At 44.6% G+C, this 72,089-nt stretch overlaps 2 protein-coding genes across 2 annotated transcripts; both read left to right on the top strand.

Moving 5' to 3' along the window:
• The first annotated feature begins 29,660 nt into the window (after positions 1-29,660).
• On the top strand, positions 29,661-33,976 carry LOC125520635 (uncharacterized). Its single transcript, XM_048685599.2, has 9 exons — positions 29,661-29,921; positions 30,970-31,410; positions 31,565-31,739; positions 31,836-32,130; positions 32,397-32,469; positions 32,578-32,668; positions 33,025-33,104; positions 33,188-33,450; positions 33,569-33,976. The coding sequence occupies exons 1-8, from the start codon at positions 29,874-29,876 to the stop codon at positions 33,440-33,442; spliced, it is 1,458 nt and encodes a 485-aa protein (XP_048541556.2). The 5' UTR covers positions 29,661-29,873; the 3' UTR covers positions 33,443-33,450; positions 33,569-33,976.
• A 145-nt stretch (positions 33,977-34,121) lies between these two features.
• LOC147961177 (uncharacterized) lies at positions 34,122-36,353 on the top strand. The gene is made up of 3 exons (XM_087534767.1): positions 34,122-34,496; positions 34,729-34,881; positions 35,195-36,353. The coding sequence occupies exons 1-3, from the start codon at positions 34,422-34,424 to the stop codon at positions 35,525-35,527; spliced, it is 561 nt and encodes a 186-aa protein (XP_087390893.1). The 5' UTR covers positions 34,122-34,421; the 3' UTR covers positions 35,528-36,353.
• The last annotated feature ends 35,736 nt before the right edge of the window (positions 36,354-72,089 follow it).

Genomic DNA, 72,089 nt, shown 5'->3' with positions numbered 1-72,089 from the left:
TAAGAAAAACTCGAGGCCAAACTTTAACAAGAACAACTCAAGTGGCACGAAGAGCAAGCAACGTGTAAGGACTTGCTACAATTGTGGCAACGTGAGTCATTTTGTTGCGGAGTGCCCGTATGAGAAGAGGGAAGACAATGGTGGCAAGCTCATCCGAAAGGACAAGGCCAAGTCGTTCCCCAACAAGAGCAACTTCACCAAGAAGACTCCTCCCAAGGCATTGGTGGTACAAGAAGAGTACAATGAGGATGACGACGATGATGAAGGTGATGAGTCGGTTGCCATGGCCTCTGTTGCCATTGTGACGACTCCACGGATGTCCCTCTTCGACTCACCCAATGAGAGCATCGCCGCCAAATGCCTCATGGCTAAAGCCACCAACAAGGTAACCCCCAACATCAAAACTACCATCATTAATCATCCTTCTCCGACGGATAGCATTAATGAACTTGAGGGAGCGAATGTGGAGACAAATGAGTTTGAGGCCTTTATGGGCAAACTTAAGGGAAAATCCAAGAAGCACTTTGTTGCTCTCTTGGAACAACTTGGTGAAGCCAATGACATGATCGAGGCTCATGAAGACACCATCACTAAGATGGAAGAGCATAGTCGTGACTATGCCGATGAGATTTCGGATCTTTCCAATGCTCTTGAGGAAGAGCGTGGTCTTCGTTTGGCTCTTGAGGAGTCACACAACGTTGATCATGCTAAGTTAAAGAAAGATTATGATCATGTCCTCATTGTTTCTCATGTGCTAAACTCCGAGAAGGCCGAACTTGAGGTTGATCTTGCTAGACTCAAAGAGGAGTTTGATCTACTTGACAAGGCTCACAAGGTCTTGAAGGGTGCTCATGCTAGCCTCAAAGAGTCTCATGATCAACTTCAAGTAAAGCTAACCAAGGAAAAAGCCATTTTCCTCGTATGATGTTAATTGATAATGCAAATGCTACTAACCCGTGTTGTGAGCATGTGCATCTCGTTGAGGAGAACGCTAAGCTAAAGGGGCAACTTGAGAGAGGTCTTGCGACTTGCATACAAGGCAAGAAGAACCTCAACGACCTCTTGATCAACCAAAAGGGAGTGGTGGCCAAGGAAGGGGTTGGATACGTGCCCGACTCCAAGAACAAGAAGAAGAATGACCAGACCAAATGACCTCCTCCTCTCATGCAAACCTTTGTGAAGGAGGGAGAGAGTGCCTCCGAGGAGAAGAAGAAGAAGAACAATGAGAAGGGTGGCGTTGTCAAAAAGGGCAATGCCACTCCTCGCATCAAAGCCGGCGACTTTAATCCTTCATATGTGTTATGCCGTGCTAGTGATGGGCATGTCTATGCCAAATTCGTTGGTTCTCCTCATGAATACATTGAATGGTCTATTTGGGTTCCAAAGACCCTTGTTACTAACATCAAAGGACCCACTACAAAATGGGTACCTAAAACCAAGCATTAATCTCTTGTAGGTGTTTGCTTCCGGTGGGGGATCATGGTTGCTCGATAGCGGAGCTACAAATCATATGACCGGAAGCAAGGACTTGGTGGCGGATGTGCACAAGATTCCATCTATGCCCACCAATGTCGAGTGGGGTGACGCCTCATACTCTAAGGTATTGGGACTCGGCAAGGTGGTCATCTCTCATGATCTCACGATCGAGAAGGTCATGCTTGTTGAGTCCCTTGCATACAATTTACTTTCCGTTCGTCAACTTGCAATCATGGGCTTTGCCACTTTCTTTGATATCTATACCGTGGCCCTCTTGTGGAGCAAGACTCTTAAAGTAGCCTTTGTTGGGCATGTCGAGAACGGTCTATATGTGATTAACTTTTCAGAGCGACCCACTAAGACCGCGACATGCCTAATGGCTAAAGTTGTTGTGGGATGGCTTTGGCATCGCCGTCTAGCCCATGTCAATATGAGATCTTTGAAAAGCCTTCTCAAGGGGGACCATGTCCGTGGACTAACGAATGCTAGTTTTGCTAAAGATCGTGCTTGCAGTGCTTGTATCAAAGGAAAGCTACATGAGAAGGCTCACCCTCCCACGACTATCATTTACTCAAAGAGGCCTTTGGAGCTCCTTCACATGGATCTCTTTGGACCTCCATCCTTCGATAGTCTTGGAGGTAGGAAGTATTGCTTGGTGATTGTGGATGACTACTCAAGATACACGTGGGTGTATTTCTTCAAGAGGAAGAGCGAGACCCAACAAACCATCATTGACTTTGCAAATGAAGCACAACGTCAACACAATGCAAAGATCTTGACAATAAGAAGTGACAACGGCACCGAGTTCAAGAACTACACCTTGGATGAGTTTCTTAGTGATGAGGGGATCAAGCATCAATATTCCGCACCTTACACCCCTCAACAAAACGGTGTTGCGGAGAGGAAGAACCGGACGTTGATGGATGCGGCAAGGACCATGATGGCGGAGTTCAAGTCTCCGTACAACTTTTGGGCCGAAGCCATCAACACCGCGTGTCATGCATCCAATCGGCTCTACCTCCGCAAGGGCTTGAACAAGATTCCATATGAGATACTCACCGGTAACAAGCCCAACCTCAAGTACTTTCGGGTGTTCGAGTGTAAGTGTTTCATTCTCAAGAAAGGTGTTCGGTTGTCTAAATTTGAGGCTAGAGCTTATGAGGGCATATTTGTTGGTTATGCTACAAACTCTCATGCTTACAGTGTCCTCAATAAATCCACGGGACTTATTGAGGAGACATGTAACGTGGAGTTTGATGAGAATAACGGCTCCCAAGTGGAGCAAAGTGGCACTTGTGATGTAGGTGATGAAATTCCTCCTCAAGCCATAAGAAGAATGGGTGTTGGTTTTATCCTACCCATTGAGGAACCCCTTGTGGCCGAAGGAGAAGGACAATGCTCCACTCAAGTGGAGCCATCACCAACCCAAGACCCACACACTTCCGAAGAACAACATGAAGGCCCTCATCCTCAAGAACATGACCAAGGGCAAGATCATGCTCAAGACAGTGTTGACACATCAAGTGATGCCCAAGGTCAAGTTCTCTCCTCTGAGCAAGTTCAAGAACAAGAACAAGCTCAAGACGACGCTCAAGATAATCAAGTGATCACTCCTCGTCTCACCCCCGAGGAGGATTTGGAGCGTCGTGCCGCCAAGGTTGCTTCCAAGCTCTCCACCAAGGATCATCTCATGACGAATGTGCTTGAAAGCTTAAGAAAGGGGGTAAGTACTCGTAGACAATTAGCAAACTATTGTGAGCATCACGTGTTTGTCTCTTGTGTCAAACCCCACAAGGTCTATGAGGCGCTAGAAGATCCGGATTGGCTCAATGCCATGCATGAAGAACTCAACAACTTCGAGCGCAACAAAGTGTGGAGATTGGTGCCAAGACTGATGGGGAACCACAATGTCATTGGAACCAAGTGGATATTTAAGAACAAGCAAGATGCCCATGGGATTATCATTCGCAACAAGGCTCGTTTAGTAGCACAAGGCTACTCCCAAGTCGAGGGTATCGGCTACGGTGAAACCTTTGCTCCCGTTGCTCGTCTTGAATCCATTCGCATGTTGATTGCATATGCTTCTCATCATAACTTTAAGTTACAAAAAATGGATGTGAAGAGTGCTTTTCTTAATGGTCCTATTAATGAATTGGTTTACGTCAAGCAACCCCCCGGGTTCGAGGATCCCTACTTTCCCAATCATGTGTATCAACTCGATAAGGCACTCTATGGCCTTAAACAAGCCCCACGTGCGTGGTATGACCACCTTACCGAGTTGTTAGAAGACCGTGGTTTTGAAGTTGGCCTAATCGACCCCACTCTTTTTACTAAGAAGGTCAAAGGGGAGTTGTTTGTGTGCCAATTATATGTTGATGATATTATCTTTGGTTCACTTAACAAAGCTTTCAATGAGTAATTTGCCGCTCTCATGACCTCAAAGCTCGAGATGTCTTCCATGGGAGAGTTGAAGTTCTTTCTAGGGTTCTAAGTGAAGCAAAGAAGAGAAGGAACCTTCATCAACCAATCCAAATACAATCAAGACATGCTCAAGAGATTCAAGCTAAGTGACGTCAAGCCGGCTTCCACTCCAATGCCCACCAAGTGCCAACTTGACATAGATCCCAATGGTAAAGTGGTGGATCAAAAGGTATATCGCTCCATGATTGGATCCTTGCTTTACCTTTGTGCATCTAGACCGGATATCATGTTGAGTGTGGGAATTTCTGCATGGTTTCAAGCCGCACCTAAGGAAAGTCACTATGTGGCGGTCAAACGAATCCTTTGATATTTGGCTCATACCCCAAACTTTGGCTTATGGTACCCAAGAGGATCAAACTTCAAGCTTGTAGGGTACTCGGATTCTGATTGGGCGGGAGACAAAGTGGATAGGAAGTCCACTTCCGGAGGGTGCCAATTCCTTGGTTGCTCTTTGGTAAGTTGGTCTTCCAAAAAGCAAAGTTGTGTGTCTCTCTCGTCCACCGAAGCGGAGTATGTAGCAGCCGGTAGTTGTTGTGCACAACTCCTATGGATGAGGCAAACTTTAAAGGATTACGTTGTCACTTGTGACAAAGGGCCTCTTTGGTGTGACAATGAAAGTGCCATCAAGATCTCTCTCAACCCGGTGCAACACTTCAAGACGAAGCATATTGAGATTCGGTATCACTTCATCCGGGATCACATTAGGCGAGGAGAGATCGAGCTCAACTATGTCAACACTCATGATAACCTTGCAGATATTTTCACGAAGCCCTTGGATGAAGCAAGATTTCGCGAGTTAAGGCATGAGCTAAATATCATTGATTCGAGCAATGTGGCTTGAACCCTTGCACACCCCACCACGCTCAATTTGTTGTCTAGTTTAGGTGTAGGCATGGACATAGGGGGAGTGTTGTTCTCTAAATGAACTCTTCCTCCCCCCATTATGCATAAATTGATCAAGTCTTTCACTTTAGCCATTGTTGATGGTACTTGTGTTTCAAAGACGAGTTTTGGTCATGGGCCTAAGGTTAAAATCTTCGCGGCGCCGTACCTCTTGACTCAAACATAGGTGGCCTCGGCCACCGCCCTCTCTTGAAGAGGTGTGTCTTGGCCGTTTGCTGGTGTGCTCTCTCTTCTTGCCTTTTGTTTTTTTTTGAGCTAAGCCTTGTTGTTTGGTTGCCGTGGCGTGCTGGGCGGTACTATCGCTGGTGGTGCACGGTACTACCGCTTATAAGCGGTACTACCGCCCCCAGCGCGGCACTACCGCTGAGAGACGGGACCAGGGGGTTATATCAGGGCAGGGGGAGGTTTCTTCTCCCCCATACCCATTCACTTTGCCCCCTCGTTCCTCTTCCTCTCTCTCCAGCCTCGCCACGCCGTGGGAGGGCTCCGGCAGATCTTCGTCTCCGGGGCGTCCCTCTCCATTTCCTTCGGTGGAGTCGATCCCCACCTCGTTCTCTTGCCATGGATGCCGGTATTGCCCCCGTTCCTTCTCTCCCTTTGTCTTGTTTTCAGATCTTGCTTCTTAGGGGTAATGGTGGTTGCATCTCTAGATTTTTGGCTAAATCTAGGCTTGAGTAGGTTGGAGAAGGAAACTAGACTGAGAAGGCAACTAGACTATCTAGATTAGAGTTTGGTAGGAATATTTTTGAATTTGGCAGGCCGGTAGTGCCGGATCTGACCACGGTAGTAGGAAACCGCTGTTTCCCCGCCTCGAGTGGTACTACCGCTCTCGTTGGAGCGGTACTACCGCTCTCTTTGGAGCGGTACTACCGCTTGGGCGGTACTGCCGCGGGCATGTCACGGTACTATCGCTGCCTGCCAAGTTCCATCATGTTCCTGCCTTATCTTGATCCTTTTGTTGTGTTTGTTGGCTTATGCTCGTTCTTTCTGGTTGTTTTGCGTGTTCTTGTGTTTGGCTCCAGGTGATGAACATCCTGAGCATCAAGCTCGCCGTATCAACCCGGGCGTGCAACGTCAAAGCGCTACCGCACCTCTGAGTCAGCCGGTGGTTCCTCTAGCACCCAACCGCCACCAGCAGGTGCATCTACAAGTGTTCCTCCACCTCCTCAGCAGTCGAAGAGATCCGCCAACAAGCCAAAAGGAAAGACTGACTGAGATGACTGCCAAGGAGTTTTGGGAAAGGCGTCGCCGCAATCCCTATGAGGTGGACCAAGATCCCACTTTGGTCAACCGCCCGTTCTGAAACCGATTTCAGTTTACCATCTATTTTGATGTGATCAAGGCCAAGAAGAATCTCTATGTTGATGTTCGCTCCATTGACACTGATGCCATGGAGAAGGACCCTGAGTACTTTGGCGAAACCCTTCAGATGTGCACTCAGTTGAACATTCTCAGGATCATGCAGTTCAACAAGGATTTCGATGCAGAGTTGGTGGCTCAATTCTATGCTACCGTTCATCTTGGAATGGATGCCGACAGGACTCTGACTTGGATGACCAATGGCAAGTTGCTTTCCGTCAAGTGGAAGGCCTTCATGGAGTTACTTGATGTGGAAGATCGCGGGCTTGAGACTTCAGTAGGTTTCCGCCCTCACCGCAATACTACATCCACCCACAAGCAAGCCCTTTGGCCCTACTGCACTGTGAAGGTTCACCTAGTTACTAAGAGGGAAACCTATGAGCTGTCTCCGTATCTGGACATTCTTCATCATGTCTTCCGTGAGACTCTCTTCCCTCGCATCGGGAATCTGGATATGGTCCACTCATATCTCATGGACATGCTTCTTTTCTGTTAGCATGAGAAGGAAGCAAACACTGGAGAGAGCCTGGATATTTCTCATGTTATGTGGTCTGAACTTCTTTCTGCCGTTTCTGAGCGCAAGTGCCCGGTATATGGTCCATTCATCATGAGGCTCATTGAGAGGGCCTGGGCACAGATCTATCCCAGAGTGATGCTAGAAACTGGAGACTTGGTTTCCCATGAGATCAAGCGTGTGAGGAAGAAGGACAATTGGGTCACCCCAGCGCCTAAACCCGGGGGTCCGTCTGCTGCTGCTGCTGCCATGGAGACCGAGGGTGGGGCTGCCACTGATGATCACGAGGAGGACTTTGGGCCCTCTAGTCCAGAACCTTCGTGGGCGAAGAAGCTTAAACGCAAGATGAAGAAGCTTTTCTGTATGGAGTCTCATGGTCAGTACATGACTCATGTGGCGGAGAAGCATGCCAGGGTGCGCCACAAGGAGCTCATGCGTCACCTGGGAGCAACAGTTGCCAGTGGTTCTGAGGGACAGATCACTGAAGAGGAGGAATGGATTCATCAGCATTGCCCTTGGACCGAGTCCGACGCCGAGCAGTTTCCGACCAACGACGAAGATGCAGACGATCACGCTGAGATGTGATGTTCGAGATCCTCAGCTTGCCATCACCTGGAGTCGTAGCGTCGCTCTTTGCCCTTTTGGTGTCTCGATGCCAAAGGGGGAGAGAGTGTAGGGATTTGTGTTGTTGCCGTGCTTTGAGTGTGTCTTTGTGTCGTCTTGTGTTTTCTTGTGTGTTCTCTCGGTGTCTTTGTTTGGTTTGGTTTGGTTCCTGTGAGACCTAAGTTCTAGACATATGGTGTGAGACATATGCTCCCTATCACTACCTTATTACTTATGTCTATTCAGTACTGTAGTATATTATGAGTTGCATGCTTGTCCTGTTTTATACTCTTCTCTCATATATCATGTGCTTAGAATTGTTGGACTATAAAATATAGGGGGAGTGTTGATCCGGATGTGTGTTTCTTGCTTTCCTAATGCTCCTCTAACTAGGTGCACAAATTCAGGGGGAGCCCGTCTATATTTTATAGTTCTTAGTTTTCTTACTTTTATATCTTTTCCTTGTGCAAATCCCTAGTTGTCATCAATCCACCAAAAAGGGGGAGATTGTTGAGGCATATCTCTCTCGAGGTAGTTTTGGTGATTGATGACAACATGTTTGCGGACTAATCATGTGCGTTGAGTAGTTCACAGATTCATCCTTGGCACGAAACGTTTTCTTCCCTTCGGAGTGTCATTCAAGATGGTGTAGCTCTTTCGTTTCTCTTTCGGTGGACTAGTTGCGTAGAGGGCACCGTACTATCAAGAGGGGGTCCGCTGGGGTATTGCTTGGGTGGAATCAACACGTACACATCAGCTTCTCACCCTCAGAGCTCTTCCACTTCATTGCAGAGATCTCTTCTCTTTCTGTGTCCTGACTGGGTTCCAGCGGTAGTACCACACAACCCAGCAGTAGTACCGTTGAGGAGTCACAAGCGGCAGTACCGCTTCGCAGCGGTAGTACCCCGGTGACTCCACAGCAGTCGTACCGCTGGCCTGCTTGGCACCACCGCCTCGTCCTCAGCCTCGATGGAGATATCTTCTCTCTCTCTTGTCTGTGTCCCAGCGGTAGTACCGCACTACCAGCGGTAGTACCGCCGAAGGGTCACAAGCGGCAGTACCGCTCCCCAGCGGTAGTACCGCCGGTGACCCCACAGCTGTACTACCGCTGGGCTGTCTGGCCCCTACCGCCTCGACTCGAGGGCTCTTTTTCTCGTGTTGGGTTTTGCGGCACTAGTTGCGGCAGTAGAGGCAGTAGTACCGCTTCGGAGCGGTAGTACCGCCCTTACCACCGCGGTAGTACCGTGCTGGGCCCAGATCCCTGCTGCTCTTCTCTGCGCGACTGTACCACTAGCTTGAGCGGCAGTACCGCTGGCTCAGCGGTAGTACCGCCCCCCCTTAGCGGTACTACCGCCCTGTGCGGGGCTGGTTGGTGGGGCAACGGTTGGATTGTTGCCCCCACTATAAAAGGGGGTCCCCTTCTTCCCCTTTGACTCACCTCTTCCCCCTCAAGCTCCATTAATGCTCCAAGCTCCATATTCGCCCGATCTATCTCTCTAGCCAATCAAACATGTTGATTTGCTCGGGAGTGGTTGAGAAGGCCCCGATCTACACTTCCACCAAGGGATTTTCGATTCCCCCACTCATCCCTAGCGGATCTTGTTACTCTTGTGTGTTTGAGCACCCTAGAGGTCACCATGGAGCCATAGTCCATTGTGGTGAAGCTTCGTGGTATTGTTGGGAGCCTCCGATTAAGTTGTGGAGATTGCCCCAACCTTGTTTGCAAAGGTCCGGTTGCCGCCTTCAAGGGCACCAATAGTGGAATCACGACATCTCGCATTGTGTGAGGGCGTGAGGAGAATACGGTGGCCCTAGTGGCTTCTTGGGGAGCATTGTGCCTCCACACCGCTCTAACGGAGACGTACTTCCCTTCAAAAGGAAGGAACTTCGGTAACACATCCTCGTCTTCACCGGATCCACTCTTGGTTGTCTCTTACCTTTACTTGTGCAAGCTCTTTAGTGTTACTTCTCTTGCTTGCTTGTATGCTTGTTGTTATTGCATCATATAGGTTGCTCACCTAGTTGCACATCTAGACAACCTACTTTGATGCAAAGTTTAATTTGGTAAAGAAAAGTTAAAAATTGGTAGTTGCCTATTCAACCCCCCCTCTAGTCAACCATATCGATCCTTTCACCTAGATATTCTCACAACTATGCTCAATTCTGTCAATTGCTCAACAGTAATTTGTTCCCCACCGTAGAATACTTATGCTCTCGAGAGAAGCCACTAGTGAAACCTATGGCCCCCGGGTCTATCTTCATCATATTAATCTCCTACTACTTAGTTATTTCCTTTGCTTTTTACTTTGCCTTTATTTTACTCTGCATCTTTATCACAAAAATACTAAAAATATTATCTTATCATATCTATCAGATCTCACTCTCGTAAGTTGCCATGTAGGGATTGACAATCCCTATTAGCGTTGGTTGCGAGGATTTATTTGTTTTGTGCAGGTATGAGGGACTCGCGTGTAGCCTCCTACTGGATTGATACCTTGGTTCTCAAAAACTGAGGGAAATACTTACGCTACTTTGCTGCATCATCCCTTCCACTTCGGGGAAAACCAACGCATTGCTCAAGAGGTAGCACCTAGCCATGGGGTGTGCTACTCGAGCACCTGGTGGCCCCTCTTGGACGCCCTTTCTACCATGTTTATGTCTTGCCCTGCAATCCTAATCAAAATTTCAATAGATTTTATCAGGGCGACTGTCGGTGTCAAAACCGGCGGATCTCGGGTAGGGGGTCCCGAACTATGCGTCAAGGCCGGATGGTAACAGGAGGCAGAGGACATGATGTTTTACCCAGGTTCGGGCCCTCTTGATGGAGGTAAAACCCTACGTCCTGTTTGATTAATATTGATGATATGGGTAGTACAAGAGTAGATCTACCATGAGATCATAGAGGCTAAACCCTAGAAGCTAGCATATGGTATGATTGTATGTTGTGATTGTTGTCCTACGGACTAAAACCCTTCGGTTTATATAGACACCGGAGAGGGTTAGGGTTACACAAGGTCGGTTACAAAGGAGGAGATATCCATATCCGTATTTCCTAGCTTGCCTTCCACGCCAAGTAGAGTCCCACCCGGACAGCTTCAATCTTGTATCTTCATAGTCTAACAGTCCGGCCAATGGAGATAGTCCGGCTGTCCGGAGACCCCCTAATCCAGGACTCCCTCAGTAGCCCCTGAACCAGGCTTCAATGATGATGGGTTCGGCGTGCAGTATTGTCTTCGGCATTGCAAGGTGGGTTCCTTCTCCGAATACATCACAAAAGAATTTGAATACGAGGATAGTGTCCGACCTGCAAAATAAGTTCCACATTCCACCCTAGAGAGAATAATATTTTCATAGATCTAATTTGCTGGCTTGTTTTGGCAGCACGACGTTATGTCATGGCCCGGTGATTATTTGAACCGTTTCTTTTAACCAGCTCCGCACATAACGCGAGGCAGTTTTTCGACACGTCTTGTCAAAGCAGAGATCGTGTCCCCTTATTACGTGATTCTTATCAATACGGGCGTGGGTAACCCAACCGCGCCATCAATTGCGGCGCTTGGGGGATAAGCGAGTTTTACCAGGCAAGTGGGGACACTTAGTTCCATCTGCCCATATAAAGGGATAAGGATTCACCTTTCCATCCACGCCTTCTTCCTCCTTTGCTCATCCGTTTTCGCACACTCGAGCTCTAGTGCCCAAGTCCACACTTCCACCTCAACCTTCTCCAACCACGTCTGGAGCGGGAGGCAAGTGGATGGTATCCTCCGTCACGGAGGGAGACATCAAGAAACTGAGGAGAGCCGGATACCTGCCCGACGACATCGCGCACCGGCTCCTAGATGAGGGGCAGCTCATCCCCACCCCCAGGCCCCATGAGAGGGTAGCATTTCTCACCCATTTCCTCCGTGGACTGGGATTCCCTCTCCATCCATTCGTCTGGGGGCTCATGTTCTATTACGGCCTGGACTTCCACGATCTGGCCCCGAACTTCGTCCTCAACATCTCGGCGTTTATCATAGTGTGCGAGGCCTTCCTCCGCATCAAGCCCCACTTCGGCTTATGGCTGAAGACCTTCAATGTCAAGCCGAAGGTGGTGGGCGGCCGCTAGGCGGAGTGCGGAGGCACCATGGTGGGTAAGATGCCCAACATAACATGGCTCGAGGGCTCCTTTGTGGAAACCATAAAGGCCTAGCAATCGGGGTGGTTCTATATCACCGAGCCACGCGACCCTGCATGGGCGGCGGCCCTAGAGTTCCGATCTGGCATCCCCATGCGTCTCACCTCCTGGAAAGAGAAGGGCCTGTCCTGGGGTAGTTCGAAAGAGCTGAACGGACTCCAAACATGTATTCAAAACATGGTGGACAAGAAGCTCAAGCTTGTCAACATAGTCCAAGTTATGCTCATCCGCCGGATACTCCCGTGCCAACAACGGGAGTTCAACTTGTGGGAGTTCAATCCGGTGCTGCACCGAACTCTGAACAGGCTCTTCGACATGACTCATGAAGACGCCTGGAGGGTGCTGTTCAAAAGTGCCGAGGTCCCCCCCCTTTACGAAGGATCGCAGATTCAGCGCGAAGCGCCAAGCCAGTGCGGTAAGCTGCTTTACCTTTCACAGGATACTTATTTTTTCATATAGATTGACTCTATGCGGGATCTAAACTCCCATACCTTTGAGAGGACTGGCAGAAGATGGCCGGACAGATCGACTGTCCGACTCCTTTGCCCGAAGGCCCCGCAGACGCTCTTCTGGCGAAGATGTTGACTCCGGCCCCTTATAAGGTGCCGGAGAAGACCAAGAAGGCCAAGGGAACTCGAAAGAGTTCCCGACGCCAGGCGTCGTCGGACTCACCGTCCGATGACTCTGCGGCGCACTCTTCCCCCGAAGACGAGGAGGAAGAAGAAGAAGATGCTCCCCCACTGACTGGGGGACAGAAAAAGGAAGGCCGCCCCAACTGGGGGGGGGGGCGAAGGGTCCAAGAAGGGAAGGACTCTCCTTCCGGACAGCTCCACCGCCGCCGACTAAGGCGAAGATGAGTGGTTGCCCAGGGCCAAGCCCCCGAGGAGATCGTAAGTATTCAGATACCAAAGTAACCCATAGGATTCCTTTGTCGCACTGCTTTCCCTAATCGCCGAACATAATTATGCAGGCCGCCACGAGCCAATATCGAGGTATCATCGGACGGCTCCCTGGGCTCGTCGGACATGGATAGCGATCCAGTCCCGACCGTCACCTCCCCTCATCCTGCCGACGACGCCGAGGTGTTGTCTCAAGAGGCACCGGATCGAGGGGAGACAGTCCCGGAGGCGCCTCAAGGCGACCTTCCGGACTCCGGGAGCCGAGGGGACGGGGCCTCCAAGAGCTCCGAGTTTGGCCCTCAGCCGAACACCGCGCCGGACCCTCCAGCGGTTCCGGGCTCGGGCAGGCGGCCTCCTTCTAAGAGGGGCAAGACGCCTGTGCCGGTGACCTCTGTCCATCCGGAGGCGCCGGACAATCTGCTGGAAGCACTTCGCAGCGCTTCCATCGACGAGGAGCACCGCACTGTCATGAGTGCGGTGATCCAGAAGGTTCAGTCCGCCAAGAGCGGATTGACTGAAGCCTGTGCCAGCCTTCTAACAGGCTTCGAGGTAAGTGTTTTAAAATGTAATAGAAATATTACCGCATAGACAGTAGCCCCTGATGCTTTGTTCAGTGTTCACAAAGAAAAGCCGAACAAAGGATCAAATAATATCGCAGGAGTCTAATATAAGTGTGTCAATATGCATATGCAGGCTTCGCTGCTGGCGTCCGCCGCACTGACTGCAGAGGTCGCCGTACTGAAGCAGGACCTCGAGGAGTCCAGGAAAGAGCTCGGCCTTGCCAAGAGGCAGCTTGAGGAGAACAAGGGTAAGTAATACCCTGTCTACAGAAATGTATATATAAAAAAGGACGTGATTGCAAAATGACAGGATCATTGTATGTTTGCCATGGGCCACGACCGAGGTGGCGAACCTGAAGCAAGCGCTAGCCAAGGCCGAAGATAAAGCGGCCAAGGAGCGCACCGAGTGAGAGAAGCATGAGGCTCGGGTGGGTGAGGTGCAGCAAGAGCTCCAGGCTCTCGTGGAGAAGCACGAGGCGTTGGAGTTTGACTCAAAGACGTGGGAGTCTGTGAGTCTGAGCTTGCCGTGGCCCTCGAGAGTGTAAAAAGTGCCAAGGCCGAAGCCCAAAAGGCCCTCCAAGAGATCGACGCGATGAAGAAGATAGCGGCGGGTAAGGCTTTCTATATGCAAAGCAAGCATGTAAAAGTAAATTACCGATTACTTACCCGGATCCGGAGCTCTTCAGGAGCATTCGCAGATTTGCCCCGCAGTGTGTCCGATGCCGCACAATTTTACCAGGCCGAGGACGGAAGCTCGACGGAGAAGCTGTTCTGGTCTCAGTATACTGAGGCCGAACATCCGGTGCCAATGAGCGACCAGCTGAAGCAGATGGTCGAGCTACATAAGGCGGCCGATCAGGCCATGAAGAGCTTTATAGCCCAGCTGTGGCCTGGCGACGCCCTTCCGAACAGCTTCTTCGGCCTGGTGAGGCGGCTCGTGGATGCCTGCCCGCGGCTGGAGGTCGTCAAGCGATCTGTCTGCATTGAAGGTGCACGTCGGGCTTTCACCCATGTGAAATTGCATTGGGTCAAGCTAGACGCCGTGAAGCTGATCAAGGAGGGGCCGCCAGAGGGCAAGGAGCACCACCACCCCGAGATGTACTACGAGGGTGTTCTGCCGGGCGCCCGTCTCATCACGGACGAGTGTTCGAAAGATATAATATTTGAATGAGACTTGCTCGTTTTATCCTGTATGTATGAAAACTTGTTTCATATGCGCTATGCAACGCTTGTTGGAATTTAAAATATTACCTTATGTTTGGCCGTTTATCCAATCTGAGAGATGGCTAGTCCTCGGCTTCTGCCCCCATGCCACGAGTGCTGGGGTGTTCGGGATAAACCTGAGCACTCTTGTTCCCATGTTTGGGTCCTTCGAGGAAGGTGCTCAGCACAACGAACAAGGCAACCGGACTAATAATGCTTTATCACTCTCACTTAGCCATAGAATTCTATAATTTTAAATTTCGACGAAGCCCCTGGTATTCAGAAGGCCGAATTCGGGGCGCGATACACGCCTGTAAGCCGGACAGGGCCAGCCCCTCGCCCTAAGCGGCATAAGTCTTTAGGGACTCGAAAAACCTTGCCGAACAGCGACCAGTCTCTCGCCTTATCATGACAGTCAGTTTTAGATTTCTCTACTGAGGTGCTAAGCCCGGCAGAACCGGGGCACAATCGCAGTAGTTCTCCTAGCGCTACCTTAGCCGATAGAGCGGAACGTAAGGTACCAAAACATAGGAGCCGGGCAAACCCAACATTTGACCAAAGACATGATTCGGAGCTGATGCATATAATGCTATAAGTTCGGGGTGCCGTGTTCGGACTTTTCACACCACATTGTGGGGTACGTAAGCCCCTGGTGTATTGGCCGTACCAGAGTGTACGGTTGCAAGGCGTCATTAATGAACACACACACACACACATATATATATAACAAGAATGCAATAATAGTCGTAATGTCATGCATTGTTTATTAAAAAATTGCATTAAAGCAGAGTGATACAGATAGTGCGATAAGCAAAGAGTAGGACTATGTCCCTTCCAAGGGCAAGCTGAGGAATGATATTAAATTGAATATTTCACTCGTTACTGTAATCAACCTGGGAATTCCGTGGTATAATGTAGCTGTCTGCCTCCTTGGTTGCTGGATCATGTGTTCGGCAATAGTGCTGCCGGACAATGTTTCCAGAGATTAAGGTCCTGAAAGAAAAAAAGGAAAATAACCAAACGGGAAGCCCCTAGTGCGGTTTAGGCCGTGTTTTGGGGCGTGCCGTAGTTGTGCCCCCCTCCCCACCTGTGCCCATGGTATTTTTAATGCATAATTATGTACGCGCGGCACGAATGTCGCCATTGGGCTGGGATTGGGGTGGCCGCCGTATTGCTACACGAGCTCAGATCGCGCCAGGCGGTCTATTTTCCGATTGCCCCGAGCGCGCTTGAAGGTGTCCAGGCTTTGAAGCGCCGAACTGGTTGATTGCCTTGAGAGGCTGCTTTGCGCTTCTGCTGCGAGGGCCGCGGTGTGCTCCTCTGTTCGGAGAGAGCGCTCTGTGTTTCCATTGACTGTAATAACTCCGCGAGGTCCTGGCATCTTGAGCTTGAGGTATGCATAATGTGGTACCGCATTGAATCTAGCAAATGCGGTTCGCCCGAGCAGCGCGTGATAACCACTGCGGAACGGGACTATATCGAAGATTAACTCTTCGCTTCGGAAGTTATTCGGGGATCCGAAAACCACTTCCAGTGTAATTGAGCCTGTGCAATGGGCCTCTACACATGGAATGACGCCCTTAAAGGTCGTTTTTGTGGGTTTAATCCTTGAGGGCTCTATACCCATTTTGCGCAATGTGTCCTGATAAAGCAGGTTCAGGCTGCTGCCGCCGTCCATAAGGATTCGACTGAGGTGAAATCCGTTGATGATTGGGTCTAGGACCAGTGCGGTGAATCCGCCATGACGGATACTAGTGGGTGGTCCCTGTAATCGGACAGGAGGACCAAGGGTTGAACTTTGGGGCGACTGGCTCCAACGCATATACGTCCCTGAGCGCACGCTTCCGCTCCCTCTTGGGGATGTGGGTTGCGTATATCATGTTCACCGTCCGCACTTGCAGGGGAAACCTCTTCTGTCCTCCAGTGTGCGGCTGCCGGGGCTCCTCCTTGTCATCGCTATGCGGCCCCTTGTCCTTGTTTTCGGCAATTAACTTGCCGGCCTGCTTGAACACCCAACAATCCCTGTTGGTGTGATTGGATGGCTTGTCTGGGGTGCCGTGTATTTGACACCAGCGATCGAGTATACGGTCCAAACTGGACGGACCCGGCGTACTTTGTTTGAATGGCTTTTTCTGCTGACCGGGTTTAGAGCCTTTGAATCCGGCATTGGCTGCCGTATTCTCAGTATTTTCGTTGTTAATGCGGCACTTATGCTTGTTGCGACGTGACCTGCTATTGCCGTCCTTGGTATCTAAGGTACCATGGTTCTTTGATCTGTTATTACTGCGAGCCAACCAGCTATCTTCTCCCGCATAAAAGTGGGTCATGAGCGTCGTGAGAGCTGCCATAGATTTCGGCTTTTCCTGACCAAGGTGCCGGGCTAGCCAGTCGTCTCGGATGTTGTGCTTGAAAGCCGTTAAGGCCTCCGCATCCGGACAGTCGACGATTTGATTTTTCTTTGTAAGGAACCGAGTCCAGAATTGCCTGGCCGACTCTTCTGGCTACTGAATTATGTGGCTCAAATCATCGGCGTCTAGTGGTCGCACATAAGTGCCCTGAAAGTTTTCGAGGAATGTGGCTTCCAGATCTTCCCAACAGCTAATGGAGTCCGCTGGCAAGTTGTTAAGCCAATGCCGCGCTGGTCCTTTGAGCTTTACTGGGAGGTATTTGATGGCGTGTAAGTCATCGCCGCGGGCCATGTGGATGTGGAGGAGGAAGTCCTCAATCCATACTGCGGGATCTGTTGTGCCGTCGTATGATTCAATATTTACAGGTTTGAAACCTTCTGGGAATTGATGTTCCATTACTTCGTCTGTGAAGCATAAGGGGTGTGCGGCGCCTCTGTATTGGGCTATATCTCGACGCAGCTCGAATGGGTCTTGCCCACTGTGTTCGGCCCGGCCGGATTTGCTTTTACTGTATCCGGCATGATATTTGTCGTCTCGCAGAGTGGTGCGCCCTCGTGATCCGTAGATCAATCTTGAATGCTTTGCCTTGTCCTCCAATATGTCTCGCAGGTCTGGCGTATCTCCCCATGCATTTTTATTTGAATGGCGTTGGGGTGGAGGCTGAGTTTTTGGCTGGAATGCCTCTCTATCATGGCCACGAGGTGGCCGGTCAGCCGTATCATACGCTTCTTCCTCCAGTCGGGATAATAACCTGCGCCTTGGGTAACTCTTGGAGGGGCGTTCGAGTTTATATTCCTCGGCCACGAGGACTTCGGTCCATTTGTCAGCTAGCAGATCTTGGTCAGCTTGAAGCTGCTAATGCTTTTTCTTCAGGCTATTTGCCGTGGCCATAAGCCGGCGCTTGAAGCGCTCTTGTTCGACGGGATCCTCTGGGACGGCGAATTCATCGTCGCCGAGGCTTGCCTCGTCTTCGGAGGGGGGGATGTAATTGTCATCCTCCTCCTCTCCATCTGCCGCTCTCTCAGGAGAGCTGACTCCTTCATTCTCCTGCTCTAAATCTTGCTGGAGGGGATTGTTGTTTTCTTCGGCACTATCCGGAGTGTTATTATCTCCTATGCCGGTATCACCACTTTTTCTTTGGCGGGACTTAGAGCGGTGCCGCTGACGTCAGCGCTTGGGTTGCTTCTTGGAGGGGTCATCCTCCGCTATCCCGTCGCCATTGCCTTCTTTGGGTGTATCCAACATGTATATGTCATATGACGAGGTGGCTTTCTAGTGCCCTATAGGTGCTGGTTCATGTTCATCTCCGACATCGTCGTCCATACCGTCGATGTCTTCGGAGTCGAAGTCGAGCATGTCGGTTAAATCATCGACAGTGGCTACGAAGTGGGTGGTGGGTGGGAGTCGAATTTCTTCGTCGTCCGCATCCCAATCCTATTGGCCATAATCCGGCCAGGGCTCTCCTGACAAAGAGAGAGACCTTAGTGAATTCAGAATATCGCCGAAGGGCGAGTGCTGAAAGATATCCGCGGCGGTGAATTCCATGATCGGCGTCCGATCGGATTCGATTGGCAAGGGCACGGATGGTTCGGAGTCCGGAAAAGAGTCCGGCACCTTGGAGTCACGGGCTGCGCAGAGGTTTAGGCTGGTGTTCGGCTCAATCGCCGATGAGAGTGCAGCCCTGAGGCGGTGTCTAACCACCCGTCCTCGACTGGCGCAGTTGGCTCCGAGCTAAGGGTCGGAGCTGATGCGGGCGCAGCCTCTGGGGTACTGTTCGGCGACAGAGCTAGGTCATGCCCATCACGATAGTGCGGCGCGCCCGGCTGTGGCTCGAATCCGTCGAAGATCAAGTCTCCGAGGATGTCGGCCGTGTAGTTCAAACTTCCAAATCTGACCTGATGGCCAGGGGCGTAGCTTTCAATCTGCTCCAGATGGCCAAGCGAATTAGCCCGCGGTGCAAAGCCGCCGAATACGAAGATTTGTCCGGGGAGAAAAGTCTCACCCTGGACCGCATCGCTATCGATGATAGTAGGAGCCATCAAGCCTAACGGCGACGACACAGAGGAACTCTCAATGAAAGCACCAATGTCGGTGTCAAAACCGGCGGATCTCGGGTAGGGGGTCCCGAACTGTGCGTCAAGGCCGGATGGTAACAGGAGGCAGGGGACACAATGTTTTACCCAGGTTCGGGCCGTCTTGATGGAGGTAAAACCCTACGTCCTGCTTGATTAATATTGATGATATGGGTAGTACAAGAGTAGATCTACCACGAGATCAGAGAGGCTAAACCCTAGAAGCTAGCCTATGGTATGATTGTATGTTGTGATTGTTGTCCTATGGACTAAAACCCTTCGGTTTATATAGACACCGGAGAGGGTTAGGGTTACACAAGGTTGGTTACAAAGGAGGAGATATCCATATCCGTATTGCCTAGCTTGCCTTCCACGCCAAGTGGAGTCCCACCCGGACACGAGACGAAGTCTTCAATCTTGTATCTTCATAGTCTAACAGTCCGGCCAATGGAGATAGTCCGGCTGTCTGGAGACCCCCTAATCCAGGACTCCCTCAGCGACAATACAGAAAGGCACTCCTTCACCCGGAGGGGCTAGATTTTCCGATTCCACCATCTCCACCAAGAGAACTTGTCTATGTATTGTCAACACTAAGGAAACATATGAAGCATCATCTTTGTCATTCTTTTCGTCCAGATCTCCATCTTCAATGGTATCCATTGTGTAATTGGTATATCAAGCATTGTAACTATTTCACAATGTTGTCTATTGTTGATTGCCATGTTTGTTTATTTAGTATAATATTTTGTTCAGATTGTATCTTATTACAATATGTGATTGGTTTGTTATGCTCTTGTGGACATTTGTTGTACGAAATATCAGTTTGCATTGCAATTTTTATTTCTTTAAAATAAGTCACTTAATTATTATTAAAAAACACATCTATCACCGTGGTTTCGTTGCATCGTGTGCTGCTATTTATTTTTATTATGAACAAAAGTATATATTTGTTTTTTCATGTAGTTTGTTCATCCACAACATAAGGTAGAAAATGTTATCATTGGATGTTCTTGTTGAAGATTATAATACAACATGTCTTCATTTCTATTGGATGTTATTTACTTATGGAATAATATTGTATAAATTTTGAGATTTGAAAATGTCATGAATAAAAACTAATAAAATTAATTTATCTATTTATCACTCAATAAATGTATTTTGTATTTCATTGTTATTCTAGTGATTTTTTTTCAATTCACATTAACATAGTTAAATTTAAATCCCAGTATGTGAAGTAGTTTTTCGATTATAAACTCGGTACGCTTGGTAGAAGAGGCTAGAGTTGGGCCCAGGATACATGCGAGTTTTGTTAATTTGTATTTATTCATATATTTTATCGAGTTAGCATATGATAGTTTTTTATTGCTTAATTGAGATAATAAATCACAACTTTAAAGCACAAAACAAATTTCACGCGTCTTTAAAAACACTTTATACAATCATATTATACTCAAAGAGCTTCTAGTAGGTCCGGTGGTGAAGCGTAAGCCGCTTATAGTGTACATAATAACATCGACAACTGTGCACATACATGAGATAAGAAATGCACTCCCTCCATTTCAATTTATATTACACGTATTATTTTTTGTTTAACTTTTTCAAGTTGCATCACGCATTAAGAGATTGAAACACACCAATCAAACACCTGCATAACAATTGTAACCAACAACTCCATGAGCAAATGCATGACGCTTAAACCCTTTTAACTTCTTGTTAGTTTTCCTTTTTGTTTTTGATAAAGAGAGTGTCCTCTCCGATTTCCATTATTAGCAACCATCATGTCTTATAGACCAGACTACTGCAAACACTACTGCCAACACCTAGCTAGCCAGCATGTCACACGATGCACGCTCCTGCAGGATGATGGGAAATCTTAACTTATTATTAGTATTATATAAATTTTCTATAATGAAAGGTAAAATATAAACCGGATTGAATGATATATACATATCTCTCCTTAATAATAAAGCACGGATTGACTCCGTGGGTTCACCGTCATCTTTTTTTTTCACTTCCTCTCTCTTTGGCCGGTTCCTCCTACGAGGTGGTTTTTTTTGAGGGGTTCCTACGAGGTGGTACTATTCCCCGAGAGCTCGCGTACGTAATCGGGCCGGCCCATAACAAGGAAACGAACACGTAAAAATGGCACGAAAAACAAAACAGTGCACATACATGAGATAAGAAATGCACTCCCTCCATTTCAATTTATATTACACGTATTATTTTTTGTTTAACTTTTTCAAGTTGCATCACGCATTAAGAGATTGAAACACACCAATCAAACACCTGCATAACAATTGTAACCAACAACTCCATGAGCAAATGCATGACGCTTAAACCCTTTTAACTTGTTAGTTTTCCTTTTTGTTTTTGATAAAGAGAGTGTCCTCTCCGATTTCCATTATTAGCAACCATCATGTCTTATAGACCAGACTACTGCAAACACTACTGCCAACACCTAGCTAGCCAGCATGTCACACGATGCACGCTCCTGCAGGATGATGGGAAATCTTAACTTATTATTAGTATTATATAAATTTTCTATAATGAAAGGTAAAATATAAACCGGATTGAATGATATATACATATCTCTCCTTAATAATAAAGCACGGATTGACTCCGTGGGTTCATCGTCATCTTTTTTTTTCACTTCCTCTCTCTTTGGCCGGTTCCTCCTACGAGATGGTTTTTTTTGAGGGGTTCCTATGAGGTGGTACTATTCCCCGAGAGCTCGCGTACGTAATCGGGCCGGCCCATAACAACGAAACGAACACGTAAAAATGGCACGAAAAACAAAACAGCACGCATTGGATTTGATCTCAAGACCTCACGAATCACACGATGCACGCTCCTGCAGGATGATGGGAAATCTTAACTTATTGTTAGTATTATATAAATTTTCTATAATGAAAGGTAAAATATAAACCGGATTGAATGATATATACATATCTCTCCTTAATAATAAAGCACGGATTGACTCCGTGGGTTCACCGTCATCTTTTTTTTTCACTTCCTCTCTCTTTGGCCGGTTCCTCCTACGAGATGGTTTTTTTTGAGGGGTTCCTACAAGGTGGTACTATTCCCCGAGAGCTCGCGTACGTAATCGGGCCGGCCCATAACAAGGAAACGAACACGTAAAAATGGCACGAAAAACAAAACAGCACGCATTGGATTTGATCTCAAGACCTCACGCTACGTAGCGGCGACGCCAACCACATGGGCTAGCCGCTGACTACGCTCAAATTGCAGCGCCCCAGTTAAAGTAGTTTAGCGACAGGTCCGTCCGTCTTCGTATGGGCTGTACTGGGCTTGGTCCACAAATCTTTTTTAAACACCGACTCAGCTAGTCTGCTATTGCTGCGAAACAAAGTTGCTATCGGGATAATAGTCCCACCTCGTCAGTTCGAACTTAACCACACGAACTTTCATACATCGGCGGGCTTGCCGTACCAGAAGTCCGCAAGCAAACGATCATGACCGAACAAAAGAACAAAACCCAGAAGTGAGAAGAGGAAGCAAACGAATAAACTCTACAACGGGAAGGAAAATCTAGGAAGGAACTTGGCAAGAAGAAGGGCAGGCCGAGCCCGTCTCTGAGATTCATCAGAAATACTAAAGAGAGCGAGGATACGATATGCAGAGAAACGAGCTAGAGCTGCTCGGCGAGTGCCGTCTGGGCGGGCAGGGCGCGGGGCGGCCAAGAGCAGGTGCGCGTGCGCGGGGAAGAAAGTAGGGGCGGATAATCCATTCACTGCCAGCGGCAGTGTGCAAAGTGCAGCAGGCTATGACGATGTGTACAAGTAGTCCACGACGTGGAAGTGTAGAGGAAATCAACTAGCTAGCCTAGCAATTAGCAGCGCTATAACCTACTCCCCCTCCGTTCCTAAATATTTGTATCATTTCAAATGTACGGATGTATTGGACATATTTTAAAGTGTAGATTCACTCATTTTGCTCTGTATGCAGTCATTTGTTGAAATATCTAGAAAAACAAATATTTAGGAACGGAGGGAGTAGCTAGCTATATTGATCGAAAAAAAAACTAGCTAGCTAACTTGCACGTCTACTAGATATATTTATTATCTTTTTGTGTAGGCATTTTTGCCAAAAGCTTTCAGTTTTTTATAATGTCAAACTTACAATAATTGTAAATTTGTGATTGATAATTGGTTTTAATTATAATTTGCCACTTACACATTTGACATTTCTGTAACTAAAAAGTCTGCGTTTTCCAGATGCACCGTACTATATACATATCTAACCTATTTCTAGGGTGATATGAGCGGTAACAAATACTTGCAAAGTATGTCTTGTGTATATAAAAGCGTGCAAAGTAAGATAAATACTGTCACAATAATTTATTTGGTTGTTTTGTAGTACAATATTCAAACTCGGCAAAAATAGATAATTACTATTTGTTTTTGTGTAGTTTTAATATCTGACTTAAGTAATGTTGCCTTGCTTTCCAATTAATTGGATTAACTAAATTGCGGTAATGATGGATTCGACCAAGTGTGGGCGATGAATAGATCTATGTATGAAGTTGCGCTTGCTATGCATATGATTCGTATTTGCGAATTTTGACAAAATTAGTTTATCCAAAAGAAATATTGTAATGGTACAAAAGACTTTTTGCATATTAGCATGTTAAGATTCTTTGCTAGGAAAGTATTTTTTGTGATATGGAACGGAAAGAGATGCGTGCCTTCGATTCTGGTCTCTTCAAAGTGTGCGTGATTTTTTTAGAGAAAGAACCTAAAATTGTTAAAAATTCAAAAGAAATATTCGTGTTTTTCTGAAAAGCAAAATATAAAACGGATTGACAAACTATTTTATGCACCACTACTCTTCCAACAGACGAAGGAAGTTATGATGGCTTCTTTACGTCCACACTTAATGCTCCAAACGACAATAGGAGAGTAACCTTATTACTGATGTTTGTTAAAATTGAATCTCGTGGGTTCGGTCCGTGGATCTTGTCTTCGTTCGTCTGTGTTTGTGTTTCTACAGGTTGGATCCTTCTGGTCTACACTACTCTTCATCGGTGACGGATATTGTTCTGGTGCGCTGGTCCTATGGGTCTTATCACGATTATTTCTGACTGTCTACTACAACAAGGTTTGCCTGGCTCCAATGAGGGAGGCGCGAATACAGCGGCGCGCCTTCGGTTCGCTCCAGTGTAAGCAGTCGTTGCTAGCCGCTAGGTGATCTATAGACCTAGATGTATTTTTTACTTCTGGTGTTCTTTGTACTACCTTGACAGCTGATGAATAGATTGGAAGTTATACTCGCAAAAAATGGCACACGAAGCAGGTTTTGTAATTTTTTCGCCCGTTGCAATGCACAGGCATTTCTACTAGTAATAATAAAGTACGGATTGAGTCTTCGGGTTCACCGTCACGGCATTTTTGCGAAATAGTCCCTATTGTTTTAGGTATTCAACCTGCACTCACGTCCCTAAGTGAAAAAACGATTCACAATAGAAAAAAAGGTCCCGAACAGGTGTGCATCGCCCCCACCGCTTCGCCTCGATTGGCACCGGCGCAGGCCACCCCGCCGCTCGACCTCGCCTCGCACCGGAGGCGACCACCACCATCCTCCCCGATCCCTCCCCTCTCCCAACCCGATATAGATGCCTAACCCACGGGAACCGGCAGGCGGCCGGCGGGCGACGCGAGGCGCGGTGGCGGCTTGAGGAAGACGGGCAGATGCGTGCGCGGCGTCGACCGATCTGGCGGGTGGTGCGGCGGCTTGTTCCGGTGCCAGCGGCGTCCTGCTCATCCAGAGAAGGAGAGACAAGGGCCTGAGGGAGAGAGGAGACAGAGGAAGAAAGGAGAAGGAGAAGGGGTGCATGCAGGGTGAGGGAGGCAGTCGCCGGCGATGGCGGCTCCGGTGACTGACCGACGGGCTTGCTGCCCAATCGTGCCCACCGGGCCACGCTCTGCGCTGGCTGCGCCGACTGCCGCGCGCCGCCGGACAGCGGCGGTGGAGCCTCCCTCGTGGAGGATTACACCGGCTGCCCCGCGCTTTCCGAGATCCTCCGCATCCTCCCCGTGAAGCGTCGTCGTCGCGGGAGGACTTCAATGCCTGGATCGCCGACAACCTCCTCCAAATCCTACAGGAGGTCCAGGTACAACATCTACAAAATTGTGTTCATCTATGTGGGGTCGACAGATGAATCAATCTCCTTTTAAGTTCCAACCCAGCAACCTTCATGTATGTAGATGTGTATATCAAGGACGCACAGATCCATTGGCCTGCGTACCACACATCCCTTCACTAATTCCATCGGTGTCATTCTTAACAAGGTAAGTATGATTCCCCCATCCATGATTTTCTTAATTGATCTTTGATCCTTGATCTCCCTAATGTCCTTACATTTTATTGATTCTATAAACGATCTCAAACAGGAATATACCAAGATTTAGATGGAACCAATTTTTAGGCCACAATTCCTATAACTTTCCTTGTCAATTTGATAAAATTAGATGTGTGATGGAGGTTGTAACCTATTACGGTATACATTGTCAGAATTCTTCAAGACCCTCTGTCGATCCTCACTATCTTTGAAACAATCTGATTTCTGTGTCATTGCTAAAAATATGTATATATTTGGTGTGCTGGATTTTCTGATGTATATGCTATATAAGAGGAAGCTATTCGACAATCCTGCCCAAGTTGGTACAGATTAGCTCGATTTTATTCAGTAAATATTTATGCTTGATAGATACAAGCCTTCCTCTTTTGCCCTTCTTTTCTCCATCCTCTGCAGGTCTCCAGCACATGTGAATCGTTGTCGTCAAGAGCATGCTTGTGACATCATTACAATATGTGATGCAGGGCAAAAGGATGTTGTCAGGAATAATTTTTTTTAATCATTTCCTATTCTTTTTCCTTGCCTGTTTTTGCCGTTATATAGACTGTATTTCCCACTGTAATGCACAGCCAAATTTGTATTCTTGAAAGTTTTAGTCATCTCTGCAGCAGCTAAGTGTTCAATTGCAATCTCTAGCCAAGTTCCCTTTGTTGTTGTGTTGAATTTGAGGAAAGGCGACCAAGCAGCTCGTGGCAGCCGTGTCGCGCCTGCTCCACCGCTGCCTTGACTTGCCGACGACATCGCCCGTTGTGCCGCAGGGGGGCAAGATCATCGTGGGACCCATTGCCATGGGCGCCAAGTATGCTTGATTGCCATGTCAGAGGCAAAGGTCCTAGAGCTTGGTGGTGTGTGTGTGGATTTTTTTTCTCCCGTTGCAATGCATCAATCCATTTATTCATGCATCCATCGATTTACTTTGATTTTTTTCTCAGTCGTCGAACATTAACTGGATTGGTTCATGGATATGCAGTGTGACAAGTCGTGTGAGATGAAGGTGGTGAACCGTCTCAATGTGAAGCCAAGTATGTGAAGGATATGCCATGGATGATGTGGACAGGTAAGGGTAAAAGTTTGAGTTGTCGAATTTTGTGTGATCGAGCTCCTATATGGTCAAACCTAAAAAGTTCAGTGAAGATTCAGATTACATATGGATTCCTTTTTGTTGCCTACAATGCTATAATCACACTAACTATGTGCATGGAATACCAGAGATAATGCAAAAATTGCTTGCCGATAGGCAGCTGGGCGTATGCATAATTGTCGAGGAGGCCGAAGCCAGCGCTATTCTGGTTTGACTGAATAACGTATTCTGAGGCTCCCTTGTGGTGGAGATCGACTATGCAGTGGGGAAAGGAGCTAGGGGCTGATTCGTAAGCAGAACATTGTCCTACCCAATTATTGTTGATATTAAATCTGCGTTGAGTAAATATCACATCAGGGCTGTCGGAAGGACAAACAATGGGCTGGATCATGAACTAGCCAACGTTTCCAAAGCTCATGGAGACTTTGTGGCTGCGGATGATGTCCCGGACCATGATCTGCTCCGGAAGGAAAACGATGCAGCCTTGGCGTCGGTATCAGGCATTTTGATGGATGTAAAGCGGACTTGATTGTATGTGATGGCGCCCCTGATAGTAAGCTTGCATTGCTAGACAAGTGGCCGATAACCATCTTACATGTGTTTATGGTACTTCTATTTCTTACTTTGCTTTGGATGATTGTAGTTACTGGACTACATGATATGGACGAGTTTGTTCTGTCCCAGCTTATATAGGCGGTTGGTATATTTTTCTCTTTCTCTGCGTATCAATTTAGATCAGAGATACTTTCTGGAAGTAATTTGCAGTATCCATAAGATGCAGTGTCCAAAAATAATGCTACCTTAACCCTGCAGTTTATGCTTAGTATTCTACCTTAAAATGTTTACTTTCGGTGCAATAGCTTCTTTGGATTTTTATATTAAACATTGGACCATTTTTACTCAACCTTTGGATAATTTGTTGTTGTTTATGTTGTAGAACAACATGGTGTAACACTATGGTTCCACTAACTTGATATATTTTCCACTAATGTCCTTCCTGCTTCCATCTACCTTGCTGCCCCATCTCTCCTCTACCAAATCCCAGCTTCATGGTGGATTCATCTACATGTAGTTAATCTCCTAGCGTTGAATCACTGCACAACTGCACATGAATTGTTATGGACCATTTGTTTTTCTTCAGGAATCCACACCTACAACAGTTCTCCTAGAAACCATCTGCCTGAAGTTCATCTCCCTACCACTCCGTTAGTACTTCTCTCACCCCATATGCCCTTGGCAGATCACATGTCTCTCTCATCTTACTCACAACTGATTGTTGTTGTTTTGCTGCAGATTTTGTGTTAGAACAGAGAATTGTTACAACTGAGATCATAGGCAAATCTTATGTTGCAACAACAGGTTTGGAGGTTGTGCTGAGAATTAAAATGTCAAGGTTCAAAAAATAGATGCTTCAAGTATTTAATCTCTTTCAAATACTCTTATCATGTTCCTTTCAGTGGTTAGAGCCCACAACTAAGATATGTTTGCTTCACACTCATGCTTGTAATACGCCTATATGGTTCCTTATTTCATCATGTCCATGTTTGTAATTCTCTGGTGCAGCAGAGCTGACCGATAGTAGAGGTTAACCTTCTTTTTAGCCAAAGCTTCCAGTATTGTACTAATTATATGTGCTCTTTGGTGCAGCGCTCACTCAACATATTGATATGTAAGTCAATTTTAGCAAATAACTCTTTGCTTTGTCGTGGTGGCTAAAATACATCACACTTATCTGCACCTAGAACTGAATATTTGATTCTTTTTGCACCTAGAACTGAATATTTGATTCTTTTTGCCTGCATGCCAACAGTATCGAAAATGATGTGCATAGTTATCCAGTTAGTTTTGTGAGAACTATATATGATAAACTACTAGAACCAATAGGATAAACTATAGTAGTACTGTTGCATTGGAACACATGATTCTCTAGTTGATATTTGGCATGATGCTTGCATTCAATATCTAGAATCCCGCACCTCAAACCATATGAATGTGATCCCTATATGGTGCTCCAGTGGTGAAAACCGGAGCATATACTATATTCAAATTTTTTTTGTTACACATCAGGCATACATTGGATGGATGAACCATACAAATAGTAATCAATCTGATATGGTTTAGTCACATATACTTTTTTGTTTTCTTCTGGTGTGTAGTCATCTCTTATAGTGACCACAAATTAGTACATATAAATTCAATTTTATGATCACTGTTAATATGAACAAGATTCTTGCTCTATGTCATTTATGGTTAGTGATATGTAACAGTGAGCTGCACTATTTTTTTCATCCTGTTAGCAAAGCATCACAGTACGAGCTATATTCAGATGTACATGATGGTAGACGTGCATATCATGCTGGGGACAATTCAAAGCGGTGGTGCTCGTCGGTCAGGCTCCACAATGGGCGGCCGACGACAAACTTATCTTTAAACCTTGCCGATTAAGCGGCTGATTAAGCTAAGAATAGACGGGGGAGCGGAGCGCTGTCCGAGTAAGCGGCCACTGTCGCGTAAAGCGCGAGGCAAAGCCGATCCGTCCGTCGCTCCGGGAAGAAATTAAAAAGCAGACCAAGGTTGGCCAATATCGCATTGTTTCGGGTGCTCTTGCAGCTGCGAGCATGCATGTCGGCTGCCAAATCGACCGCACGGCGAAGAAAGCCGATCAGTTCCTTGGACGGACTAGTTTGTTTTTGTACGTACTCCGGTCATTGAAGCACGATTCGAGCGCCGCCGTTCTTGAACCGTCCCTCGCCGCTCGCCCTCGACCCCCCTCGTGCGCGGCGGCGGCGCGACCAACACGAGCGGCCGAGCCTATCCCCACACCACGCGATGCGCCGAACCCACCGCCCGCGGGGCATTCGCTTCCGTGGCAGCGGCGCACGCACAGGTAGTACGTAGTCTCGGAGGCAGCCAGGTCAGCTGAGCCGGTCCAAGGATTTCATTTCTCCGGCGCCCGTGGCAGCGGATGCGGAGAGGCGGCCGCTTTTCTCGGCTCACACCCCTCGCGCCTCTTTCCCACGGGCCCAGAGCAGAGACTACAGACGGCGGGTCATTTTCGACCAAAGGCATTTCCGCCACTGCACAACCCACTTTTCCTGCGGATTATCACTGCACAATCCACTGGTGTGGTGTGGCTCCGAGATTTGACGGCCGGGCTACAGTATACGAACCTAACCTCGGGTTGGCAGCAATACTAGCAGTGCTACTCTCTCTGCTTATTACCAACCTTGCAGCTCGACTACAATACACTAGTATAGGTTGCTTGCTGCAGAATGAAGTAATGAATGAATACGTACATCCTGCGGGCGTACTTATTATGGGCACGTTCCGAACAGTGTCGTGTACTCTTCCGTGTACTTTATTGAGCGCTTATATTGCTTCTTTAAAGAAAGATTGCCACCTATACTATACAGTTGTTTGCTGACTGCTGAGACTTTTTCTGTTTTTTTAGACGAGTTTGCTTGCTGAGACTTAAGAGCGAGAGCCTGAGGTGGGTGTGGGTGTGGCTCCGGTTTTCTCGATAAGTAGGAAACCCGAGGGCGAAATGGTAAAAAAGGGCCACCCGCACTCTGCTTCCGCCGGACTTCCCCTGCCTACTCTACCAGAGTAGGCTCTGCCTCGAGCAGTGCAGCTGCTTCCCAACGACAACGCCACGCCTCCTTCCTTCCCCCCTCGCTCTCCGCTTCTCGCCCCCGGATCGGGACGCAGCCTCTCGCTCCGCGCCAAACGCACCGCATCGAATTGTCCGCGGCCCCGCGCCCATGGACCGCGCCGACGGGCCGGCGCCGCCACGCCCCGGCGACCGCGCGGTGAGATCCCGACCACCCCCGCTCCTCTATGCCCCGGCCTCGGCTACCTCCCTTGCTTTTCTGCGCAAATTCTGCGGCGCTCTGCTGACTGCTCGTACCTGTGCTGTGCCGCCGGGACGCAGAGTTCGTTCACCATCTAGGAGTACTGATTGCTCGGCTCTGTTTCCCGTTAGATTCTGCGGACAATTCGGTGCTCGGTTAATTTTTCGCCTGCTCCTGCTCGGGAGATGCCGATGCGAGTTTTCGCGGTGAATCGCGGCTGCGCCGGGCGAATCTTTGGGCGCTCCTTTGATTTCCCTTTTTTCTGTCGTCGCAAGTTCAATTGCTAGTGGAGGATCGATTTTCTTCTTGATATTTTGCTTTTACAAAAGGGGCTTTCCTCAATTGTCAAAAACGGGCCATGTGTGCCTACCATGATTTCCATGCCCGTCTGTCACTGTCCTCGCATGACCTATAACTATAGCAGTAGCTAGCGTCTGTTATCAGGTTTCCTGACAGTTTCTCAAGAATTTGCGCCACTGAAACGGCTTGCTCGATGTGTGTCTGTCCATGTGGCTACAAGTGTGATTGTTTTGCATAGTTAGCTGTGGATAAATTGTTCATCACAAAAAGAAAAGGAAAAACAGTTGGATACATTGATGCCTTAGGAATAGAGGACCAGCTTTCAATTATTAGCATTACAATTTACAAATTGTATGATTATTCGGGTAGGTATTTTATTTTAAGCCATGGTCCTCATAGACTCATGGGTCATGGTGATGGTGCTGTCACACTCCTCAGATTCTTGTTTCTTAACAGTGAATTACTGAATTTAGAGTTCTAGACTATGTGGAAGAGCACTGAAAGAGAACATCTGATGGTGCTACTCCATGTTTTTACAAGCTAAATTGAGTGCCCTGAGCTTTATTAAGTGTATCAGCTCAAGAATCATTATGCATCTCTTACTTCTTTAGTCTTTAGATATAAGAGATGGACGCCTTGCTCTTCTATCTAGTCCATTAATTTTACAAGCTCAATTGATGACGGTACCGTTTGCTTGACCATGTAGGTGCATGACCAGGATGACACTGCCCAAGGTGCACAGGGGAACAACTCGCGAAGGCCAAACCTTTCTTTGCAAATACCAACCAGGACCTTGGATAACCATATACCTACTTCAACGAGGATTAATATATCCGCCAGCCCCAGTTCAACAAGAGCTGGACTGCCACCAAGGCCTAATTCAGCTAGACCAAAATCATCTATCAAGCAGCAGAGTTTCAGGTTAAGGAATTCAACACAGGAAGGTGACCGGACAATCCTTCTACTTCCTGGGACGGCGTCGGAAGGGTCGCAAGATAATCCAACTCAACCAGGATCTTTCTCTTTTAGAAAGGTCATTAACTCATTATCGGCAAAACGTACCTATTCTTTGCCAGTCACACCTGTTGGAACCTCTGATAAAGCTTCTTCTCCGGGAATTCAGATAGTCGACCACCCAACTACATCCGTAAGTACATTCATATTTTCTGCTGTATCCAGATAAATGCAAGATTATATACCTTTTACACGGGCCAGTTGCAAATGGGGCCTTGCACTGTCTTAAGCATTGCAGTTTTACGAAGGTCCTATTTTTTAAAAAGTGTGTTTTATGATGTTGACAGAAACAAGAAGTTCAAGCACAAATTAGGCGATCACTTTCAGTGCCAGGAAATCGCAAAAACAGGAGTTTGAGGAGAGCAGATTCATTGGGTGTCATCCGTGTGATTCCAGCAACTCCGCGACCTGTTCCAGCTGATACAGTTGCACCAACTGATGTCATTGAAGAAACAGTTGACGGTATCTACTCTCTTTAAACCTTTACTCTGGTATTTTATTAGACCAAACCATTTCCTTCCAGAAGCAGCATTTGTTCATTCCAGTCATCCTTGTCAGGTTCTGAAGAAGGAGGTGAAGATATTCCTGAAGAAGAGGCCGTGTGCAGAATCTGTTTTGTTGAACTAAACGAAGGCGGGGAAACACTTAAAATGGAGTGCAGCTGCAAAGGAGAGCTCGCACTCGCGCACCAAGATTGTGCCGTCAAATGGTTTAGCATCAAGGGTAACAAGATATGTGATGTCTGCAGACAAGAAGTTAAGAATCTGCCTGTGACTCTGTTGAGAATTCCGACACAGACTGTTACCAGGCGACTAGCAAATGGTGCTCAGCAAAGAGCAGCTCAACAGTACAGGTAAGAATGCCTGAGAGAATAGTTTGGTTCGCAAATACAGAGTATTTTTAGGTTCAATGCTATCTAGATTGATAGGTAGGAATGCTACTATTTTTTCCTGGTTATGTACACTTTCTGAAACAGAGAAGGGAAAACTATTTTCAAATGTGTTTTCCAGTAATTTTTGTGATTGATTTACTCTTAGAATTTAGGAAACAACAATATAATAAATATTGATTGATGAGTTTGCATGTTTGGCAAAATCTGATACTTCCAGTTTCTTACAGATTTTGGCAGGACATTCCAATTTTAGTGATGGTTAGCATGCTTGCCTACTTCTGTTTCTTGGAACAACTTCTGGTATGTGTTCCTTGCTTGTTTCTTTACCAGTTCACTTGAATGTAACTCAACCTTTTTTCCAGCTCTGTGAAAGCCATCTAAATTGCATCTACTCTTTCACTGGAACAGGTTACTGATTTGCAGTCACGTGCACTGGCAATCTCATTGCCTTTCTCATGTGTGTTGGGCCTCCTTTCTTCCATGATAGCATCTACTATGGGTAAGTAAGCATTTTTGCTACTGTCAGAGGCATTTCCAGCATGACGAATACTAGATATTTTATTGAGAATTTGAGATAGTAAACAGGCTTTTCAGTGTTGTCTATGCAGTGAAAGACCAAAATTCTAGTGTTCCACTACTGCGCCTTCCGATTTCTAACTCAAATTGGTGTTGAGTTTGCTGAAAATTTTGAGTAAATCATAAGTTTATAATGTATAACAAGTGTCAATGGTGGCACATTCGATTCCAGTAGTGCGGCAGTTGAACTGTTGCGCCAATTTGCTGTGGGTTATTTATCTGTTATAGGTAGTGGACTTCTTGTCAACATTATAATCCGAATCTTCTTTGCTCCTGCAGTGACCAAGAGCTACCTATGGGCCTATGCATCCTTCCAGTTTGCTATCGTGATCCTGTTTGCTCATATCTTTTACAACGTGGTATGAAGCTTCTTCCCATAATTACATCCGATGCAGATACAACGCCTTTACAGCACCTCTTAATGTTATCGCCAAACTTGCAGCTAAGAGTGAATGCAGTCCTTGCGGTCCTACTGTCATCATTCACCGGGTTCGGGATCGCTATCAGTACAAACTCACTGCTAGTAGAGTGCATGAGGTGGAGATCCAGGAGGAGGAGCCAACTGTTAGCCCAGGCGCACCCTCAGCCCGCGAACGAAGGTCAGCATCCAGGATCCGGGAGTAACGCCATGAGCGAGAACAGCGGTGATAGGCAGCAACAAGGGCAGCCTCCACAATCCGGCGTTCACATCGTCTGATCATTCAGGTTCGTTACCAACAAAATGTTAGAGATTCACTTTGTCGCTTCTCTTTTTCTCTAGTGAGAACATTAACTGATATTTATACCCGTGCTTACCACCGCTCTTGCTGTCGGCTTTCTGCAGATCGAGACGAGCAGTGATCCAAATGTGTGAATAGCTAGCTTTGATCTGCGCAGTAGTCATAGCTTGTCGGACTTCAGAACCATAATGGTGGCAAGAATAGATACACGGGAGAAGATCTTCCTGGCCTTTGCATCGGAGGAGGCAACATGCCGCCTGAGTTTGGCCATGGGTATAGTTAGTCTAGCAGTTTGTGACATAAAATACCGGGTTTCTTGAGTGTAAGCATTATACAAAATCACACCAGAAAAGCAGAGTGCAGAGATGGCTGTTGTGTTTTAGTGGCCACACAGGAATATAGGCAAATGAGACGTAGTATGCGAGAGCTCCTTAGCTTTGCTTGTGAGAAGCTTTTACGAATTATAATTGTCTCTTTTTTACGAATTATATTTGTCAAGAGTGATTTTTTTAGTGGGTGTGACACAATTTGTCTGAATTCACAACCATATACGTATATGAGTGTGTATCTCGAGAGAATGAGTAAATAGTATAAAACTTATAAAACTATCACTTTTCATGCTAGGGTTCCAAAAAACATCACTTTTTTGTTTGTGACTTATACCTACCACTTTTCTCGTCGGCTGTCTCAAAAAACCCAAATTGCCCGTTGCTAGCGTTTTAAACCGTTTCTGAAGGCCCGGGCCCGCCTGTCAGGCCACGTTAGCGCCGCGCGTGACGGCGAGGCCGTTATCGGCCGTTACTCGGACCGCACTCGCTTGTGCGCTCATTAAGTCGTCTCCCTCCCTCTCACTCTGCTCCCTTGCCCGCACTCATCTCTGCTCTCACTCTCACTCTCCTCTCCTCTCTGCTCTTCGACGCCGGCAGTGACTTGCGCTGCTGAAGCTCCACTGCCGCCATGCCTTCCTGGAATGACGGGGATACGAGCTCAGAGGATGAGTGCGACATCACAAGCATGGACATGGCTCTTTGGGTAAGTTTTTCGATCTGCTGAGCTAGGGTTAGGGTTAATCTAGGAGCTAGATTAGGTTAGGGTTCATCTTGGTGAGCTAGGGTAAGCTTTGGTTACTATTATTTAGTAAGCTTTGGTTACTATTATTTAGTAGGCAGGGTTAGGGTTAGGGTTCTTCCTGGATTGGGGAATTGATTTTCGATCTATGTCTGGTTCTGTAAGCTAAGGTGATTTTGTTGATGTGTTCATGCAGGTGACCCCTGACACCACCGTGGAGCCTCTTTTCTGTGGCCAGGTGGAGCTTTTTGAACCCACCTGCACGATGCACCACATGAGGCCAATTAAGTGTGTGGCATTTGAAGGAACCTTAACTGGAAGGCGTTTCTATGGTTGTCTAGTGCAGCAGGTATAGTACCTTAATTGGAATCATTTTCATCTGAACCCACACATGTATTTACTATGATGACAAGTTGATGTTCTGAACCCACACAATATTAAGGTATTGAGGGATATGGTTACTATCAAATATGCTTTTGTATAGGAAGCATATATTTGTGAATGAACTTGTACAAGCAGGTTGGGTTTCAGTTATAGTTTGAGTTATATTAAACAACATATTCAGTTTACTTAAGCATCACATTCAGTTTCTTAGTCTGATACGATTTGTTGTTATGAAATTGAGTGCACTTAGTGATGTATATTACAATTTTCAAATGCAGAGTGAAGGTGTTAACTGTGGTGTTACTGAGTGGGTTGACCAGCCCTGGCCTCCAATTCTTCAGAATTGCTTGTCAAGGTTGTGGGACATGTTCCATGAACAGAATTGTGGCAGGGTAGTTGATAAGCAGAAGTATGAGAAGCATTTGGCCAAGCTTAAGACTGAAAATGACAAGCTGTGCATTGAGTACACAAAGCTTGTCGAAGATGTATCCAAGATGTTTGATTGGCAGGATGGTAGGGTAGACCACATGGATTACCAGAAGGCAGTTGAGGAGGAAGACCTTGAGAAGAAGAAGAAAGAGGTAGAAGAGAGTGCTAGGTTGGAGGTTTAGATGGAGAAGCTCAAACTTGCCAAGGAACAGAGGTGCATTTTACAAAGTCAAGCTGGCATTATCAAGAACACCAGAAAGGCAATGAAGGAGGTTCAACAGGAGAGAGATTTGCTTAAGATTGAGAAGGCCAAGCTTGAGCATGTGGTGAATGAGCCGCTGAAAGATGGTCATGCAAGCAAGGAGAAACTTGAGAAAATCAAGGTCATCCTTGATTCATGAAGTGTGTTCCGCAGTTGGTGAAGTACGTCTAAGGCCTTTATAAGTATGTGGCCTAACAATCTGATGTGAAGATATGGGGTGTACATTTTGGGGAATGTGAAGCTAATCTAGTCTATGTCTATGCCAATGTTAAGAACTGTAGTGTATGCTACTAGAACCTTTAATGCTAAGTTATGAACTATGTTGTAATGAATGTTCTGCCTGTATTTGAACCTCTTATGCTATGTTATGGAGTCAGTGATAAGCACTGCTGGACTATGATATGTGTTTTTTATCTTTATAAGATAGTTGAAGTGTGTTTATTAGTGCTTTGTACCTGGGCTTTGTGGCCCAGTTATGTTTACAAACCTAGGCCTACTAACTCTAGATGCCTCTCCACTGCTCATAAATAGCCTCCTCCACCCACCCTCCTCCCTGTCCAGAACCCAGCCGCCACACCCCACCTCTAGAAACCCTAGATGGATCCAGAGCTTGGGGAGGTGACAGATGAGGAAGAGGAGACAGTGCAGGCAGTGGATGTGAGGAGGCAAAGGGCTCATCGTGCGGTGCCCATGCCATCAGATTGGGAGCTGGAATTCAAGAGGAGGCTGGCAGAGAAGATCTTGGAGAAGTGCAACCCAGATGAGTTCTCAGTTCTTGTCCCTGGCGGCAGGCACAAGAGCTCAGGGAAGATCATCAGGTGGGCTAGGGCACAAGCAGTACTCGCTCCTCACCCTTCTACCAAAGCAAAGTGGCGCCGTTTCTTCGATCGTTACGATTGAGAGTTGTTGCTAGTAGTTATTTTAAGTATGAATGAGAGTATGAGCTATGTATCCATTCCATTTCTGTACAACTCTTTGTATGAAAGAATGTTTGGATGGTGGAATCTATGAATATTTGAATAAATGAATCAATGTTTGCATGAGTGTTGTCTGAATCTATCAATCTTTGCATCAGTATTTTGGGATTCTATCAATCTATCAACCTCACCAAGCTGCCAAACCAGAAGTCACAAACACTCAGGTTTTGCAACCACTTAGGTTTCAGCAAGCAAATACATAGGTTTCATAATGCAAACACTCAGGTTTCAGGAAGCAAATACATAGGTTTCATAATGCAAAAAATCAAGTTTCAGCAAGCAAATACATAGGTTTAAGAATGCAAACACTTAGGTTTCAACACTCATACAACAAGACAACTTTCTCAAATGTTGGAATCTTCAATAGTTACCACTAGCAGTGAAATATGCCTTCCACTTTCCAGTTGGCTTCCTAACCCTCTTGGACCCAATCTCCATCTCAGAGTTGCCAGCTTGTCTTGGAGCATTGAAAACTGTGTACCCCCCTCCTCTGCTAGCTATTGATGCTCTGGTGTTCTTTGCTGGAGAGGCAATGGATGACCTTGTGTTCTTGGCTGGTGAAGATGTGCTAGGAGCCCTTGTCTTCTTGGTTGCTTTGGTCTTCTTGGTAGGTGCTGATGTGGCAGGTGCTGGAGTTGCAGAAGCAGCAGCCTTGTTCCTCTTTGCTGGTCCTGGAGTAGCCGTGGATGTTGCAGGCCTCTTCCTAGCTATGGCTGGTGCTGATGGTGGTGGTGGGGGTGCAACCTGATACATCTCCAACGTATCTATAATTTTTGATTGCTCCATGCTATATTATCTTCTGTTTTGGATGTTTATGGGATTTATTATACACTTTTATATTATTTTTGGGACTAACCTATTAACCCAGAGCCCAGTGCCAGTTTCTGTTTTTTCCTTGTTTTAGAGTATCACAGAAAAGGAAAATCAAACAGAGTCCAATTGACCTGAAACTTCACAGAACTTATTTTTGGAAGGAAAGCAACCCGGGAGACTTGGAGTCCACGTCAAAGAAGCTTCGAGGAAGCCACGAGGTAGGGGGGCGCGCCCACCCCCTGGGCGCGCCCTCCACCCTTGTGGGCCCCTCGTGGCTCCCCTGACGTACTTCTTCCGCCTATAAATCTCCATATACCCTAAAACGACCAGAGAGCACAATAGATCGGGAGTTCCGCTGCCAGAAGCTTCCGTAGCCACCGAAACCAATCTAGACCCGTTCCGGCACCCTGCCGAAGGGGGAATCCCTCTCCGGTGGCTATCTTCATCATCCCGGTGCTCTCCATGACGAGGAGGGAGCAGTTCTCCCTCGGGGCTGAGGGTATGTACCAGTAGCTATGTGTTTGATCTCTCTCTCTCTCGTGTTCTTGAGGTGGTACGATCTTGATGTATCGCGAGCTTTGCTATTATAGTTGGATCTTATGATGTTTTCTCCCCCCTCTACTCTCTTGTAATGGATTGAGTTTCCCCTTTGAAGTTATCTTATCGGATTGAGTCTTTAAAGATTTGAGAACACTTGATGTATGTCTTGCCGTGCGTATCTGTGGTGACACTGCGATATCACGTGATTCACTTGATGTATGTTTTGGTGATCAACTTGCGGGTTCCGCCCATGAACCTATGCATAGGGGTTGGCACACGTTTTCGTCGTGATTCTCCGGTAGAAACTTTGGGGAACTCTTTGAGGTTCTATGTGTTGGTTGAATAGATGAATCTGAGATTGTGTGATGCATATCGTATAATCATACCCACGGATACTTGAGGTGACATTGGAGTATCTAGGCGAGATTAGGGTTTTGGTTGATTTGTCTCTTAAGGTGTTATTCTAGTACGAACTCTAGGGCTGTTTGTGACACTTATAGGAATAGCCCAACGGATTGATTGGAAAGAATAACTTTGAGGTGGTTTTGTACCCTACCATAATCTCTTCGTTTGTTCTCCGCTATTAGTGACTTTGGAGTGACTCTTTGTTGCATGTTGAGGGATAGTTATATGATCCAATTATGTTATTATTGTTGAGGGAACTTGCACTAGTGAAAGTATGAACCCTAGGCCTTGTTTCAACGCATTGCAATACCATTTATGCTCACTTTTATCATTAGTTACCTTGCTGTTTTTATATTTCCAGATTACAAATACCCATATCTACTATCCATATACCACTTGTATCACCATCTCTTCGCCGAACTAGTGCACCTATACAATTTACCATTGTATTGGGTGTGTTGGGGACACAAGAGACTCTTTGTTATTTGGTTGCAGGGTTGCTTGAGAGAGACCATCTTCATCCTACGCCTCCTACGGATTGATAAACCTTAGGTCATTTACTTGAGGGAAATTTGCTACTATCCTACAAACCTCTGCACTTGGAGGCCCAACAACGTCTACAAGAAGAAGGTTGTGTAGTAGACATCAAGCTCTTTTTGAAGGAAATATGCCCTAGAGGCAATAATAAAGTTATTATTTATTTCCTTATATCATGATAAATGTTTATTATTCATGCTAGAATTGTATTAACCGGAAACATAATACATGTGTGAATACATAGACAAACTTAGTGTCACTAGTATGCCTCTACTTGACTAGCTCGTTAATCAAAGATGGTTATGTTTCCTAACCATGAACAAAGTGTTGTTATTTGATTAATGAGGTCACATCATTAGTTGAATGATCTGATTGACATGACCCATTCCATTAGCTTAGCACCCGATCGTTTAGTATGTTGCTATTGCTTTCTTCATGACTTATACATGTTCCTATGACTATGAGATTATGCAACTCCCATTTACCGGAGGAACACTTTGTGTGCTACCAAACGTCACAACATAACTGGGTGATTATAAAGGAGCTCTACAGTTGTCTCCAAAGGTAGATGTTGGGTTGGCGTATTTCGAGATTAGGATTTGTCACTCCGATTGTCGGAGAGGTATCTCTGGGCCCTCTCGGTAATGCACATCACATAAGCCTTGCAAGCATTGCAGCCAATGAGTTAGTTGCGAGATGATGTATTACGGAACGAGTAAAGAGACTTGCCGGTAACGAGATTGAACTAGGTATTGGATACCGACGATCGAATCTCGGGCAAGTAACATACCGATGACAAAGGGAACAACGTATGTTGTTATGCGGTCTGACCGATAAAGATCTTCGTAGAATATGTAGGAGCCAATATGGGCATCCAGGTCCCGCTATTGGTTATTGACCGGAGATGTGTCTCAGTCATGTCTGCATTATTCTCGAACCGTAGGGTCCGCACGCTTAACGTTACGATGACAGTTATTATGAGTTTATGCATTTTGATGTACCGAAGTTAGTTCGGAGTCCCGGATGTGATCACAGACATGAAGAGGAGTCTCGAAATGGTCGAGACATAAAGATTGATATATTGGAAGCCTATGTTTGGATACCAGAAGTGTTCCGGGTGAAATCGGTATTTTTACCGGAGTACCGGGAGGTTACCGGAACCCCCCGGGAGCTGTATGGGCCTTAGTGGGCTTTAGTGGAAAGGAGAAGGGGCAGCCCAAGATGGGCCGCGCGCCTCCCCCCTCCCCTAGTCCTATTAGGACAAGGAGAGGTGGCCGGCCCCCTTCTCTCTCTTTCCCCCTCAGCGAATCCTACTCCAACTAGGATTGGGGGAGGAATCCTACTCCCAGAGGGAGTAGGACTCCCTTGGCGCGCCCTCCTTGGCCGGCCGGCCCCCTGCCCTTGGCTCCTTTATATACGGAGGCAGGGGGCACCCCTAAACACACAAGTTGATCATTGAGATCGTTCCTTAGCCGTGTGCGGTGCCCCCTGCCACCATATTCCACCTCGATCATATTGTAGCAGTGCTTAGGCGAAGCCCTGCGACGGTAGAACATCAAGATCGTCACCACGCCATCGTGCTGACGGAACTCCTCCCCGACGCTTTGCTGGATCGGAGCCCGGGGATCGTCATCGAGCTGTACGTGTGCTAAGAACTCGGAGGTGCCGGAGTAACGGTGCTTGGATCGGTCGGATCGGGAAGAGGTACGACTACTTCCTCTATGTTGTGTCAACGCTTCCGCAGTCGGTCTGCGTGGGTACGTAGACAACACTCTCCCCTCTCGTTGCTGTGCGTCACCATGATCTTGCGTGTGCGTAGGAAATTGTTTGAAATTACTATGTTCCCCAACACTTTTCTGGCGCCGTTGCCGGGGAGGTTAGCGTTTGAAGGTATATCTTTGGATCTTGCAATCGAATCTTTTTGTTTCTTATTTTAGCACTAGTCTAGTTTATAAAATAAAATTACAAAAAAATGGAATTAAGTTTGCCTCACACGCGTCATCTTTTTAATATCTTTCGTGAGTATGATGGAAAGGAAAATTGTGCCAAAGTGTTAGAAGAATGCATTAAAATGTTTGGCATTAAATCTTTGAATGATGAGCATGATTGCAATGTTGTTAGTGTGAACTCCTTGAATATCCATGGTACTAATGATGATTGCACTAGTTATGATGAAAATGTCTCCTATAAACATGTCAATTTTTGCGGAGTGCATTGGGTTTGTAAGTACACGCCAAATAGGGAAGATAGATATTGCATGAGGCATAAGTACTTAGAAACTAAATTGTTGCAAGAAAGGCTAGATGATTGTGCTGAAAATTTAAATTTTCTTGGCCGTACTTGTGGACTTTGCAATGAAAGTGGTCATTTAGCTATCCGATGCAAATTGTTTCATGATCTAATCGTGTCCAAAAATTGTGATGAGTTGCTTTCCCTTGCACATTATAATGAACTTAGCTTGCTTATGGGTTGCGAAGAAATGAAACATATAACTAAGCATCTTCCAGAATTTGCCCGTTATAAACTTCTTGGTTTTGATCTAGAGGAAATTTATATGTATTGTGCGGTGAATTGAATTGAAAATCCTTATATTGCCAATTACATAAAGAAAAGAAAGCAAATAGAAGATGAAAAGAACACTAATGAAAGGGAAGAGACTTCCCAATATCCTCCTATTATTTTTATGATGAATCAGGTAACGAGGAGGAGCCTTCTATTCAACCAATCTCATTAATAAGGAGCTCCAAAAAGAGGATTGAGCCCACACATGATGTGGTGAAGAAGAAGAAGAAAAGAAAAAGGAAGAGAGGTAAAAAGATATCTCCCCCAAATAATGTTGCTCCTATTACTATTGTGCCTCATGAAAATATAATTGTGGAAGATAATGATACTTCTTATGATCTTGAAAATCTTTTTGGCACTTGCTTGGAAGAATATGATAATTGCTATACTATTGGTGCTATCCATACTATTAATGATGAGAGTGATTATGCTTATGATATGAAAAGGCCCAAGCTTGGGGATGCTATGCTTGATGAAGATGATGTTTTTGAGAATATATTTGCTGCAATTAATGTTTGTCCCAAGCTTGGGGATGCTATGTTTAATAATGATGATATTTTTAGCCTCCCAAGTTTTGATATGCAAAGTTGTTATGATGATAGCATGCCTCCTACTTATGATGATCATTATGATGATACTTATGCTATGAAAAGTAGTGATTATATTTATAAAACTTGTCATGATTATGGTTACCCCTTTTCTGAACATTACTCTTTTAATGTGGAAACAATTTATAGTATTCGAGTTTCTTATGATACTCCCACTATTCCGAATGAGAAGAACTTTGCTTATGTGGAGAGTAATAAAATTTCTACGCTTGTAGATCATGAAAAGAATGCTTGAGGTGCTGGTTATATTGTTTAATTCATTCATGATGCTACTGAAAATTATTATGAGGGAGGAACTTATGCTTGTAGGAATTGCAATAATATCAAGTTTCCTCTCTATGTGCTTAAAGTTTTGAAGTTATGCTTGTTTTACCTTCCTATGCAAGTTGATTCTTGTTCCCACAAGTTGTTTGCTCACAAAATCCCTATGCATAGGAAGTGGGTTAGACTTAAATGTGCTAGTCATATTCTTCATGATGCTCTCTTTATATTACAATTCTTATCTTTTATGTGAGCATCATTGAAATCATCATGCCTAGCTAGGGGCGTTAAACGATAACGCTTGTTGGGAGGCAACCCAACTTTATTTCGTTCCTTATTTTTTGTTACTGTTTAGTAATAAATAATTCATCTAGCCTCTGTTTAGATGTGGTTTTATGCTTTTAATTAGTGTTTGTGCCAAGTAGAACCTTTGGGAAGACTTGGGGAAAGTCTTTGCGATCATGCTGTAAAAAACAGAAACTTTAGCGCTCACGAGAATTGCTGCCATTTTTATTTGGATAATGCTATTTAGTTAATTCTTTTTCAGATGATTAATAGATAAATTCCTCACGTCCAGAAATTTATTTGAGAATTTTATGAGTTCCAGAAGTATACGTTTGATCCAGATTACTACAGACTGTTCTGTTTTTGACAGATTCTGTTTTCGATGTGTTGTTTGCTTATTTTGATGAATCTATGAGTAGTATCGGAAGGTATGAACCATAGATAAGTTGGAATATAGTAGATATTACACCAATATGAATTTAGAATGAGTTCACAACAGTACCTAAGTGATGATTTATTTGAGCTTACGAGTTTTCTGTTAAGTTTTGTGTTGTGAAGTTTTCAAGCTTTGGGTAAAGATTCGATGGATTATGGAACAAGGAGTGGAAAGAGCCTAAGCTTGGGGATTCCCAAGGCACCCCAAGGTAATATTAAAGGACAACCAAAAGCATAAGCTTGGGGATGCCCCGGAAGGCATCCCCTCTTTTGTCTTTGTTCATCGGTAACTTTACTTGGAGCTATATTTTTATTTACCACATGATATGTGTTTTGCTTGGAGCGTCATTTTATTTTATTTAGTTTTTCTTGCTGTTTGAATAAAATACCAAGATCTGAAATTCTTTAATGTTAGAGATTCTTCACATAGTTGCATAATTATTCGACTACTCATTGGTCTTCACTTATATCTTTCGGATTAGTTTGTCATTTGCTCTAGTGCTTTACTTATATCTTTTCAGAGCACGGTAGTGGATTTGTTTTATAGAAACTATTGATCTCTCATGCTTCACTTAGATTATTTTGAGAGTATTAAATAGCATGGTAATTTGCTTAAATAATCCTAATATGCTAGGCATCTAAGAATAGTAAAAACTTTCTTATGAGTGTTTTGAATACTAAGAGAAGTTTGATGCTTGATGATTGTTTTGAGATATGGAGGTAATAATATCAAAGTCCTGCTAGTTGAGTAGTTGTGAATTTGAGAAGTGCTTGTGTTGAAGTTTGCAAGTCCCGTAGCATGCACGTATGGTAAACGTTATGTAACAAATTTGAAACATGAGGTGTTCTTTGATTGTCTTCCTTATGAGTGGCAGTCGGGGACGAGCAATGGTCTTTTCCTACCAATCTATCCCCCTAGGAGCATGCGCGTAGTGCTTGGTTTTTGATGACTTGTAGATTTTTGCCATAAGTATGTGAGTTCTTTATGACTAATGTTGAGTCCATGGATTGTACGCACTCTCACCCTTCCATCATTGCTAGCCTCTTCGGTACCGTGCATTGCCCTTTCTCACATTGAGAGTTGGTGCAAACTTCGCCGGTGCATCCAAACCCCGTGATATGATACGCTCTTTCACTCATAAACCTCTTTATATCTTCCTCAAAACAGCCACCATACCTACCTATTATGGCATTTCCATAGCCATTCCGAGATATATTGCCATGCAACTTTCCACCATTCCGTTTATTATGACACGCATCATCATTGTCATATTGCTTTGCATGATCATGTAGTTGACATCGTATTTGTGGAAAAGCCACCGTTCATAATTTTTCATACATGTCACACTTGATTCATCGCAATCCCGGTACACCGCCGGAGGCATTCATATAGAGTCATATCTTGTTCTAAGTATCGAGTTGTAATTCTTGAGGTGTAAGTAAATAGAAGTGTGATGATCATCATTCATAGAGCATTGTCCCAAAAAAGGGGCCGAAAAAAAGAAAAAAGGAAAGGCCAAATAAAAAATAAATAAATAAAAGGGACAATTCTACTATCCTTTTTCCACACTTGTGCTTCAAAGTAGCACCATGATCTTTATGATAGAGACTCTCTTGTTTTGTCACTTTCATATACTAGTGGGAATTTTTCATTATAGAACTTGGCTTGTATATTCCAACAATGGGCCTCCTCAAGTTCCCTAGGTCTTCGTGAGCAAGCAAGTTGGATGCACACCCACTTAGTTTCTTTTGTTGAGCTTTCATACATTTATAGCTCTAGTGCATCCGTTGCATGGCAATCCATACTCCTTGCATTAACATCAATCAATGGGCATCTCCATAGCTCATTGATTAGCCTCGTTGATGTGAGACTTTCTCCTTTTTGTCTTCTCCACATAACCCCCATCATCATATTCTATTCCACCCATAGTGCTATATCCATGGCTCGCGCTCATGTATTGCATGAAGGTTTATAAAGTTTGAGATTACTAAAGTATGAAACAATTGCTTGGCTTGTCATCGGGGTTGTGCATGATGAGAGCATTCTTGTGTGACGAAAATGGAGCATGACTAAACTATATGATTTTGTAGGGATGAAATTTCTTTGGCCATGTTATTTTGAGAAGACATGATTGCTTAGTTAGTATGCTTGAAGTATTATTATTTCTATGCCAATATGAACTTTTATCTTGAATCTTTCGGATCTGAATATTCATACCACAATTAAGAAGAATTAAATTGAAATTATACCAAGTAGCACTCCGCATCAAAAATTTTGTTTTTATCATTTACCTACTCGAGGACGAGCAGGAATTAAGCTTGGGGATGCTGATACGTCTCCAACGTATCTATAATTTTTGATTGCTCCATGCTATATTATCTTCTGTTTTGGATGTTTATGGGCTTTATTATATTCTTTTATATTATTTTTGGGACTAACCTATTAACCCAGAGCCCAGTGAAAGTTTCTGTTTTTTCCTTGTTTTAGAGTATCGCAGAAAAGGAAAATCAAAGGGAGTCCAATTGACCTAAAACTTCACGGAACTTATTTTTTGGAAGGAAAGCAACCCAGGAGATTTGGAGTCCACGTCAAGGAAGCTTCGAGGAAGCCACGAGGTAGGGGGGCGCGCCCACCCACTACAAAAAAATACACTTCCGTGATGATACGTGTTTGTCATAGTAGGTCGCGTTTTTTGTCATGCATGTACATCCATGACAAATTTATGACAGAATCAAGATAGTCATACCTGTGCTGTCGTAGAAGTGTTCCATGACATTACCAAAATTATCATCACGGAAGTGTCCACTTCCATGACGATAAATCGCGCGTCACAGAAGTGCTTTCGTCAAGGGTGACCGACACGTGGCATCCACCGTAACGGAACGCCGTTAAGCTATCAGGTCGGGTTTTGGATCCGATAACCCGTTAACAGCCCCGACCAATGGGAAATTTTCATGTGTAAAATTCTTACTGGCCGGACGAAACACGTGTCAGCTCGTCAGTGGGTCAGATAGGCGCCTATGATATGTCGACACGTGCCACAGCCCACCACTGGCCCATTTAGCTTACAAAGCTGGCCCGTTTGACTTGGTCAAAAGTTAATGGGGTGGCCCATGAAAAGCCTGTTAACGGTCTCTTCGCAAATAGCCCATTTTACGGCCCGTTAACTCACGGCCCGTTAGGCCCTAAAGGAAATCGGCCCAACAACGTCATGTGGGTCGTCGAATATAACACCAGCCCATTTCACTTTCGGCCCATGTATGGCCCATGACGTCTTTCGGCCCATATGAGGCCTTCGTATCTTTTGGCCCTTTACAGGCCCACGTGACTCTAGCCCATAATGAACAGTAATTTTCTATATACCCGTTAACGGCCCGTGATTTACATGGGCCGTTTCCAGCCCGTGTTAGATTTCGGCCTATTGACGGCCCATACGTTCTTGGGCTCCTTTTCGGCTCTCGATTACTTCTGGCCCGTTACTGGCCTGTTCCCCTAATGGGCCAAATTCGGCCCATGGCAAGAGTCGGCCCGTTTCTGGCATGTTCCCCTAATGGGCCAAATTCGGCCCATGGCAAGAGTCGGCCCGTTACTGGCCTGTTACCCTAATGGGCCAAATTCGGCCCATGGCAAGAGTCGGCCCGTTTCTGGCCTGTTAAACCGTTGCGCCGTTTCCAGCCCGTCCTATATTCTGGCCCATTACCGACCCGTTATGCCTGTGACAGAATTAAGCCTTTGCTGTCCTACGGCCTGTTACCGTGTTGGGCCGATACCAATTACGCCCGATTACGGCCCATGTAGACCCATTTATCCGGCGGCCCGACGCCCACCGATTACAGGCCCATTTATCGACGACCCATAGGAGACCCATGGATCCTACGACCCGTATATGGCCCATGATAGTTGCGGCCACTAGCAAACCAGGGAAAAAGAAGACTAGGAAATAAATAAGGCCGAAACTAACGCTAGGCTATTAAGGCGATTGCACATATTACATCCACTCGACATCAAAGATTGCCACCAGTGCAAATATAGGGAACACCCTACACTATACAAAAATGGCTTGCTGTTTTCTTCAGCCGGTGGCTGCATGTTAAGAATAAATTTTGTATCGCACCAAAACAAATTACAACTATATAAAAAAAGTAAGGTTGGCATAAAACTTAACAATCTAGCAGATAAATGCACCACCAGAAGTTCAGAAGCTCAGTTCATTTGACCTGACTGTTATGTTTTCATGTTGTATTGTCCGATGGAGCACCATAACCCTCGCCTTCATTTCCCCTAGACACCTGAACAATATAGCAAATGTCTGATAGTCTGGTTTCAAAACCATGCATATCTTGACGACATTGAGCAATGTTTCTCCTTGTTTCACAAAGGGTCTCTGTTAGGGAATGGACTTGTGTCTGGAGCGCAGATACAACATTGCTTTGAGCTTGCATATCTTGATCATGAGGTGATGTCTACTACACAACCTTCTCCTTGTAGACGTTGTTGGGCCTCCAAGTGCAGACGTTTGTAGGACAGTAGCAAATTTCCCTCAAGTGGATGACCTAAGGTTTATCAATCCGTAGGAGGCGTAGGATGAAGATGGTCTCTCTCAAGCAACCCTGCAACCAAATAACAAAGAGTCTCTTGTGTCCCCAACACACCCAATACAATGGTAAATTGTATAGGTGCACTAGTTCGGCGAAGAGATGGTGATACAAGTGCAATATGGATGGTAGATAATAGTTTTTGTAATCTGAAATAATGAAAACAGCAAGGTAGCAAGTGATAAAAGTGAGCGTAAACGGTATTGCAATGTGTGGAAACAAGGCCTAGGGTTCATACTTTCACTAGTGTAAGTTCCCTCAACAATACTAACATAATTGGATCACATAACTATCTCTCAACATGCAACAAAGAGTCACTCCAAAGTCACTAATAGCGGAGAACGAACGAAGAGATTATGGTAGGGTATGAAACCACCTCAAAGTTATTCTTTCCAATCAATCTGTTGGGCTATTCCTATAAGTGACACAAACAGCCCTAGAGTTCGTACTAGAATAACACCTTAAGATACAAATCAACCAAAACCCTAATGTCACCTAGATACTCCAATGTCACCTCAAGTATCCGTGGGTATGATTATACGATATGCATCACACAATCTCAGATTCATCTATTCAACCAACACAAAGGACCTCAAAGAGTGCCCCAAAGTTTCTACCAAAGAATCACGACAAAAACGTGTGCCAACCCCTATGCATAGGTTCCCAATGTCACGAAACCCGCAAGTTGATCACCTTAACATACATCAAGTGGCACGTGGTATCCCATTGTCACCACAGATATCCACGGCAAGACATACATCAAGTGTTCTCAAATATTTAAAGACTCAATCCGATAAGATTACTTCAAAGGGGAAACTCAATTCATTACAAGAGAGAAGAGGGGGAGGAGAAACATAAGATCCAACTATAATAGCAAAGCTTGCGATACATAAAGATCGTATCATCTCAAGAACACGAGAGAGAGAGAGAGAGAGAGAGATCAAACACATAGCTACTGGTACATACCCTCAGCCCCGAGGGAGAACTACTCCCTCCTCGTCATGGAGAGCACCGGGATGATGAAGATGGCCACCGGAGAAGGATTGCCCCCTCCGGCAGGGTGCTGGAACGGGTCTAGATTGGTTTTCGGTGGCTACGGAGGCTTCTGGCGGCGGAACTCCCGATCTATTGTTCGTTCTGGAAGTTTTAGGATACGTGGGTATATATGGGTGAAAGGAGTACATCGGTGGACCGAAAGGAGTACATCGTCCTCGAGTAGGTAAATGATAAAAAAATAATTTTTGATGTGGAATGCTAGTTGGCATAATTTCAATGTAATTCTTCTTACTTGTGATATGAATATTCAGATCCGAAAGATTCAATACAAAAGTTCATATTGACATAAAAATAATAATACTTCAAGCATACTAACAAAGCAATCATGTCTTCTCAAAATAACATGGCCAAAGAGAGCTATCCCTACAAAATCATATAGTCTGGCTATGCTCCATCTTCACCACACAAAATATTTAAATCATGCACAACCCCGATGACAAGCCAAGCAATTGTTTCATACTTTTAATGTTCTCAAACTTTTTCAATCTTCACGCAATACATGAGCATGAGCCATGGATATAGCACTATAGGTGGAATAGAATGGTGGTTGTGGAGAAGACAAAAAGGAGAAGACAGTCTCACATCAACTAGGCGTATCAACAGTCTATGAAGATGCCCATCAATAGATATCAATGTGAGTGAGTAGGGATTGCCATGCAACGGATGCACTAGAGCTATAAGTGTATGAAAGCTTAAAAAGAAACTAAGTGGGTGTGCATCCAACTCGCTTGCTCACGAAGACCTAGGGCATTTTGAGGAAGCCCATCATTGGAATATACAAGCCAAGTTCTATAATGAAAGATTCCCACTAGTATATGAAAATGACAACATAGGAGACTCTCTATCATGAAGATCATGGTGCTACTTTGAAGCACAAGTGTGGAAAAAGGGTAGTAGCATTGCCCTTTTTTTGGCCTTTCTTTTTTATGGCCTTTCCTTTTTTTATTTGGGCTTTTTTGGGACAATGCTCTATTAATGATGATCATCACACTTTTATTTATTTAAAACTCAATGATTACAACTCGATACTAGAACAAAGTATGACTCTATATGAATGCCTCCGACAGTGTACCGGGATGTGCAATGATGCATGAGTGACATGTATGAAAGAATTATGAATGGTGGCTTTGCCACAAATACGATGTCAACTACATGATCATGCTAAGCAATATGACAATGATGAAGCGTGTCATAATAAACAGAATGGTGGAAAGTTGCATGGAAATATATCTCGGAATGGCTATGGAAATGCCATAATAGGTAGGTATGGTGGCTGTTTTGAGGAAGGTATATGGTGGGTTTATGGTACCGGCGAAAGTTGCACGGTACTAGAGAGGCTAGCAAAGGTGGAAGGGTGAGAGTGCGTATAATCCATGGACTCAACATTAGTCATAAAGAACTCACATACTTATTGCAAAAGTCTATTAGTTATCGAAACAAAGTACTACGCGCATGCTCCTAGGGGGATAGATTGGTAGGAAAAGACCATCGCTCGTCCCCGACCGCCACTCATAAGGAAGGCAATCAATAAATAAATCATGCTCCGACTTCGTCACATAACGGTTCACCATACGTGCATGCTACGGGAATCACAAACTTCAACAAAAGTATTCCTCAAATTCATAACCACTCAACTAGCATGACTCTAATATCACCTTCTCCATATCTCAAAACAATTATCAAGTATCAAACTTCTCATAGTATTCAACACACTCATAAGAGAATTTTATTATTCTTGAATACCTAGCATATTAGGATTTTAAGGAAATTACCATGCTATTTAAGACTCACAAAATAATATAAGTGAAGCATGAGAGTTCATCTATTTCTTCAAGATAAAACTACCACCATGCTCTAAAAGATATAAGTGAAGCACTAGAGCAAACGACAAACTACTCCGAAAGATATAAGTGAAGATCAATGAGTAGTCGAATAATTATGCAACTATGTGAAGACTCTCTAACATTTAATAATTTCAGATCTTGGTATTCTATTCAAACAGCAAACAAATCCTAACAAAATAAATTGACGCTCCAAGCAAAACACATATCATGTGGCGAATAAAAATATAGCTCCAAGTAAAGTTACCGATGAACGAAGATGAAAGAGGGGATGCCTTCCGTGGCATCCCCAAGCTTAGGCTCTTGGTTGTACTTGAATATTACCTTGGGGTGCCTTGGGCATCCCCAAGCTTAGGCTCTTGCCACTCCTTATTCCGTCGTCCATCGAATCCTTACCCAAAACTTGAAAACTTCACAACACAAAACTTAAAGTAGAAAATTCGTAAGCTCCGTTAGTATAAGAAAGCAAATCACCATCATAAGGTACTGTAATGAACTCATTCTTTAGTTATATTGGTGTTAAACCTACTGTGTTCCAACTTCTCTATGGGTTATAAACTATTTTACTAGCCATAGATTCATCAAAATAAGCAAACAACACATCGAAAACAGAATCTGTCAAAAACAGAATAGTCTGTAGTAATCTGGATCAAACGTATACTTCTGGAACTCATAAAATTCTCAAATAAATTGATGGACCCGAGGAATTTATCTATTAATCATCTGCAAAAATAATTAACTAAATATCACTCTCCAAATAAAAATGGCAGCAGTTCTCGTGAGCGCTAAAGTTTCTGTTTTTGACAGCATGATCAACAAGACTTTCCCCATGTCTTCCCAAAGGTTCTACTTGGCACAAACACTAATTAAACACATAAAACCACATCTAAACGGAGGCTAGATGAATTATTTGTTACTAAACAGGAACAAAAAGCAAGGAACAAAAATAAAGTTGGGTTGCCTCCCAACAAGCGCTATCGTTTAACGCCCCTAGCTAGGCATGATGATTTCAATGATGCTCACATAAAAGATAAGCATTGAAACATAAAGAGAGCATCATGAAGAATATGACTAGCACATTTAAGTCTAACCCTCTTCCTATGCATAGGGATTTTGTGAGCAAACAACTTATGGGAACAAGAATCAACTTGCATAGGAAAGAAAAACAAGCATAACTTCAAAATTTTAAGCACATAGAGAGGAAACTTGATATTATTGCAATTCCTACAAGCATATGCTCCTCCGTCATAATAATTTTCAGTAGCATCATGAATGAATTCAACAATATAACCAGCACCTAAAGCATTCTTTTCATGATCTACAAGCATAGAAATTTTACTACTCTCCACACAAGCAAAATTCTTCTCATGAATAATAGTGGGAGCAAACTCAACAAAATAATTATCATGTGAGGCATAATCCAATTGAAAACTAAAATCATGATGAAAAGTTTCATGGATATCATTATTCTTTATAGCATACAAGTCATCACAATAATCATCATAGATAGGTGGCATGCTTTCATCATAATAAATTTGCTCATCAAAAGTTGGGGGACAAAAAATATCATCTTCATCAATCATAGCTTCCCCAAGCTTGTGGCTTTGCATATCATTAGCATCATGGATATTCAAGGAATTCATACTAACAACATTGCAATCATGCTCATCATTCAAATATTTAGTGTCAAACATTTTATAGATTTCTTCTTCTAGCACTTGAGCACAATTATCCTTTCCATCATACTCACGAAAGATATTAAAAAGGTGAAGCGTATGAGACAAACTCAATTCCATTTTTTTATAGTTTTCTTTTATAAACTAAACTAGTGATAAAACAAGAAACTAAAAGACTCGATTGCAAGATCTAAAGATATACCTTCAAGCACTCACCTCCCCGGCAACGGCGCCAGAAAAGAGCTTGAGTCTACTACACAACCTTCTTCTTGTAGACGTTGTTGGGCCTCCAAGTGCAGAGGTTTGTAGGACGGTAGCAAATTTCCCTCAAGTGGATGACCTAAGGTTTATCAATCCGTAGGAGGCGTAGGATGAAGATGGTCTCTCTCAAGCAAGCCTGCAATCAAATAACAAAGAGTCTCTTGTGTCCCCAACACACCCGATACAATGGTAAATTGTATAGGTGCACTAGTTCGGCGAAGAGATGGTGATACAAGTGCAATATGGATGGTAGATAGTAGTTTTTGTAATCTGAAATAATAAAAACAGAAAGGTAGCAAGTGATAAAAGTGAGCATAAACGGATTGCAATGTGTGGAAACAAGCCCTAGGGTTCATACTTTCGCTAGTGTAAGTTCCCTCAACAATACTAACATAATTGGATCACATAACTATCTCTCAACATGCAACAAAGAGTCACTCCAAAGTCACTAATAGCGGAGAACGAACAAAGAGATTATGGTAGGGTACGAAACCACCTCAAAGTTATTCTTTCCAATCAATCCTTTGGGATATTCCTATAAGTGTCACAAACAGCCCTAGAGTTCGTACTAGAATAACACCTTAAGATACAAATCAACCAAAACCCTAATGTCACCTAGATACTCCAATGTCACCTCAAGTATCCGTGGGTATGATTATACGATATGCATCACACAATCTCAGATTCATCTATTCAACCAACACAAAGGACCTCAAAGAGTGCCCCAAAGTTTCTACCAGAGAATCACGACAAAAACGTGTGCCAACCTCTATGCATAGGTTCCCAATGTCACGAAACCTGCAAGTTGATCACCTTAACATACATCAAGTGGCACGTGGTATCCCATTGTCACCACAGATATCCACGGCAAGACATATATCAAGTGTTCTCAAATCTTTAAAGACTCAAACCGATAAGATTATTTCAAAGGGGAAACTCAATTCATTACAAGAGAGAAGAGGGGAAGGAGAAACATAAGATCCAACTATAATAGCAAAGCTCGCGATACATCAAGATCATATCATCTCAAGAACACGAGAGAGAGAGAGAGATCAAACACATAGCTACTGGTACATACCCTCAGCCCCGAGGGAGAACTACTCCCTCCTCGTCATGGAGAGCACCGGGATGATGAAGATGGCCACCGGAGAAGGATTGCCCCCTCCGGCAGGGTGCCGAAACGGGTCTAGATTGGTTTTCGGTGGCTACGGAGGCTTCTGGCGGCGGAACTCCCGATCTATTGTTCATTCTGGAAGTTTTAGGATACGTGGGTATATATGGGTGAAAGGAGTACGTCAGTGGACCAAAGGGGGGCCACCAGGCAGGGGGCACGCCGCAGGGGGGTGGGTGCGCCCCCTACCCTTGTGAGCTCCTCCTTCATCTTCTGACATTGGGTCCAAGTCTATCCGGTAGGTTTCCTTCCAAAAATAACTTCTCCAGTTGATTTCGTTCCGTTTCGACTCCGTTTGATATTCCTTTTCTTCGAAACAGTGAAATAGGCATAAAACAACAAATCTGGGCTGTGCCTCCGGTTAATAGGTTAGTCCCAAAAACAACATAAAAGTGGAAAATAAAGCCCAATATTGCCCAAAACAGTAGATAATATAGCATGGAGCAATCAAAAATTATAGATACGTTGGAGACATATCATGAGGCAGTTTGGACGATATTGCCTTAACAACCAACCCAGTATTACGCAGGAACGTGCTTTTGGCACTGTTAGTGGACATGTACTGACCCACTGTAGCAAGAGCTGACATTGCGGTTATAGTTGCCTCGCCACCTTCAGAAGGTGGCGGTTCCACCATTTTTTCCATAGCTCGCTGAAAAGTTGAGGTTTTACATTAGTAGTACCAGAACAAAAGATATTAAGGAGGCAACAAAACCAAACAAAATAGCTTTGGTCTATATACAGAACTTATTCTGGTGAACCCATGTAAAATATTAGTTGTATTTCATTGCAAAGTACATAATAAAACCAGGTTCCAAACATATGACCATGTACCATCGCTAATGTATTGTCTATTTCTTCACATTGTATTGAGGGCTAAGGATAAAGTGACAAAGTTTATAATATGGTAAGCATAGTATGACATCATTCATATCACAAAAGTACAAAACAACTGAGAACAGACAAACAGGAAATTGTAACGTTGTGTGGGCAAGTCCAGCACGGAACTAGATTACGGGTCAAGATAAAGGGAACATCACTCCTCTCTTTTAAACCTTGTAAGGTGCAATGATACGCTAAGACAATTGTGTATATAATTGAAAAGAGTAATAGACATTGGCTGCAAACCATGCAGTTCAAGGCACAAGTCAGAGTAAGTAGTAGTTAAAAGGCATGAGGATTAAGGACTTACAACAGTGACTTTGACTGGTGTAGTCATGCCCTTCTTCTTGCTGGTGTGACAGTCCTTGAAGATTTCCACAACATTTGGTTCAGGTACTTTTTGGTCCTTGCGGGCTTTCCTCTGCATTTCGAACAAGTCAATATAGATCTGATAATATGGTACAGCGAAAAGAGTGAAACAGCATCTAATTACAAGAGCCTCGCAGTGTGCAATATATGTACAAGCTCCTGTCATCTATTGGAATTTCACTTTCATACGGTTGGCCTTGTTCTTTGAATAGTTCACCTACAAGAAGATAGATTTGTGTGGCACATGCGTAAATAGGACTTCAACATGTGATCTGATCACATATATATATATAATGTACCTGATACTTTGGAACAGACCAGTGTTTAACAAGGCCCCTCCAATCTTCATCCGATATATTTTCCACTAGAGATGTTTGGGAAAGTTCATTGTTAGCCTTGCCTTCAAAGTGAGTTTTCCTCAAGTTATACCGATAATGTCGCAGAGCAAACTTGAAAACATGGGTGCAAGCTTGTCTGGTTGCATCATCTTGGCTGTCCAACTTGAACCTCATTTGTTGAAAATTATGGGAGTCTCATTATCAGCAACCTAGAAAGTATGGGACAGAGCAAGATGATATTACTAGTTTCCATACATAACCATACTTACAGATAAATGGTCGAGGAAGGTGTTGAACTGGGTTTCATCTTTATCATTCCTGTACTGAATCCATGTTGGGAGGATACGTACATGACACCTAACGGCAACCGCTGCCTCTGATACTAACTTGACTGACTCTGTAGCATCACGTGGCCTTTTTAAACCTGCCTCAAAACGGATCTCCATTCTTCCTCCTCTAGATTTAGTTAACCTATCGAGCATTATCCCTGATGTTTTTTTCCTCTTGCGCCTAGGTGCTAGTGCAACAGCGAACATAGGACATCAAACTGTGAGACTACATATAAAGAAGCATGCAACTGTAACTCGTGTAGCATGGGATGCCGTGTTTGTAGAATTTTCCGCTGGACTTTGACCTTCTATTGCACCATCAGTACCAGCAGAATCTTTAGGATTCATCCGCTTCTCATTCCCTGCCATTCTGTGTTTCTTCCTCTTTCTCTGTGCCATGTTAAGTCAAGCCGACAAGAAAAATGAATAACAATTTAGTTCTTCAGAACAAATTGATGTGTGATGCAGACGAACTGAACTTTGATGTTAGACAACCACATGATAGGACGATGTAATATGTATGAAAAACAGGACGGAAGAGATAACCAGAACTATGATGTGTAAACTAAGAAGACATTTCACCAAATTAGAAGCAATGCAATGGAAGGTAGACACCATTGAAGGAAATATGCCCTAGAGGCAATAATAAAGTTATTATTTATTTCCTTATATCATGATAAATGTTTATTATTCATCCTAGAATTGTATTAACCGGAAACATAATACATGTGTGAATACATAGACAAACAGAGTGTCACTAGTATGCCTCTACTTGACTAGCTCGTTAATCAAAGATGGTTATGTTTCCTAACCATGGACAAAGAGTTTTTATTTGATTAACAGGATCACATCATTAGATGAATGATCTGATTGACATGACCCATTCCATTAGCTTAGCACCCGATCGTTTAGTATGTTGCTATTGCTTTCTTCATGACTTATACATGTTCCTATGACTATGAGATTATGCAACTCCCGTTTGCCGGAGGAACACTTTGTGTGCTACCAAACGTCACAATGTAACTGGGTGATTATAAAGGAGCTCTACAGGTGTCTCCAAAGGTACATGTTGGGTTGGCGTATTTCGAGATTAGGATTTGCCACTCCGATTGTCGGAGAGGTATCTCTGGGCCCTCTCGGTAATGCACATCACTTAAGCCTTGCAAGCATTGCAACTAATGAGTTAGTTGCGGGATGATGTATTACAGAATGAGTAAAGAGACTTGCCGGTAACGAGATTGAACTAGGTATTGGATACCGATGATCGAATCTCGGGCAAGTAACATACCGATGACAAAGGGAACAACGTATGTTGTTATGCGGTCTGACTGATAAAGATCTTCGTAGAATATGTAGGAGCCAATATGGGCATCCAGGTCCCGCTATTGGTTATTGACCGGAGACATGTCTCGGTCATGTCTACATTGTTCTCGAACCCGTAGGGTCCGCACGCTTAAGGTTTCGATGACAGTTATATTATGAGTTTATACGTTTTGATGTACTGAAGGTTGTTCGGAGTCCCGGATGTGATCACGGACATGACGAGGAGTCTCAAAATGGTCGAGACATAAAGATTGATATATTGGACGGCTATATTCGGACACCGGAAGTGTTCCGGTGATTTCGGAGAAAACCGGAAAGCCGGAGGGTTACCGGAACCCCCCGGGAGAAGTAATGGGCCATATGGGCCTTAGTGGAGAGAGAGAGGGGCAGCCAAAGGTGGGCCCCGCGCCTCCTCCCCCCTGGTCCGAATTGGACTAGGAGAGGGGGGGGGCGGCGCCCCCCTTTCCTTCTCCCTCCCCACTTCTTTCCCCCTCCTAGTAGGAGTCCTACTCCTACTAGGAGGAGGACTCCTCCTTGGCGCGCCATAGGGGCCGGCCGACCTCCTCCTCTCTTGAACCTTTATATACGGAGGCAGGGGCACCCCAGAAACACACAAGTTGATCCACGTGATCATATTCTTAGCCGTGTGCGGCGCCCCCTGCCACCATAGTCCTTGATAATATTGTAGCGGTGCTTAGGCAAAGCCCTGCGACAGTAGTACATCAAGATCGTCACCACGCCGTCGTGCTGACGGAACTCTTCCCCGACACTTTGCTGGATCGGAGTCCGGGGATCGTCATCGAGCTGAACGTGTGCTAAAACTCGGAGGTGCCGTAGTTTCGGTGCTTGATCGATCGGGCCGTGAAGACGTACGACTACATCAACCGCGTTGTCATAACGCTTCCGCTGTCGATCTACAAGGGTACGTAGATCACACTCTCCCCTCTCGTTGCTATGCATCACCATGATCTTGCATGTGCGTAGGAATTTTTTTGAAATTACTACATTCCCCAACAGTGGCATCCGAGCCTAGGTATTATGTGTTGATGTTATATGCACGAGTAGAACACAAGTGAGTTGTGGGCGATATAAGTCATACTGCCTACCAGCATGTCATACTTTGGTTCGGCGGTATTGTTGGATGAAGCGGCCCGGACCGACATTACACGTACGCTTACGCGAGACCGGTTCTCCCGACGTGCTTTGCACATAGGTGGCTTGCGGGTGACTGTTTCTCCAACTTTAGTTGAACCGAGTGTGGCTATGCCCGGTCCTTGCGAAGGTTAAAACGACATCAACTTGACAAACTATCGTTGTTGTTTTGATGCGTAGGTAAGATTGGTTCTTGCTTAAAGCCCGTAGCAGCCACGTAAAACTTGCAACAAACAAAGTAGAGGACGTCTAACTTGTTTTTGCAGGGCATGTTGTGATGTGATATGGTCAAGACATGATGTTGATTTTATTGTATGAGATGATCATGTTTTGTAACCGGGTTATCGGCAACTGGCAGGAGCCATATGGTTGTCGCTTTATTGTATGCAATGCAATCGCGCTGTAATGCTTTTCTTTATCACTAAGCGGTAGCGATAGTCGTGGAAGCATAAAATTGGCGAGACGACAACGATGCTACGATGGAGATCAAGGTGTCGCGCCGGTGACGATGGTGATCATGATGGTGCTTCGGAGATGGAGATCACAAGCACAAGATGATGATGGCCATATCATATCACTTATATTGATTGCATGTGATGTTTATCTTTTATGCATCTTATCTTGCTTTTGATTGACGTTAGCATTATAAGATGATCTCTCACTAAATTATCAAGAAGTGTTCTCCCTGAGTATGCACCGTTGCGAAAGTTCTTCGTGCTGAGACACCACGTGATGATCGGGTGTGATAGGCTCTACGTTCAAATACAACGGGTGCAAAACAGTTGCACACGCGGAATACTCAGGTTATACTTGACGAGCCAAGCATATACAGATATGGCCTCGGAACACGGAGACCGAAAGGTCGAGCGTGAATCATATAGTAGATATGATCAACATAGTGATGTTCACCAATGAAACTACTCCATCTCACGTGATGATCAGACATGGTTTAGTTGATTTGGATCACGTGATCACTTAGAGGATTAGAGGGATGTCTATCTAAGTGGGAGTTCTTAAGTAATATGATTAATTGAACTTTAATTTATCATGAACTTAGTCCTGGTAGTATTAGCATGTCTATGTTGTAGATCAATAGCTCGCGTTGTTGCTTTCATATGTTTATTTTGATATGTTCCTAGAGAAAAATTGTGTTGAAAGATGTTAGTAGCAATGATGCGGATTGGATCCGTGATCTGAGATTTATCCTCATTGCTGCACAGAAGAATTATGTCCTTGATGCACCGCTAGGTGACAGACCTATTGCAGGAGCAGATGCAGACGTTATGAACGTTTGGCTAGCTCAATATGATGACTACTTGATAGTTTAGTGCACCATGCTTAACGGCTTAGAATCGGGACTTCAAAGACGTTTTGAACGTCATGGACCATATGAGATGTACCAGGAGTTGAAGTTAATATTTCAAGCAAATACCCGAGTTGAGAGATATGAAGTTTCCAACAAGTTCTATAGCTAAAAGATGGAGGAGAATCGCTCAACTAGTGAGCATGTGCTCAGATTGTCTGGGTACTACAATCGCTTGAATCAAGTGGAAGTTAATGTTCCAGATAAGATAGTGATTGACAGAATTCTCTAGTCACCATCACGAAGTTAGTAGAACTTCGTGATGAACTATAATATGCAAGGGATAACGGAAACAATTCCCAAGCTCTTCGTGATGCTGAAATCGACGAAGGTAGAAATCAAGAAAAACATCAAGTGTTGATGGTTAACAAGACCACTAGTTTCAAGAAAAGGGCAAAGGAAAGAAGGGGAACTTCAATAAGAACAGCAAGCAAGTTGCTGCTCAAGTGAAGAAGCCCAAGTCTGGTCCTAAGCCTGAGACTAAGTGCTTCTACTGCAAAGGGACTGGTCACTGGAAGCGGAACTACCCCAAGTGATTGGCGGATAAGAAGGATGGCAAAGTGAACATAAGTATATTTGATATACATGTTATTGATGTATACTTTACTAGTGTTTATAGCAACCCCTAAGTATTTGATACTAGTTCAGTTGCTAAGATTAGTAACTCGAAACGGGAGTTGCAGAATAAACAGAGACTAGTTAAGGGTGAAGTGACGATGTGTGTTGGAAGTGGTTCCAAGATTGATATGATCATCATCGCACACTCCCTATAATTTCGGGATTAGTGTTGAACCTAAATAAGTGTTATTTGGTGTTTGCGTTGAGCATGAATATGATTTCATCATGTTTATTGTAATACGGTTATTCATTTAAGTAAGAGAATAAATTGTTGTTCTGTTTACATGAATAAAACCTTATATGGTTACACACCCAATGAAAATAGTTCGTTGGATCTCGATCGTAGTGATACACATAATCATAATATTGAAACCAAAAGATACAAAGGTAATAATGATAGTGCAACTTATTTGTGGCACTACCGTTTAGGTCATATTGGTGTAAAGCGCATGAAGAAACTCCATGCTGATGGGCTTTCAGAATCACTTGATTATGAATCAGTTGATGCTTGCGAACCATGCCTCATGGGCAAGATGACTAAGACTCCGTTCTCCGGAGCGAGCAACTGACTTATTGGAAATAATACATACTGATGTATGCGGTCCGATGAGTGTTAAGGCTCACGGAAAGTATCGTTATTTTCTGAACTTCACAGATGATTTGAGCAGATATGGGTATATCTACTTGATGAAACATAAGTCTGAAACATTTGAAAAGTTCAAAGAATTTCAGAGTGAAGTGGAAAATCATCGTGACAAGAAAATAAAGTTTCTACGATCTGATCGCGGAGACAAATATTTGAGTTACGAGTTTGGTCTTCAGTTAAAAACAATGTGAAATAGTTTCACTACTCACGCCACCTGGAACACCACAATGTAATGGTGTGTCCGAATGTCATAACCGTACTTTATTAGATATGGTACGACCTATGATGTTTCTTACCGATTTACCACTATCGTTTTGGGGTTATGCATTAAAGACAGCTGCATTCACGTTTAAAAGGGCACCATCTAAGTCCGTTGAGATGACACAATCTGAACTGTGGTTTGGCAAGAAACCAAAGTTGTCATTTCTTAAAGTTTGGGATTGTGATGCTTATATGAAAAGGTTTCATCCTGATAAGCTCAAAACCAAATCGGAGAAATATGTCTTCATAGGATACCCAAAGGAAACTGTTGGGTACACCTTCTATCACAGATCCGAAGGCAAGACATTCGTTGCTAAGAATGGATCCTTTCCAGAGAAGGAGTTTCTCTCGAAAGAAGTGAGTGGGAGGAAAGTAGAAAACTTGATAAGGTAATTGTACCTTCTCCCTTATTGGAAAGTAGTTCATCACAAAAATCTGTTCTTGTGACTACTACACCAATTAGTGAGGAAGCTAATGATGATGATCATGTAACTTCAGATCAAGTTACTACCGAATCTCGTAGGTAAACCAGAGTGAGATCCGCACCAGAGTGGTACGGTAATCCTGTTCTGGAGGTCATGTTACTTGACCATGACGAACCTACGAACTATGAGGAAGCGATGATGAGCCCAGATTCCGCGAAATGGTTTGAGGCCATGAAATCTGAGATATGATCCATGTATGAGAACAAAGTTTGGACTTTGGTTGACTTGCCCGATGATCGGCAAGCAATTGAGAATAAATGGATCTTCAAGAGGAAGACGGACGCTGATAGTAGTGTTACTATCTACAAAGCTAGAATTGTCGCAAAAGGTTTTCGACAAGTTCAAGGTGTTGATTACGATGAGAGCTTCTCACTCGTATCTATGCTTGAGTCTGTCCGAATCATGTTAGTAATTGCCGCATTTTATGAAATCTGGCAAATGGATAAACAAAACAGCATTCCTTAATGGATTTATTAAAGAAGAGTTGTATATGATGCAACCAGAAGGTTTTGTCAATCCGAAAGGTGCTAACAAAATGTGCAAGCTCCAGCGATCCATCTGTGGACTGGTGCAAGCATCTCGGAATTGGAATATACGCTTTGATGAGTTGATCAAAGCATATAGTTTTATACAGACTTGCGGTGAAGCCTGTAATTACAAGAAAGTGAGTGGGAGCACTACAGCATTTCTGATAAGTATATGCGAATGACATATTGTTGATCGGAAATAATGAAGAATTATTCTGTAAAGCATAAAGGAGTGTTTGAAAGGAGTTTTTCAAAGAAAGACTTCGGTGAAGCTGCTTACATATTGAGCTCCAAGATCTATAGAGATAGATCAAGACACTTGATAAGTTTTTTTAATGAGTACATACCTTGACAAGATTTTGAAGTAGTTCAAAATGGAGCAGTCAAAGAAAGAGTTCTTGCCTGTATTACAAGGTGTGAAGTTGAGTAAGACTCAAAGCCCGACCACGGCAGAAGATAGAAAGAGAATGAAAGTCATTCCCTATGCCTTGGCCATAGGTTCTATAAAGTATGTCATGCTGTATACCAGATCTATTGTATACCCTGCACTGATTTGGCAAGGGAGTACAATAGTGATCTAGGAGTAGATCACTGGACAACGGTCAGAATTATCCTTAGTGAAATAAGGATATGTTTCTCGATTATGGACGTGACAAAAAGGTTCGTCGTAAAGGGTTACGCCGATGCAAGTTTTGCCACTAATCTAGATGACTCTAAGTCTCGGTCTAGACACATATTGAAAGTTGGAGCAATTAGCTAGAGTAGCTCCATGCAGAGCATTGTTGACATAGAAATTTGCAAAATACATGTGGATCAGTATGTGGTAGACCCATCGACTAAGATTCTCTCACAAGCAAAACATGATCACACCTTAGTACTCTTTGGGTGTTAATCACATAGCGATGTGAACTAGATTACTGAATCTAGTAAACCCTTTGGGTGTTGGTCACATGGCGATGTGAACTATGGGTGTTAATCACATGATGATGTGTACTATCGATGTTAATCACATGGTGATGTGATCTAGATTATTGACTCTAGTGCAAGTGGGAGACTGAAGGAAATATGCCCTAGAGGCAATAATAAAGTTATTATTTATTTCCTTATATCATGATAAATGTTTATTATTCATGCTAGAATTGTATTAACCGGAAACATAATACATGTGTGAATACATAGACAAACAGAGTGTCACTAGTATGCCTCTACTTGACTAGCTCGTTAATCAAAGATGGTTATGTTTCCTAACCATGGACAAAGAGTTGTTATTTGATTAACAGGATCACATCATTAGATGAATGATCTGATTGACATGACCCATTCCATTAGCTTAGCACCCGATCGTTTAGTATGTTGCTATTGCTTTCTTCATGACTTATACATGTTCCTATGACTATGAGATTATGCAACTCCCGTTTGCCGGAGGAACACTTTGTGTGCTACCAAACGTCACAACGTAACTGGGTGATTATAAAGGAGCTCTACAGGTGTCTCCAAAGGTACATGTTGGGTTGGCGTATTTCAAGATTAGGATTTGTCACTCCGCTTGTCGGAGAGGTATCTCTGGGCCCTCTCGGTAATGCACATCACTTAAGCCTTGCAAGCATTGCAACTAATGAGTTAGTTGCGGGATGATGTATTACAAAACGAGTAATGAGACTTGCGGGTAACGAGATTGAACTAGGTATTGGATACCGACGATCGAATCTCGGGCAAGTAACATACCGATGACAAAGGGAACAACATATGTTGTTATGCGGTCTGACCGATAAAGATCTTCGTAGAATATGTAGGAGCCAATATGGGCATCCAGGTCCCGCTATTGGTTATTGACCGGAGACATGTCTCGGTCATGTCTACATTGTTCTCGAACCCGTAGGGTCTGCACGCTTAAGGTTTCGATGACAGTTATATTATGAGTTTATACGTTTTGATGTACCGAAGGTTGTTCGGAGTCCCAGATGTGATCACCGACATGACGAGGAGTCTGGAAATGGTCGAGACATAAATATTGATATATTGGACGGCTATATTCGGACACCGGAAGTGTTCCGGGTGATTTCGGAGAAAACCGGAAAGCCGGAGGGTTACCGGAACCCCCCCCGGGAGAAGTAATGGGCCATATGGGCCTTAGTGGAGAGAGAGAGGGGCAGCCAAAGGTGGGCCGCGTGCCTCCTCCCCCCTGGTCCGAATTGGACTAGGAGAGGGGGGGGGGGGCGGCGCCCCCCTTTCCTTCTCCCTCCCCACTTCTTCCCCCCTCCTAGTAGGAGTAGGACTCCTACTAGGAGGAGGACTCCTCCTTGGCGCGCCATAGGGGCCGGCCGACCTCCTCCTCTCTTGAACCTTTATATACGGAGGCAGGGGCACCCCAGAAACACACAAGTTGATCCACGTGATCATATTCTTAGCCGTGTGCGGTGCCCCCTGCCACCATAGCCCTTGATAATATTGTAGCGGTGCTTAGGTGAAGCCCTGCGACAGTAGTACATCAAGATCGTCACCACGCCATCGTGCTGACGGAACTCTTCCCCGACACTTTGCTGGATCGGAGTCCGGGGATCGTCATCGAGCTGAACGTGTGCTAAAACTCGGAGGTGCCGTAGTTTCGGTGCTTGATCGGTCGGGCCGTGAAGACGTACGACTACATCAACCGCGTTGTCATAACGCTTCCGCTGTCGATCTACAAGGGTACGTAGATCACACTCTCCCCTCTCGTTGCTATGCATCACCATGATCTTGCGTGTGCGTAGGAATTTTTTTGAAATTACTACGTTCCCCAACAACCATATGAAAGATGCTACAAATATTGCTCTGCCAAGTTAACAGTGTCTCATCATAAATGGCATTTAAACAAATGTGAAGCAGTACAAGAAATAAATCATATGCAAGATGCAAACAACATCACACTACCATGTTAGAGGTCTCTCGTCATTAGTGCCATTGCATATTCATAGCTTATGATGTGTAAACTAAGGAGAAGGCATTTCAACAAATTAGAAGCAATGAAAGCTAGACACCATATGAAAGATGCAACGAATATCACTCTACCAAGTTAAAACTGTCTCGTCATAAGTGCCATTTCAACAAATTAGTAGTACAAGCTAGAAAAGAATGTGAGATGTAACCTATATCACACTCCGAAGTCAAACGTGTCTTATGATAAGTGATTATTGCAGGTTACACAACAGTAGTAATTTGATGTAAGAACATGGTGTGATAGACAGATATTGTATGTTCTAGAAACAGGAACACATGTCTTATTCAAGTATAATGTGTAAAGTAAGCAGATGGAATTCAACAAAATTAGAAGCAATACAAGCTAGACATCACACATAACATGCAACCACATATAACAGTGCCAAGTTAGAGGGAGCACCGGTGATGCTGCACTAGGGGAGACGTGCTCATCATAAACACAAATTTGTTGAGTGTCTATGCATGTGTTGTCTTGGAAATCATCTTGGGGGTGTGGAGGAGTAGAAATTGTAGAGGCCCTCCGTTCGGAAGGAGCACCTTTATCCGCTGCCTTGCTAACTTCCTTCTGCTTTATTGATTTTGAATTGTCAAGTAAAACCGACAAGAAAAAGCAATAAAATTCTCTCTTCAGAACTCATTCATGCACGATACTGACAATCACTACTTTGATGTAAGGCAAACACATGATACCATGATGGAATATGTACGAAAAATAGGACGGCATGGCATGTTCACAACTGTTTGTGTAAACTAAGCAGAAACCATTCCAGCAAATAAGAAGCAATGCAAGCTAGACACCACATGAAAGATGCAACCAATATGACTCTACCAAGTTAAAAGCGTCCCATCATAAATGGAATTTCAACAAATTAGAAGCAGCGCATGCTATAAATCATATGAAAGATGCAAGTAATATCGCACTGCATATACTAAAGGTGTCTCGTCATGTTGATTGATGCGGGATACAAAAAAACAATAGTTTTATGTAAGGACATGCTTAATAGACAGATGTACTATGTACTAAATACAAGAAGGCATGTCACATTAACAGGTATAATGTATAAGCTAAGCAAACTAACACATGCAGTTTAACCAGATTGGAAGAATTACAATCTAGACACCATATGCAACATGCAACCACATATCACGCTGCCAAGTTGGAGCAAGCACCTGCGATGCTAGTGTAGGGGAAATGCTGTAATCAACTACAGAGCTACGTTCACTATCTTCATCTAGCATTTCTGTTTCTTGAGAATCATGTCGGGAGGCTGACGCTGCATTCTTTAAATGAGGAGTAGTCCCCTTGCCTGCCTGCCTCGTCATAAGTGATTGATGAGGGATACACAAGAACATTAGTTTGATGTAAGAACATGGTTAATACACAGATGTACTAGTATGTACCAAAAACAGAAAGGCATGTCATATTCAAAGGTATAATGTGTAAGCTAAGCAGATGCAATTTAACCAAATTGGAAGCAATACAAGCTAGACATCCGGCTGGAGTGGTGAGCATGATCATCTAGGACTTGAGAGCCTGGTGGGAGGCAGGCTGCTTCGCCACCATCGCAGCTTTTTAGTTGGCTTCCAGGTGATGCCTATCTTTGCTGGGCTTGTCACTGGCTCGGCCAGTGCCCTGGCTAGCTATTTGTCTTCTGGTGCTCACGGGATGGTGGTTCATGTAAAAAATATCTTTCCTTATCTTACCGACTTCGGCCTTTCGAATACAAGCTAGACACCATATGGAACATGCAACCACATATGACACCGCGAAGTTAAAGCAAGCACCTGGGATGGTGGTTCATTGCGAGCGAGGTCATCAACTCCAGAGCTATGTTTATCGTCTCCATCTGCTGACACTGCACCCTTTATAGCACGGTAACGTGTCTTGCCTACCCGCATACGAAGCTGGAGCGACTTCTCTCTTTTCTTTTTGGCTTCTCTCATGGCAGCAGAGTCTGAAATACCCTTGCATAAAAACACAATAGTGAGAGTAAGGGTGAAGTGTGTGCAGAACTAGTGCACTGTAAAAGTAGCAGATAACAGGTGGCTGAAAAATAAATGACAGGAGACATATGATAGCTCTACAACATTGCATGGCAAACAAAATTAGATTCTACTCCGTATGATTTTGTAATATATGAGCACAGGAAATGCAGGTACTCCTCCAGCACACCACCACATGTGGTCATATCTAAGATAACAGTCAACTAAAAATAAATAGGTCAGTCGATTTTTAATGAACCGTCCGATCTATAAGGAACGGGCAGATGGCCTTCGTCTACCTCCCGCCAGTCACTGTTGACGATCTTTCTCGAACCGCCAACGACCACCGGCCCAGACCCCTGCCTCCGCCGCCCCGCCCTCCCATTGACCTCACACCACCGTCGTGCTTGGCAGTGCCCCCGGCTATCGCTTTAATCCTGGCCGACCTCCAAATCGGGCGCCAGTAGCTCTAGGCCACACACGCCCCTAAGATAAACACCAAGGCGCTGCTTCCCCGGCGTAATAGGCGTACTAGTGCCTGTTACGCCGGGGAATGCTTCCGTTAATTGGGAATCAACTGGCCAGAAATTGAAATTCAGGGGGGCGACGGACCTCTAGCTAAGGTGAAATAGTATATGAGGAGAAACCTTGTGCATCACGAGTTACTAGGAACATCTAGTATCAAGAAGAAGCGATCAACTAGTGTCTTCTGTGGGATGAATACCGTGCAAGCAGATACGTAAGATTTGCACGGATAAGGGAAGAGGAGTACCTTTTCGGTTACCGGTGTGGTCACCTACACATGTCGCGCCGATCTTCTTCTTTTTACTGGGGAAACCGATGTTCTGGAGGGTGCAGGCTTGGACGAACCCATGGCCAAATTGTTGACTGTGTTGCCGTGGCCGTATGTCGGCAGAGGGGAAGCAGATCCGAGGCGGCGAAGGACGGCGTAGCAGGAACAGCTCCGGTGCGGTGGAGGGTGGCGAAGTTGGAGCGGCAGCAGTGAGGCGCAGGACGGTGTGGTTGAACTGGCTCGGGTACGGACGGCTCGGCCTCGGCTTCAACTACTAGCCGTGGAGGGCGTTGTGGTTGAGGTTGCAGTGGACGACGTCGTCGGGGTATCGGCTCTGGCCTGATGGAGGAGGGCGGCGGTTGATGGGTGGGATGGGGTGGCGGATGGAGGACGCCGGGGTTTCGCGGCTGGTGGAGAGGTAGTTTTGGCGCCCACGGAGTACGAATGGGGAATCGGACGGGTGGGGGGAACCATGTTTCGGTCTAGGACACGCTTGTTTTTGGATTTTTTGAACAGAAGAAGGGACGCGCGTGTTTGAAATTTGGGGAAGTACAAACTCTGCCCCCCTCTTAAATTTCGGACCTACTGCGGGTCGGGGGTAGGATGGTAATCCCAGGTGTCCCAAATAGTGGGCGGGAGCGATTTCGGCCGCGCGCATGTGTGCTTAAGCGGCCATTGTGTATGAATGTTTTTCGGATGCGGTTGTGTGGCGTCTAGATGAAGCTACAAACCTACCCCGGTTTAGACCTTTGTACGTCGGGCCGGTAGGTTTCATGGGTCGGAGTTATTAGGAAAGTAATTTCCTTGTACTACCAAACATTGGTATCACGCGATTTCGGGCGAGTAGATGCTCTTTTGGTGCTTCATTCGAAATTTTGAAACACAAGCATTCACGTTTAGAGTACTCTTGAACTATTAGGATTGACCTAAATAGACAACGTTATATTTGACCTTGTATGTTTGAAAACCTCATTAAATTATCCGCTTCTTTTTGAAATTTTGACACTTGAAAATCCTATAACTATGATTATTTTGGAATGGAGGAGCTAAATTTTAATCTATTTTGTACACGACTACATATGCTATTATGTATAAAATCAGAGCAAAGATTGGTGCCCTCATAATTTAGGTATGGTTTACAAATGCCATGATATCAAATTCAAATAATTGAATGGACTTCATGTTGAATTCGATTTTTTTAAACCACCTTAAGTTGAATTCAAATGTATGCTAGTTCATAGGTAGCTATTTATAATGTCCATTGTGTAACTTACGTATGTATAATGTGCTTTACACACAACATGAACTATACTCACGTCTATATTCAATTGCTAAAGCGATGCATTGTCTGGACTTCAAAATACTAACTATGTGGATCAATTGTGTCGAATAATAACATAGACATGCTCAAATTCGATAGAATCTAGATGTCTGATGGATCAATGACCGCTCCTTACGCGAATTGCAAATATCATGATCCCATCCTAATATTTGGATACAATTTATATATTTAATCAATGTGTAGAGCAGTCTTTTACGTGTAGTTTCACTCTCCATCGGTGGTCTCTCACACATGCTCACACACTCTCTCCCGAGGTGTCTTTCTCGCACACATGCTCTAGATATAACCCTCCCTCTCATAACCATTTACAACTATTTCCACTAACCTTTATCACAAGCACTCTTCCTCTCGCAAACATACACACGCACAATCCTCATCGACCCTTTCTATATACATGGACCTGCCTACGTGTCTCATGTACGCACATTATCTTTACACCTGTCTCTCACGCATTGTCTCACACCTCTCTTCCTAATCGACGAGTATGATTCTAGCAGAGCATTCTGTAGGATGCCCCTTAAAGTTAGGTTGGATGAATAGTAATATCAGAGATAAAGGGGTTACCTTAGTCTGAGAACCTAGGGATTACTAATCCTAGCTGGCTTTGTCAGTGGACACAGAGTCCTTCACAATTCTTCTATCTTTGTCTTGTGCGACTAGTCATCCATGGGTCTTCCTAAATGCGTCACGGGCCGACCAATGTGGCGCAGGACGGAACCGAACGAAGGGCCTCACCTCGACCCACCGGATCTCACGCGGTGACACACCCTCTGCCCCCACGTCTCATTATCTTCTCACACCCACACATACCAACACAAACACCACACACACAGAAAATTTCTCCTGGTGCCTCTATTCCCTCCCCCCTTGCATATACACACTCAAGGGAATGGAATCTCTTATCATGACGTCATATTCGTCTCTCTCTCTAGACCACTCTCATTTCTTGTGCTATCCCTCCCACCCCCCCGTCGGCCCCTCTATCCATGCCTCTCTCGAATACGTAATACACACACATACCTCTCTAGGCCCCGCCAAATGCATCAACTACACATTCACACATGTTACATCACGTACCCCATTGATCTAAAAAGCCCTCTCTTCACGTTTATTTCGCATACAACATTCCTTTTGAATAAAGTGTGGCCAAAAAATTATTTTAGAGTTTCTACATATATACAACATTACAAAGTTATATGGAGGAGTACGAACGCTAATTTGCATTGCATGGTGCCCACAATGATATTTATTCCGCACTATGAATTTGTATATTTTTATACTATATCAAAGTTAGTCATAATAAAGAGAAACGAAGAGCATCTCTCTCTCCATCGCATACCCCCCTATACGCCCCTTTCACGTATGCACACAAAACTATCTCCAGGTCCTCTAAAAGTAAGCCCCCAGAAAATTCACGCATGTTTCATCTTTCTCTCGCGATATATGCAATGACGATAATTGTATTTGAAGCGAAAGCACGATATGTACATTGGACTTCAGAATCCACTCATTACGGTCACCATTTACGTTTAGTGGTTATTATACAGTCACGGGCTCACCGTGCAACTCTGTATTTGCTCATGACATGACTAGTTGACCAGTTAAACGCTCCACGTGGCACCTCTAGTGTTGCATCACATTATCTCACTACCATCGTGCCCACCTGTCGACTTGTATCTACTCTACATCTACACTCTTATAATATACATAAAATACACTCTTATAAAAAACAGAGTTGGTGATGATGGTGTGCCTGCCATCCTGCAATATAGGCCGTCTGATTTATATCTGACGGATAGGAAAGAAACTATGGCAATTTTGCAAAAAGGTACCCACACACCTCTCCACATTTTCAAATAAGGCCTTCCCTCGTTCATCCTTTTCTCTCACAAGATAAACAAGTCATACAAATGCATCTTGATGTTACATGCAACGCACGGGCATCTTGCTAGTAAGAATGAAAACAAACGACAAAAAATATATTTGGATGGTGGTTCGAAGTCATGACCGCGGGCACAACGGACAAGGTGGCCTTGTATTGGTATGCTGAGCCGTCTGTTTTAACACGCAGGAGCTGGTGTGGTGATTATACACACACACACGCACGCATGCACACAAACTGCATCCACGCAACACATGCACCCACGCACGCACGCAACACTCACACGTACACACGCAGCCACGCACGCACGCAACACTCACACGCACGCACGCACGGATGCATGCACACACCAGTACACCACACGACCAACACACACTCTCACGCTCAAGTTCTCAACCTACACGTGCATGCGCACACATCAGGCCCTGACAGACACATACACAACCAGGTGCTTCCCGCGCACAGGTTGGAGCCTTGTCGCGCCTGCATAAATTTGTGTTTATCTGACCTTTTGCCTATATAAACTGACAGGTGGGACCCACAAGGAACATGGTCACTTTAACTAGTCAACATGGCACCACACAGACTATTTGGCCGGTCAACAGAGTGCAATCCGATGTTGAACTGTGAGCAAGTGACTGTATAATCACCGCAAAACGTATATAGTGACCGTAATCAGCTTATTCTGAAGTTCGGTGACCGTATTACGCTTTTCTCTTTGTAGGCCCTCCAAAACTACATCTCTACACGTTCTCGCATGTTACATCTAACAACTATGCAATACAGCACTACTACTACACTCTAACACAATAAATCATATGTGTTTTTAGTTTTACTAGATATCATATTGTTACTTATAATTATTCAGTTTGCATACATTAAAATTTCCTTTGAAATGTATGGCCAATATCATCTACTGCGCGGGAAAAATCCCACCCTTTCCTATTTAATCGGGTTTGTATCGATGGATCGTGCGAAATAGCAAAACTATAGTACTATACAGTACAAGTGACAGTTCACTGGGCCGTCATGTCGTCTACTCCTCCATCGTAAGAGTGGAGCGCTCGCTTTCATAAATCTTCTAGTCACTTTCACCGACATGTGGGACATCAAGCTACCGGGTCCACGTGCCATACCGGAATACAGTGCAGAGCAGCCGGGGTGAAGCACCCTAGTCATGGCGCCGGCG

The sequence above is a fragment of the Triticum urartu genome, chromosome 7A, assembly GCF_056163025.1.
Source record: "Triticum urartu cultivar PI428250 chromosome 7A, HENAU_Tu73, whole genome shotgun sequence".
Taxonomy (NCBI): domain Eukaryota; kingdom Viridiplantae; phylum Streptophyta; class Magnoliopsida; order Poales; family Poaceae; genus Triticum; species Triticum urartu.
This window is presented reverse-complemented; position numbering and strand designations above follow the sequence as displayed.

Bases quoted from the DNA above. Each gene is read 5' to 3' on its own strand.
- LOC125520635 (XM_048685599.2), top strand. From the start codon at position 29,874: ATGGACCGCGCCGACGGGCCGGCGCCGCCACGCCCCGGCGACCGCGCG. The intron at 29,922-30,969 runs GTGAGATCCCGA...TTGACCATGTAG, and splicing joins CACGCCCCGGCGACCGCGCG to GTGCATGACCAGGATGACAC. The intron at 31,740-31,835 runs GTATCTACTCTC...CATCCTTGTCAG, and splicing joins CATTGAAGAAACAGTTGACG to GTTCTGAAGAAGGAGGTGAA.
- LOC147961177 (XM_087534767.1), top strand. From the start codon at position 34,422: ATGCCTTCCTGGAATGACGGGGATACGAGCTCAGAGGATGAGTGCGAC. The intron at 34,497-34,728 runs GTAAGTTTTTCG...GTGTTCATGCAG, and splicing joins GCATGGACATGGCTCTTTGG to GTGACCCCTGACACCACCGT. The intron at 34,882-35,194 runs GTATAGTACCTT...TTTCAAATGCAG, and splicing joins ATGGTTGTCTAGTGCAGCAG to AGTGAAGGTGTTAACTGTGG.